This window comes from Gorilla gorilla, chromosome 2, assembly GCF_029281585.2.
Source record: "Gorilla gorilla gorilla isolate KB3781 chromosome 2, NHGRI_mGorGor1-v2.1_pri, whole genome shotgun sequence".
NCBI lineage: Eukaryota > Metazoa > Chordata > Mammalia > Primates > Hominidae > Gorilla > Gorilla gorilla.
In genome coordinates, this window is record NC_086017.1 from 97782360 (window position 1) to 97843307 (window position 60948).

At 36.9% G+C, this 60948-nt stretch overlaps 1 non-coding gene across 1 annotated transcript; it reads right to left on the reverse strand.

Annotated features, from left to right (window-relative positions):
• Nucleotides 1-40212: 40212 nt before the first annotated feature.
• On the reverse strand, nt 40213-40317 carry LOC115934109 (U6 spliceosomal RNA). The gene has a single exon (XR_004069957.1). It is a non-coding gene; the product is annotated as a U6 spliceosomal RNA (small nuclear RNA).
• Between the last annotated feature and the right edge of the window lie 20631 nt (nt 40318-60948).

Consider the following 60948-nt stretch of genomic DNA (forward strand, 5'->3'; position numbering starts at 1 on the left):
TTCCTAAAGTCAAATGAAAGTTCCAGAATCTTACCTACTCAAAGAAATTATACATTATGAACTTAATTAATAATGATGAAATTTTCAATCATTTTGTTCTTTTTGAAATGACTTTTCTCATTCTAAAGGTAATATATATACATCTTCGAAAAAGCTAGGTGCAAAGCATAAAGAGTAAGTAAACTTAAAATTTGCATAAGTAAATGAAGAAAATACTCAGTTCTGCAAAAACAGAAAACAATTGCTTAATCACCTCTGTCCTACCACAGGACAGAGGCCAGGGATCACAGAGCACTTAGATAAAATGAAAAGAGAACACTCTTGATGTACACAAACAGAGATAAAGTCTCACTCTTTTTGTACATATGGAACATTACAGAGTATTATTTTTTGCAATTTTTAAGTGAAAAATTGGAGTCCCTGAAAAGTTTGGAGTCTGAAAAGTTTGCTGGGGAAAGAGGTGTTTATTAGACTGAAGAACTGAGTTTTTGAGCAAATAATTTTTCTGGTTATTAAAAATCATATTTTAAATTAATGCACAAGATATTCATATTGTCTGATTACATATAGCATTAGACAATCTCTACAAAATTTTTCAAACTATTAGTCAGATGTAGAGTTCATAATTTCTAGTGATGGGGGTTCCAGGTAGGTAAATTATGAAAAATTACTTATTTCGGAATTATATTATAACTTATAAAAATGAAAATATTTACCATTTAAAGAATATTGTGAGCAAATATATATCTAGCATAAACAGCTGTGTTACTACACACACACACAGCAAATGTCACAATACTGTTTTAGAGTTGCATTCTAGAGAGAAATATTTCAAGGACACCATGGCAGTTGACGCAGGTGAAAAAGGAATGGTGGCTACTATGTGAAGAGAATTTTTAAATCCAAATATGCGCACAATGTTCAAACACCATAGCAGCACAGAGCAGCTGCTCAGGGAAAAGTCTTGGAGGGTTCTTACTTTAAGTTTATTTGGCCCTTCCTTTTCTATCTTTTTAAGGTGTTGGTTTAAAACTTGTGACTTTAGACCTTTCTTATTTTCTAATGTAAGCATTGAGATCTCTTTAGTTTCTCTTGATAATAGTTTCTCTATACAACTTTTGCTAATATTTTATTTGATTTTCTCTTAGGCAGTTGGAACGTTTTTTAATGTTACTCTAAATAATATCTTTCAACATTATATTTTGAACGTTTAAAGGGAATGAGCTGGAGAAAGAGCTTTCAATTAGATTACATACCCCAGTATTTTGTTAATACTAAAATTCTAGAAAGAAGCTTCTAACAAATATTCATAAGTGATGATGAAATTTAAAGAAAACAAAATATTTCCCCCTCAATGGAAAAAAAAAGTTTATTTAAAACCCTATAGAATGATACCTTCTGGAAGACCCAGTGGCCTAATGGATAGGGCATTGGCCTCCTAAAATGATCCCTTCCTATGTAAATGCTTCTCTATTGAAAGAATTACTATCACCCAAGGAAAAAGTTATTCATATCTAATAACCATAAGTTCTTTTAGCATAACTGGGATTTCCTCAACCTATTCATATAAATGAAATCACATTTCTAACGGTAATTCAAATTTTGCTGGTTCTCACCCACATCTAGCCATATAAGAATTTCAGTAATTTGAAAATGCTTGCCCCATATTCCTTCTCCCTGCTTAATTATCCTGTGAGTGACCAAAAATCGCTGACAATTGGTACACTATCCGGTCAGTTCCTGTGAGGTGCTTCCATTACCCACCCAGGTCTGCCACAATTCTGCGAGGATAGCTGCTGCTCACTAGATACCACCAAAGACTGTTTTTGTGCAGGAAGATGTGGTGGTGAATCCTGGGAGAATTCCTCTGTGACCTGTCTTTTCCACTCTGCTAAGAGGATTTAAAAACCTTGATGCTTATGCATCAAAATTTTAGAGAACTTTATTTATAACTCCTCTACATTGTATAGGATCCAGTGGGGAAAGGAGGGAGTCAGAAGACAAATCTAAATGTTAGAAACTATAATATTACCAATTATTAATTACTGAAATATATCTTAATAATTTTACATAATTTTCTTTACAATTTTCCAAACCCACAGGCAGATTTGTGTAAATATATTTGACATTATATATGGTGTGTGTGTGTGTGCATGTGAGAGAGACACAGAGAAAGAGAGAAAGATGGAGGGAAACATTATATTAGTCTCACATAACATGAGAGTAACATAAGCAGAATTTTTTTAAAAAGAACAGAAAGTTCTATTGCTATCCAAAAGTTCATATAAGGAGAAAGGGGAAACCTTCCCACTTAGGTAGAAATGTATACACCTGCACAGACACAAACACACACATGCATGCAAAACACATAAAAAGAGAGAGTTGGCTGTCATTCATATTCCATAATTTGAGAGATATTGATGAGACATTTATCTCACAATTTTCCTAAAACCGAAGTCAAAAGTTCTAAACATTTAGATTCATCTGTCTCAAGTTTTTACAACTCGTTTTACATTGAGTATGAAATTATTGATTAGGTGTATCCAGAGCACCACGGCCAGGAAAGATACATAAAACACTTAGGGAAGAAGTGTGGTATCAGCCATCCATTAGCTCAAAGAAGTTCCTTTGTCCAGCAAATCTGAGTCAGGAAGATGCTCTTCCTGTAAGGGGGTAGAAAACACTCCTGCCCAACTCCACAGCATGGGCAGAATGCAGGAGCAGTGGCCAGGGATCACAGAGCACTTAGATCAAATGAAAAGAGAACACTCTTTTTTTTTTTTTTTTTTTTTTGAGACGGAGTCTCGCTCTGTCGCCCAGGCTGGAGTGCAGTGGCGCGATCTCGGCTCACTACAAGCTCCGCCTCTCAGGTTCACGCCATTCTCCTGCCTCAGCCTCCCTAGTAGCTGGGACTGCAGGCGCCCGCCACCACACCCGGCTAATTTTTTTGTATTTTTAGTAGAGACGGGGTTTCACCATGTTAGCCAGGATGGTCTCGATCTCCTGACCTTGTGATCCGCCCGTCTCGTCCTCCCAAAGTGCTGGGATTACAGGCATGAGCCACCGCGCCCGGCCGAGAACGCTCTTGATGTACATAAACAGAGATAAAGTCAACTCTGTGAAATGTGCAGCATTTTTCACAGCAAATTGGAGGGAAAAAATGCCCTACAGATTTCCTCTGACAAAACTCTGGCATTTAAATTGAACTTTGATTTCTGCACTAAATGGCACATATAATGTCACTTTCTCCTGAAAATCCAATAAATCTACAGTAAAGAATTTTTTTAAAGCATAACCTGAGAAGCATGGAGGAACAGCAAATGATACAGCAGAAGACAAGTGGCAGAAAAGGTGATTGATAGAGAATATCCAAGAAAACCAAACCTTAGTTCAGCTAGTGAAGAAAGCTGAGAAATAATTTAGTTTATATCAAAGAATGCTTAAGTTTTATGGAGTTATACATCAGATACCTCTCTAACTGGGAAGTCAGGGAAGCATAAATGTAAGGAGGGTTAGGTTAACGTTGTTTGAGAAGCATTAAACTTGCCATTTTATATTTCTTGAGAAAAGTCTCACTCCCCATTGCCTCATCATCATTACTTTTTCTGAAGATGTATTCATTAGAAAGGATGTAATGAAAAGTCTTTGCAGTGGATTATGGTAGACGGGCTCTAACCTAAAACAGAGGGATTAGTGAACATATGAATTCAGAATGCCAAATGCCAAAGACCCCAGACCCCTTCTTTTATAGTTTGGATTTGTGTCCCTGCCCAAATCTCATGTCCAGTTATAATCCCCAGTGTTGGGGGTGCAGCCTGGTGGGAGGTGATTAGGTCATGGGGGGTGAATTTTTCATGAATGGTTTAGCACTATCCCCTTGATGCTGTTCTCATGATAGTGAGTTCTCACAAGATCTGGTTGTTTAAAAGTGTGTAGCACCTCCCCACCTCACTCTCACTCCTGCTTTTACTGTGGGATATGCAAGCTCCCACTTGGCCTTCCATGATTGTAAGCTTCCAGAGGCCTCCCCAGGGGCAGATGCTGATGCTGTGCTTTCCCGTACAGCCCGTAGAACTGAGACAATTAAACCTCGCTTCTTTATAAATTACCCAGTTTCAGGTATTTCTATATATCAATACGAGAACTGACTAACACACCTTCTAAAACAACTTTCAGAAAGCTGATAGCCCAACTGTTAGTCTCCATGTAAAATACAGAAAAAAATTCTCTGGGGAATTTGTCAAGCCCAAGAGAAACAACCTACACATACAGACCTAAGAGTTTCCAATAAAGTTATCACCTAGATTATCCTAGAACAATGTTTCTTAACAGTGGCATTATTAACATTTTAGACTGGATAATTCTTTGTTGTATGGGGCTGTCCTGGGCATTGCAGGATGTTTAGTAACACCCTTGGCCTCTTCCCTTTAGATACCAGTAGCACCTCCCCTCTCTGATTAATGATGATGAAAAATGTCTTCAGGCATTGCCAAATATCCTGTGAGAGGCAAAATTACACCTCGTTAAGAATCAGAGCCTTAGAGTGACACTTTAACCATCTTCCCACATCTCCCACTCTCCTGAAAATTAAAAATAAGACAAATTGAAGGAAAAAATAGATGGATTAGAAGACAAAGTTTAATATATTGAAAAAATAAAGCAAAGAGAAAATAGTAGAGAAAAGATACTAAATCCAGAAAAGTAGTTTTTGAGGCACAACCTCTAAATAAGGGCTCTTGAAAAAGATAAAAAACTCAGGAGGACAAAGGATAAAATAAATATTAGAAGATAATTTTTGAGAAAACATCGAGAACATCTGGTATTAAAGGACACGAGCCTCCTGATTGATCCCCGCAAAATGCATGAAGACAGTTCCAAGCCAAGGCATGTCACAACTCTCTGAACACCTGTGTCAGAGACATACTACAATCAGTGCAAAATAAAAGAGACTAGAGTGACTTCATATTCTCCACAGTAACATGGTTGCCAGGGCTCCCATGACAAAATTCCACAGATCAGGTAGCTGAGATGGTTTGGATGTTTGTCTCCTCCATATCTCATGTTGAAATGTGATCCCTCATGTCAGAGTGGGGAGTGTTCGAGTCACAGGGGCAGTCCTTCATGAATGGCTTGGTGCCCTCCCCACAGTAATGAATTCATGCAGGAGCTGGCTGTTTAGAAGAGCCTGGCATCTCTCTTGCTCCCTGTCTCACCTTGTGATATGCCAGCTCCCCTTCCCTTCCACCATGACCAAAAGCTTCCTGGGCTTGACCAGAAGTCAAGCAGATGCTGATGCCATGCTCGTACAGCCTGCAGAACGATGAGCCAAATAAACCTCTTTTCTTTATAACTTACCCAGCCTGAGAAATTCCTTTATAGCTATGTAAATGGACTAATACAGTAGCTTAAACAAGAGAAATTTCTTTTCTTACAGCCTGGCAGTTAGGTGTCCAAGATATAAGTGTTGGTAGGTTTACTTTCTCCCAAGGCTAATCTCCATGGCTTGCAGGTGGCTGCTTTCTCACTGCATTCTCATGGTCAGTCATATTAAATTAAAGCCCTATGGTTATCTCATTTAACCTTATACCTCATTAAAAGCCCTATCTCCAAATATGGTTACATCGGGAGTTAGGGCTTCAACATATGAAACTGCGGGGGACATAATTCAGTCAATAACATATGGGGAACTGAAATACAAGAGCAAAGTATCTTCCAAACTCTGAAGAATAATAACTTCCAACCTAAAATGTTATCATCACTTTAAAGAATGTATTGAGTATATTTAGAAAACCCCATCGTCTTAGCCCAAAATCTCCTTAAGCTGATAAGCAACTTCAGCAAAGTCTCAGGATACAAAATCAATGTGCAAAAATCACAAGCGTTCTTTTACAACAATAACAGACAGACAGCCAAATCATGAGTGAACTCCTATTCATAACTGCTACAAAGAGAATAAAATACCTAGAAATCCAACTTACAAGGGATGTGAAGGACCTCTTCAAGGGGAACTACAAACCACTGCTCAACACAATAAAAGAGGACACAAACAAATGGAAGAATATTCCATGCTCATGGATAGGAAGAATCAATATTGTGAAAATGGCCATACTGCCCAAGGTAATTTACAGATTCAATGCCATCCCCTTCAAGTTACCAATGACTTTCTTCACAGAATTGGAAAAAAAAAACATACTAAAGTCCATATGGAACCAAAAAATGGCCCACATTGCCAAGACAATCCTAAGCAAAAAGAACAAAGCTGGAGGCATCACACTACCTGACTTCAAACTATACTACAAGGCTACAGTAACAAAAACAGCATGGTACTTGTACCAAAATAGAGATATAGACTAATGGAACAAAACAGAACCCTCAGAAATAACACCACACATCTACAACCATCTGATCTCTGACAAACCTGACAAAAACAAGAAATGGGGAAACGATTCCCTATTTAATAAATGGTGCTGGGAAAACTCGCTAGCCATATGTAGAAAGCTGAAACTGGATCCCTTCCTTACACCTTATGCAAAAATTAATTCAAGATGGATTAAAGACTTAAATGTTAGACCTAAAACCATAAAAACCCTAGAAGAAAACCTAGGCAATATCATTTAGGACATAGGCATGGGCAAGGACTTCATGTCTAAAACACCAAAAGCAACAGCAACAAAAGCCAAAATTGACAAATGGGATCTAATCAAACTGAAGAGCTTCTGCACAGTAAAAGAAACTACCATCAGACTGAACAGGCAACCTACAGAATGGGAGAAAATTTTGCAATCTACTCATCTGACAAAGGGCTAATATCCAGAATCTACAATGAACTCAAACAAATTTACAAGAAAAAAACAAACAACCCCATCAAAAAATGGGCAAAGGATATGAACAGACACTTCTCAAAAGAAGACATTTATGCAGGCAACAGAAACATGAAAAAATGCTCATCATCACTGGACATCAGAGAAATGCAAATCAAAACTACAATGAGATACCATCTCACAACAGTTAGAATGGCGATCATTAAAAAGTCAGGAAACAAGAGATGCTGGAGAGGATGTGGAGAAATAGGAATGCTTTTACACTGTTGGTGGGACTGTAAACTAGTTCAACCATTGTGGAAGACAGTGTGGTCATTCCTCAAGGATCTAGAACTAGAAATACCATTTGACCCCGCCATCCCATTACTGGGTATATACCCAAAGGATTATAAATCATTCTACTATAAAGACACATGCACGTGTATGTTTATTGTGGCACTATTCACAATAGCAAAGACTTGGAACCAACCCAAATGTCCATCAATGATAGACTGGATTAAGAAAATGTGGCACATATACACCATGGAATACTATGCAGCCGTAAAAAAGGATACGTTCATGTCCTTTACAGGGACATGGATGAAGCTGGAAACCATCATTCTGAGCAAACTATCGCAAGGACAAAAAAAACAAACACCGCATGTTCTCACTCATAGGTGGGAATTGAACAATGAGAACACTTGGACACAGGGCGGGGAACATCACACAGCAGGGCCTGTCATGGGGTGGGGGTATGGGGGAGGGATAGCATTAGGAGAAATACCCAATGTAGTTGACAAGCTAATGGGTGCAGCAAACCTACATGGCACATGTATACATATGTAACAAACCTGCACGCTGTGCACATGTACCCTAGAACTTAAAGTATAATAAATAAATAAATAAATAAGAATGTATTGAGTGGAAAAATGGATCAAAGACCCTTTCAATTTACTTACTACAGCCCACAAAAGCCATATATATCCTGCCATCTACTACTCGTTAACCACCATATTGGTTTTCTACCACATAACTAGCAGGTCGCAACATTCATGATCAAATTTTAAAAAAAAAGTCACTTAAGGGAATTTTAGCAAATGAGGAACAAAATTTACTCCTGCTCCCCACCAACCCCAATTTGAAACAAGTGGTTCTCATGTGGGAACTAAGAATTCAGAAGAAAACATAACAAGACCCCCAAGGGGATCTCCAGAGAGACTAGCTTAGCAACTGAAACATTTGACTTTTTAAATTAAAAATTACATAACAAATTGGCATGTATTCACCACTAATAACCAGATTTGTGGTAAGAATTAGTGTAAGAAATATCACAACCAGAGGGAAACATCATCACTCACACACATCAGCGCACAAAGACAGAAAATGAAATTTTAAAAAAGCATTAGAGTACAGTTCCAAAAGCCCTACAGTACTGATAATAACATATGAAAAAAAAGAAACAAAATTCAAAACATAAGATATTTTTTCTTGACTCGAAAAGAAAAAATCTGTGTTGCCTTCAGGACAAAAGAATGTCGCCAAATCTTAATAAGGATTGTGCTATGGTTTGAATTTCCCTCCAAAACTCATGTTGAAACTTAATCCCCAATTTGACAGTATTGAGAAATAAGGCCTTTAAAATGTGATCAGATCTTAAGGGATTAATCCATTGGGTTAACAAAGTATTGGTTTACTATGAGAGTGGAACTGGTAGCTTTATAAAAAGAGGAAGAGACACCAGAATAAGCACTTTCAGCCTCCTTGCCATGTGAAACCCTGCACCCCCTCAGGACTCTACAGAGTCCCCAGCAGCAAGTAGGCTCCCAACTGATGCAGCTCCTATACCTTGAACTTCTCAGCCTCCATCACTGTAAAAAATTAATTCTTTTTAATATAAATTATTCAGTCCCAGGTATTCTGTTATAAGCAATAGAAAACACTAAAACAGATTGATAAGGAAAGAAGTAAACTCTACATATTTGGGTAAAATTTACATACTAATGATAAAGAGAAAAACTTACAGGTTAATAGAAAGAATGGATTATTTTAAAAACTAAAAGAATCTGTCATAGGATGGCTCAATATCTGCCACACTGAAAGCTAAAAAACCTGAAATAATATCTATAGACTACTGAAAGAAAGAAGATTGCATTCCAAAGAGCCTATGCCCAATCAAAATATTAATCATCCCAAAGACATGTGAAGATTCAGAAATTATGTGGCTCATATGCTTATTCTGAAGAAAATTATAGGTGAAGTGCTGTTACCAAATAAAAATTAAATAATTTGTTTTACTGGGAAAAATAAATGAAATAAACATAATAAAAAAAGAATATTGGTGTATATTGTTGTTTCTTTTTTTTTTTTCTGGTTTTTTTTTTTTTTTTTTTTGAGAAGGAGTCTCGCTCTGTCACCCAGGCTGGAGTGCAGTGGTGCGGCCTCGGGTCACTGCAACCTCTGCCTCCCAGGTTCAAGTGATTCTTCTGCTTCAGTCTCCCAAGTAGCTGGAACTACAAGCACACGCCACCACGCCCAGAAATTTTTTTGTATTTTTAGTAGAGACGGGATTTCACAGTGTTAGCCAGGATGGTCTCAATCTCTTCACCTCATGATCTGCCCTCCTCGGCCTCCCAAAGTGCTGGGATTACAGGTGTGGGCCACTGTGCCCAGCCTATTGGTAAGTTTCAAAAGGATATAGCTAATGTGATCAGAAATTTATAATGTAAAGTTTAAGTCAAGGTGTCAGACATTGTTGCTAGTCAACAATATACAGAACAATATTCTTTCCTGGACACATGCTTCCTTGGGAGGACTCTGCTTTCTTAACTCCTTGGTGAGGCATGGCCATGTGACTTGCTTTGGTAATTAGAAGCAATCTGTGCCTCTTTCATGGAAAAGCATTTAATTGCCATCTTCTGTTCTGCAATGTGTTCTTCCCCTCCTGCAAAATGAAAACATGTATTGATGTGAAGATGCAGAATCTCACATAAAGGGCAACTACCCTGAGACTCACCCTACACCTGGTGTATTAGTCCACTTTCACATTGCTGTAAAGAAATATCTAGAGACTGGGTAATTTATAAAGGGAAAAGGTTTAATTGACTCAGCTCTGCATGGCTGGAGAGGCCTCAGAAAACTTGCAATCATGGTGGAAGGCGAAGGGGAAGCAAGTTTGGACCTTTTTCACATGGTGGCAAGAGAGAGAAGCATGTGAGTGAAAAGGGAAGAGCCCCTTACAAAATCATCAGATCCTGTGAGAACTCAGCCACTATCATGAGAACAGCGTGGGGAAAACTGCCCTCGTGATCCAGTCACCTCCCACTGGGTTCCTCCCTTGACACATGGGGATTATGGGGATTACAAATCGAGATGAGATTTGAGTGGGTACACAGAACCAAGCATATCACTTGAGAAATAAATAAATAAAGCTTCGTTGAGTTAAGCCACTGATATGTTAGGATTGCTTGATACTATAGTATAACCTGGATTTCTCTCACCAATATAGTACTATTTCTTGAAACTGATATACTCTAAATGGACACCTAATAATGGCCTAGTACTTAGTGTTCTAAATCGTCTCAGCAAAACCTGGAACAGATGTGGAGGTGGGAGAGAAAGAGGAGTGGAGGCAAGAAACAATGAAGGTGGGAAAGTAAGATAATTTAAAGTTCTCATCTGGGGAGACAGAAGAGAAAACTGAAATAAACTTACTATTTTCTTTTAATATTGTAATGGAGAAATATTGTTTAATTGGAAAAGTAAAAGGAACTACTTACAGAACTGAAAATTACAGTAGTATGTTCAAATGAAAATGGAAAAAAGGAATAAATTGGAGCTTGAACAAGCCAGAAAAAGTAAAATGAGGGAGAAAAAAGCAAAAACAACAATAAACGTAAACAAAGGAAAACATAAGCTTAAAAAGAGTGCTTTCAATAAAACAAATTAAATCTATATTGATGCAATATCCAAACAGTCTGAGTTATACTATAAAAATCCTAGACTGTTAAATAGGGTTCTAAAAACTAACTCCAGTTATATTTGTTTACCGGCAACAAATTAAGCAATAAAAAAAAAAGAAAAGTTGAAAATGAAAAGAATAAACACAGATAAGGAAATTTCTAACGAGTACAAGAAGAAGTAAAAACATATTACCAGAAAGAGGATTTCAAGGTCAAAAGCATCAAAAATAGAGAAAAAAAGTACTTAAGAATAAACTGTGTAATCTACATAGAAAGTATAGCAATATTCTTTTAAGCATCAAATTATATTGCAGTTATATATATATCAAGCAAACACCCCTAGAAATAAAAGGTCAATGCAATAAAAGCACAATTATAGTGTGAGGTTTTAATACACCACTTTCAGAATTTGACAGGTCCATCAAACCATGAATAAATACAGAAAACACAATAAACATGCTCAATTTAGCATACCCATAAAAATAGTATTGTCCTTCATGTTATGTATTGCTATTCTGTATCCACAAAGGAAAATTTAATAAGATTCAATAAAATACATATTTGGCAGGCAATATTTCCTGCTCGATTGTGATATAGGAAAGCTTGAAAAATAAGCAAAGTATTAACCAAATATTAATTATAAAGACATTGAGGGACACCCTCTTAAAAATCCATGATAAAATGGCAAAACCAAAACTGATATTATGATTTATCCAGAAAGAGAATCGTCCACTCAAGAAGCAGAAACCTAATAAACACAAAGCAAGATGCTCAACCTTGGTATATTTCAGGGAAAAGCAAATTAAAGCAATAAATACATACCATATTTTAGATATTAATTTAAAAAAAGTGCAATACATTCAATGCTGAGAAATAACAGGATGAAAATTGCTTTCTCATACTTTAATAGTGGAACTACAAGCTAATACACTTTTTTGAAAAATATATAGTATCCTTTAACCATGTTTAGAAATAACTCTATATCAGAAATTGAAATAAATACTTAAGATTATATTTTAAAGGTTTCTGGAAGTATTTCTGTGACAATAAAAGACCAAGGAATATCTGAAAAACCCATTAAGAACAGAATAAAAAAATCAGTCATGTTACATTTATTCTATGCAATACTATGCAATTATAACAAGATAACTTTGGAAAGGAGTGTTTCTTTTGATTTAAAGGAATATTGATGATGAATTGTTGAATAGGAGAAACAAGTTGCTGATTAATGTTATATAATGTTGATCCTATTTCTGTAAAATCAAACAATAGGCCCACATATTCTTAAAAAACTCCTTCATATGTGCATTTTTATATGACAATGGAAATGTGAAAGAATACACAAAAGCTATTAATAATATATCACAGTGTAAGCATGAAAATGGATATTACAAGTTTAGACATACATTATTTTTGAGAAATTTCAAGAGAAATTTTAAAAATATAAGAGATTTCAAATATCTGTAGTAATCAAGGTATAAACATCTTAAAATGCACAATCTTTGGGGTTCAATATATTTGACTACTTAATTAATAAATATATTCTTATTTTAATTTTCTTTTTAAATGCTGCTTGCTAGTAACTGAAACATGGACAAATGCAAAATAATCCTGTGACTTCACAGGGCTGAATTAGATCTCAGCTGAAAATGGCTGTCTCTCCTTACAGCAAGCTATTTCAATCACTGCAAAATTTTAGAACAAATTGAATAGTGACTTTAATTTTAATTTAATTTGTATTAATATAGCTCTTTTTTGTTTCATAGAAAGTGTATCATTCAGAATTCAGTAAGAAAAGTAAATACACTAAGGAAAAACAAACTATACGTGTGTGCGGGGGTGGGTGTTGGTGTGGGTGTATATATACATAAAATACCCTGATATGTTATATATTATATATTATATACTGGAATATATAATTGTATATTATTAAAAATATACATTTTTTGCATATTTTATACTATAGTTAAAAAACTTCTATAAGGCAAATCCCTTTAGTAAATCCATATATGTGGTTAAGCAATCTCTGCAAGGCTGCTGTCTTCACACCTGATGCTAGTCCATAGAGCTCATAGCCAGAAAGTGAGATGGATGTAAAACAAGGGAATTCACAAGGTTAAAAACCACACACATGAGGTGGAATTCCATCAGGAAGATTTGAAACCAGCAGTTTCTTCTAAGAGCATGGTCTGAGTATCCTGCAGAAATTGAGGACCATCCTCATGGAGCTAAACACAATACACCATGACTAGTTGTCAGAGAAGCTGAGAGATTCGGGGGATAACAAAGCAGTTGCAAGTCCAGCAGTTGATTCAGGCCACCAAGGAGAGTCTACAAATCAGCAACAATTGGTATGAGCTACAGAATGTCTGCTGTTTCCTTTCTGTCCTCTAAATTTCCCAGGAATATCCCTTGTAAGTCACCTAAATGGAAATATACAAAAGGGAATTCTAGGAAATATAATTCAGCTCAGCCAATGTGACACATTAAAAAGCCACCACAAAGTATATATGGTTTTAGATAAAAGCATGGCCTCTGAAGAGAGACTACCCAAGTTCAAATCCCTTCACCACCAGTTACAAATTATGTGAACTGGGAAATATAATTGTTACTTACTATAATTTGAAACTTTTAAAATAATAAAGTCTGAATGATATGGTTTTTATTAACATGAAACTTTCTCTTTAGTTTTGTCAGCCCAATTTTCTTGCCTTGTGGAAGACATGATATTCCAAACCATGGGTTGGAAAACAATGACTCATGGACCATATATACCATGTGGCCTGTTGTTTTTTGCTCACAAGCTAAAATGGTTTTTATATTTTTAAAGGTTGTGAAAAAATGAATATATTACAGAGGCTATATGTGGCCTGCAAATCCTAACATATTTACTATGTGCCTTTTTAGATAAAGTTTGCCAATCCCTATTGTAAAAAGCCAGTGCTAAGTAATAGAATGTGAACCACAAATATGAGTCACATATGCATTTCTAAATTTTCTAATAGTCACATTTTAAATAGTAGAAATGAGACAGGTGAAATTGACTTTTATTTCTATTTTTTATTAACCCAGTATCTCAAAAATATCTCAATATGCAATCAATGAAACATTATTAATAAGATATTTTAGGACATTGGCAAAATGGCAGAATGTTAAATCCCCCAGCATCTCTTTTCAAACAAAAATACAACTAAAAACTATTCCAAGGCAAGAATACCATTCTGAGTTCACCAGAACTCAGTTGAGAGAAGTGGAAAACCACCCCCAGGCCAACAGAATGGAGAGAACCCACAACTGGTAAGAGAAACAGTCACTTTGGAGCATCAGCCATGCCCACATAACACCACTCACAGAGAATTTCCCTAGAACCATAGTTTCCAAAGGAAGAGGAGGAAAATGGAGGTGGACATTTGATCTCCCCAGCAGTTTGGGAATTTTTATAGAAACCCAACTCCAGTTGCATACATGGGAAACACTGGGAGTGCCATGAGGGATAACCCACAGGAGTAAACTGGGGACAGAGAGGACACTGATAGTAGTGAAGAGCATGCAGATCTTGGCAGCTACTCTGTGCTTTTATCAGCAGGACATCATGTGGAAGAGACTGGCTAGTGCTATGCCACTGTACGAGGCACAGTCCACAAGAAGGCCCAAATCCCTGGCCAGACGTTCAACAAAGCCCAAATGTTCCTAGGGAGCCGTTTTCTGGCTTGGAACTACTAAAAGATCAGGATTAAGTTCCAATTCCTGCTTAAGGTTTCCCCAGACTGGTAAACAATGAAAGGGCATCAGTACAATTCTGGGGAGACATTTATATTCCAGTGCTCACCACAAGTCTCCTCCAGACTGGGAAAAGATACCAGGGCAGCGATTTAGTTCCAGAGCAGAGTTTAAGGTTTGGTGTTCATTGTGAGTTTTTTTCCAGACCAGAAAACAATGACAAGGCAGTAAGTTAGTTCCAAGGCAGTGTTTTAGTTCTGCTACTCACTATGCGTATTCTTCAGAATGGAAAGAAACAACAGGCCAATGTTTAAGTTCCAATGGTAAGGAGTAAAGTTCTAACACCAGCAAAGAACACTGCATAAAATGAAAGAGGTGGTTGCCTCCTCTAACGCACAGGCATCGATGTAAAGATGCAAGGATCATGAAAGCTCGTGGAAACACGGTATCATCAAAAGAAACCAACAAAGCTCCAGCAATTGGCCCCGAAGAACTGAAGATCTATGAAACGTTAGACATAGAATTCAGAATAAGGTTCTTAAATAAGTTCAGGAAAAATAAGAAAATGCAAACAGAAAATTAATAAAATGTAGAAAATAATCTGGGAACAAAATGAGAAATTTGACCAAAAAATAGAAATCCCAGACATAAAAAATACAATAACTAACGAAAACATTTATTCCAATGCTCTAACACCACACTTGGTCAAACAGATAAAAGAATTAGCAAGTTTGAAGATAGAATATGTGAAATTATATAGTCAAAAGAGGGAAAAAAAGAATTAAAAAGAGAGGGGAAGAAGGTCTATGAGAATTGGCCTTGATGTGACATAATCAAACAAACTAACCAACAGATAATAGAAATTTCTGAAAGAGATGAAAAGTCCTAGAAAACATATTTAAGGAAATAATGGCTGAAGAATTTCCAAATCTAGAGAAAAATGACACCATCCAGGTACATAAAGCTCAGAGGACACCAATCAAATTCAACCTGAACAGGAAATTCCTATGGCACATCATAATCAAATTAGCAAAAATCAAGGACAAAAAGAATAAATACTCAAAACAGCAAGAAAAAATAAATATATCACATTCAATGGAGCCCCAGTACAGCTTTCTGCAGATTTCTCAGCAGAAACTCCTCAGGCCAGGAGAGAGTGGGATGCTGTATTTAAAGTGCTGAAGGAAAAACTACCAGCCAAAAACAGTGTACTAAAAAAGCTATCCTTCAAACGTGAAGGAAAGATAGTCATTCTCAGACAAACAAATGCTGAAAGAATTCACCAACACCAGATCTATCTTACCAGAAATGCTAAACTAAGTTTTCAAACTGAAAGAAATGGAGGTTACTGTGTAACAAGAAAACATCTGACCATATTAAATTAACTGGGGGAAAAAAAATACAGGCAGGCACGGCGGCTCATGCTTATAATTCCAGCATTTTGGGAGGCTGAGATCAGAGGATTGCTTGAGCTTAGGAGTTCAAGACCAGCCAGAGCAATATGGTGAAAGCAACAAAAAAATACAAAAATTGGCCAGGCATAGTGGTGTAAGCCTGTAGTCCCAGCTACTCGGAAGGCTGACGTAAGAGGATCACTTGAGCCCAGGAGGTTGAAGCTGCAGTAAGCCACGATCACACCATTGTACTCTACCCTGGGTAACAGAATGAGACCCTATCCCTAGCTAAAAGCAAAATAAAATTTAAAAAAGGCAATTCAGAATACTCTAATACTATAATTAAGGTAAGAAAACCACTTATATCTTAAGTAAGACGATTAAAAGACAAAACTATTATAAATGATTACAACTACAAAAATTGATTAATAGATAAACAATATTAAAAGGTGTAAATTGTAGCATCAAAACCTTCAAAAAGTCAAAACATAGGAAGGAGGATTTGTGTTAAAGTGTAGAGTTTGTTTTTTTACTTTTCTTTGCAATTAGTTAAGTCATAATCAGTTTAAAATAATCTGTTTTAATATTATTTCCAACCCTCACGGTAACCACAAAGCAAAAACCTATAATAGATGCACTAAAAATAAATAACACAAGATCAAAACACACTACTAGAGAAAATCACTTAACCACAAACGAAGACAGTAAGAGAGGAAAGGAGGAAAAAAGGATCTATACAATAAACAGAAAATAAGGAACAATATGGCAGTAGTAAACCCTTATCTATCAATAATAACCTTGAATATAAATGGATGAAATATTCCAATTAAAAGACATAAAGTGGCTGAATGGATAAAAACTAAGACCCAACAATATTCTATCTACAAGAAACTCACTTTACCTATAAAGACAAGTACAAACTGTAAGTGAAGAGAAGGAAAAATATATTCATGCAAGTGGTAACCAGAATAGAGCAAGAGTAGCCACACTTAGATAAAATGCAGTTTAACACAAGAATGGTTTTTAAAAGTCCATTCTACAATAAGAAGGGGATTAAAAGCAAGAGATACCCTCTTAAACATAATATAAGAGGATACATACATACATGCATAATTTATAATTATAAATACACAGGCACCCAACAATGGAGCACCCAAGTGTATAAAACAAATATTAATAAAACTAAAGGGAGAAGTTGATCCTACAATAATAATAGGGAACTTCAACACTCCTCTTCCAACAATGGGAAGATCATCCAGACAGAAAGTCAACAAAAAACATTAGAGTTAAACTGAACTTTAGACCAAATGAACTTAACAGACATTAACAGAACATTCTGTTGAACAGCTGCAGAATACGCATATTTTTCTCAACTGCACATAAAACATTTTCTAGGATAGACTACATATTACAGCACAAAAAAGTCAACACATTTTTTAAAAACTGAAATTATAGCAAGTATCTTTTCTGATCACAATGAAATAAATCTAGAAATCAATGTCAGGAACAACATTAAAAACTGTACAAATTCATGGATAATAAACAACATGTTCCTGAATAACAAATGGGCCAATGAAGAAATTAAAATAAATTTTAAAATTTCTTGAGACAAACATAAATAGATATACAACATAGCGAAACTTATGGAATACAGTGAAAACAGTTCCAGAAGGAAAGTTTAAATGCCTACATCAAAAAAGTAGATAGACTTCAAATAAATACCTAATGTTGCACCTCTAGTAAGTAGAAAAGCATAAACAGAACGAACCCCAAATTAGTAGAAGGAAAGAAATAATGAGATCAGATCAAAAGTAAATGAAATTGAAACTAAAAAAAAAAATCAAAAAACAAAAAGTCTGTTTTCTAAATAAACAAACAAAATGAACAAATCTTAAGTTAGACTAAAGAAAAAAGGACAGAAGACCCAAATAAATGCAATCAGAGCAAAAAAGGAAGCATTAGAACAGATACCACAGAAATACAAAGAATAATGAGACAATTAAGAATAGCTATACACAAACGAATTGGGCAACCTAGATGAAATGGATAAATTTTTGGACATATGCAACCTGCCAAGATTCAATTATGAAGAAATAGAAAACCTGAGCAGATAATAATGAGTAATGAGATTGATCAGTAATTGTGTCTTCCATCAAAGAAAAGCCCAGGATCTTACAGCATCACTGAGGACTTTTACCAAACTTTTCCATTCTTAGGTTTATACTAATACCAATTCTACTCAAACTATTTAAAAAAATTGAAGAAAAGAGAATACTTCCAAATATATTCTATGAGGCCAGCAGTACCCTGACACCAAAACAAGACATAACACACAAAAAGCAAACAAACAAAAAACTGCAAGCCAATATTCCTGATAAAAACAGATGCAAAAGTCCTCAACAAAATACTAGCAAACCAAATTCAACAGCATATTAAAAAGTCTAATTATTATGATCAAATGGGATTCAAGAATGATTCAACATATGCAAAAAATAAACTCCTTACATCATATTAACAGAGCCAGCAATAAAAGCCATAAAGTCATTTCAATTGATGCTGAAAATAATTCAATAAAATTTAATATCCCTTTGTGATAAAGACTCCCAACAAACTGGGTCTAGAAGGAATATATCTCAAAACAATAAAGGCCATATATGATAAGCCCACAGGTATCATCATACTGAATGGGGAAAAACTGAAAGCTTTTTCTCTGAGATCTAGAAAAAGGCAAGGACGTTCACGTTCTCCACTTTTATTCATCATAGTACTGGAAGTTCTAGCCAAAACAATTAGGGAAGAGAAAGAAATTGGAAAGGAAGAAGTCAAATTATTCTGGTTCTCAGACAACAGGATTCTAACCTAACGATTCCATCAAAGAACTGTTAGAGCTGATAAATGAGTTCAGTGAAGTTGCAGAACACACACACAAAAAAATGTACAAAATTAGTAGCATTTATACACTCCAACAGTGAACAATCTGAAAAAAAAGAAAACATCCTGTCAGATTTATAGTTTGTGAATATTTTCTCCCATTTGCAGGTTTTCTGTTCGCTTAGTTGAAAATTTCTTTTGCTGTGCAGAAGCTTTTTAGTTTAATTAAATCACATTTGTCTATTTTTGTTTTTCTTGCTTATACTTCTGATGTCTTAGTCAAGAATTATTTGCCTAGACAAATATCTGGAAGAATTTTTCCTAAATGTTCTTCTAGGATTTTTATATTTTCAGGCCTTACATTTAATCCTTTAATAGAGCTTGAGTTGATTATTGTACATGGTGAGAGATTTAGGTCCAGTTTCATTTTTCTGCTTGTGCCAATCCAATTTTCCCAGCACTATTCATTGAAAACGTTGTCCTTTCCCTGTCTGTGCTCTTGTTAACCTTGTCAAAGATCAGTTAGCTGTGGATATGTGGCTTTATTTCTGGTCTCTCTGTTCTGTTCCATTCATCTGTGTGTCTATTTTTATACCAGAACCAGGCTGTGCTGTTTACCATAGCTTTGTAATATAATTTGAAGTCAGGTAATATAATGCCTACAGCTTCGCTCTTTTTGTTTATGATTGCTTTGGCTATTTGGGCTCTTTTCTGGTTCCATATGAATCTTAGGATTATAATTTTCCAATTCTGTGGAAAATGACATTGGTATTTTAATAGGGATTGCATTTGATCTGTAAATAGCTTTGGTCAGTATAGTCATTTTAACAATACTAATTCTTCTAATTCAGAAGTATGGGATTTTTTTCATTTGTTTGTATTCTCTTCAATTTTTTTCATCAGTGTTTTGTAATTTTCCTTGCAGAGATCTTTTACCTCTTTGGTTAAATTTATTCCTAAATATTTTTTTTTTTAGGTAGGTATTATAAATGGGACTGCATTCTTGAATTTCTTTCTTGGCTAGATCATTAATGGTGTATAGAAACACTACTGATTTTTGTATGTTGATATTGTATCCTGCAACATTACTGACTTTATTTATCAAATCTGTTTTACTAGGCATAAGTACATATTATCAGCAAAGAGGAACAATTTGACTTCTTTTCCGGTTTGAATAAATTTTTGTTTGTTTGTTTGTTTGAGATGGAGTCTTGCTCTGTCACCAGGCTGGAGTGCAGGGGCATGATCTCGGCTTACTGCAAGCTCCGCCTCCCGGGTTCATGCCATTCTCCTGCCTCAGCCTCCCGAGTAGCTGGGACCACAAGCGCCCGCCACCATGCCCAGCTAATTTTTGTATTTTTAGTAGAGACGGGGTTTCACCATGTTAGCCAGGATGGTCTCGATCTCCTGACCTCGTGATCTGCCCGCCTTGGTCTCCCAAAGTGCTGGGATTACAGGTGTGAGCCACCACACCCGACCTTGAATACGTTTTTATGCTTTCTTTTTCCTGATAGCTCTGCCTAAGACTTTTAGTACTATGTTAAATTGAAGTGGTGAAAGTGGGTATTCTTGTCTTGTTCTAGTTCTGACAGAGAAGGCTTTCAACTTTTTCCCATTCAGTATGACATTTGCTATGGGTTTTCCATATATGGTCTTTATTACTGTTAGTTATGTTCCTTATGTGCCTACTTTATTGAGAGTTTTGAATGTGAAAGGATGTTGAATTTTATCAAATGCTTTTTCCCCATCTATTGAGATGATCATATGGTTTTTGTCTTTCATTATGTTAATGTGATGTATCACATTTATTGATTTGCATATGTTGAACCATCCCTGGTATAAATCCCACCTGATGGTGATGTATTGTCTTTTTAATATGCTGGAATGCTGTTTTTTAGTATTTTGTTGAAGATGTTTGCATCTATGTTTATCAGGGTAATCAGCCTGTAGTTTTTGTTGCTGTTGTTGTTGTATCCTTGGTTTTGGTATCAGGGCAATAATGCTGACAGAATGGGTTAGGAAGAATTCTCTCCTCTTCAGTTTTTTTGAATAGTTTCAGGAGGATTAGTGTTAGTTCTTTGTATCTTTGCTAGAATTTGGCTATGCATCCATCCAGTCCTAGGCTTTTCTTTCATAGGAGGATTTTTATTACTGTTTCGATCTTGATACTTGTTATTGGTATATTCAGGGTTTTGGGTTTTCCTGACTTAATCTTGGCAGGTTTTATATTTCCAGAAATTTATCCATTATCCAAATTTCTCCAGTTTTCAGCATATAGTTGTTCATAATAATCTCTCACAAACATTGGTATTTCTGTGATATTAGTTGTAATATTTCCTTTTTCATTTCTGATTTTGGTTATTTGTGTCTTCTCTCTTCTGTTCTTGGCTAGTGATTTATCAGTTTTGTTTATCGTTTCAAAGAACAAGCTTTCTGTTTAGCTGACCCTTTTAATTTTTGTCTCTATTTCATTTAGCTCTGCTCGAATCTTTGTGATTTTTTTTTTTTTTTTTTTTTTTTTTTGGCTGCTGCTAATTTTGGTTTTGGTCTATTCTTGCTTTTCTAGTTCCTTGAGATACACTGTTAGATTGTTGATTTGTAAACTTTCTACTTTTCTGGTATAGACACTTATTGCTATAACCTTCTCTCTTAGCACTGCTTTTGCTGTATCCCACAGATTTTGGTATGTTGTGTATTCATTTTCACTTTTTTCAAGAAATTCTTAAATCTGCGACTTAACTTTTTTGACCCAATAATCATTCAAGATCATGTTGTTTAATTTCCTTGTATTTATATCATTTTCTGAGTTTCTCTTGATTTCAATTTCTAGTTTAATTTTATTGTGGACTGAGAAGATACTTTATATTATTTATTTTTATTTTATTTTATTTTATTTTATTTTATTTTATTTTTTGAGACAGAGTTTCACTCTGTTACCCAGGCTGGAGTGCAGTGGCGCGATCTCGGCTCACTGCAACCTCCACCTCCTGGGTTCAAGCCATTCTCCTGCCTCAGCCTTCTGTGTAGCTGGGATTACAGATGCACGCCACCACACCCGGCTAATTTTTGTATTTTTAGTAGAGACGGGGTTTTACCATGCTGGTCAGGCTGGTCTCAAACTCCTGACATTGTGATCCACCCACCTCAGCCTCCCAGAGTGCTGGGATTACAGGCATGAGCCACCACGCCCAGCCTATATTATTTCATTTAAATATATATATATTTGAAACTTGTTTTGTGGCCTAACATGTGTTCTGTCCTGGAGATGGTTTCAACTGCTGATTAAAAGAATGTATATACTACAGTTGTCGGATACAGTGTTCTATAAGTGTCTGTTAGGATCATTTGGTCTAAACTCCAATTTAAACCCAATGTTTCTTTTCTGATTTTCTTTCTAGAGGGTCTATCTAATGCTGAGAGTAGGATTTTGAATTCTCTCACTATTATGGTATTGCAGTCAATCTCTTAATTTAGATATAGCAATAAATGCTTTATGAATCTAAGTGCTCTGGTGTTAGGCACATATATATTTAGAATTCTTATATCCTTTTCTTAGATTAATCCATTTATCATTATATAATTGACCTTCTTTGTCATTTTTACTGTTTTTGACTTAAAGTGTGTTTTATCTGATACAAATATAGCTACTTCTGCTCACTTTTCATTTCTGTTTGCATAGAATATTTTTTTCATCCCTTTATTTTCAGTTTATATGTGTCTTTACTGGTCACATGAGTTTCTCATTAGCAGCATATACTTCAATCATATTTTTTAACATCCATTTACTCATTCTATATCTCTTAAAAGGAGAATTTAATCCATTTGTACTTAAGGTTATTGTTGATATGTCAGGCTTTGTTCCTGTCACATTGTTGTTTTCTGGTTGCTGTATATATTCTTTGTTTCTCTCTTTTTCTCTTATAGTTTGTCATTGTGGTTTGGTGGATTTCTGTAATGGTACCATTTGAGTCCTTTCTCATTCTCCTTTGTATAATTGCTTTACTGGTGAGTTTTATAATTTCATGTGTTTTTTCCTTATTGTAAATATTGTCCTTTCACTTCCAGGTTTAGGACTGCCTTGATTTCTTGTAGGACTGGTCCCATGGTAACAAATTCTCACAGCCTCTGTTTGCCTAGAAATTACTTTATTTCTTCATCATTTATGAAGGAAAATTTTGCTAACTATAATGTACTTGGGTGGCAGTTTTCTTCTTTTGGCACTCTAAGTATATTATCCCATTATCTTCTGGTCTTTAAGGTTTCAGCTGAGAAATCCACTGTTAGTCTGATGGGGTTTTCTTTATAGGGGACTAAATGCTTTCTCTTACTGTTTTCAGTATTTGTTGTTTAACATTGATTTTAGATAATCTGATTATAATGTGCTGTGGAGAAAACCTTTTGGTGTTGTATCTTCCTGGGGATCGTTGAGCCTCTTGTATATGAATGAGCATATCTCTTGCTAAAGTTGGGTAGTTTTTATTTATTATTATGTTAAATAGGTTTTCTAATCGTTTCTTTGTTTTTTTGCCCTGCAGTATACCAATAATTCATAAGTTCAGTCACTTTATGTCATCCCAAAAGTCATTCTGTTTTGTTTTTATTTATTTTTGTTTTACTAGATAATTTGAAAAGACCTGAGAATATTCCTTCTGCCTGATCTCGTGTATTGTTGAAATTGTCAAATGTATTTTGTATTTCCTTTAATGACTTCTCCAGTTCTAGAACTTCTATTTGGTTCTTTAAAAAAAAAAATCTATCCTTTTGGTAAGTTTCTCATTTATATCCTGAATCATTTTTCTGATTTTTTGTTTTTGAATTTGATTGTATCTTACTGAGCTTCTTTAAAATTAACATTTTGAATTATTTAGCTGAGATTTCAAAAATTTCTTTTTGATTTTGATCTATTACTAGAGATTTATTGTGTTCCTTTGGAGGTGTCATATTTCCTTGCTTTTTCATGATTGCTGTGTACTGAGAAGATATCTGTTTATCTGGTGTAACAGTCACTTCCTCCTATTTCTGAACTTCCTTTTATAGGGGAGAACTTTTTCCTGCAGATGTATCTATGGTTTTGGTTGGATAGGGTACTTTGGCTTTGATTCTGGGTGCATGCAGTAGTGTAGTCTCTGTATAATTTCTTTGGCTATAAAAAGCTTTAATGATATCCACTATTTCCTGGGTGGGTGAGGCTATGGTTATTAGCAGAAACTGTGGTGAAATTGTGCTAAGAGACTAGGATGGCAGGTTGGCCAGTCTTTAGAACCCAGTGGGAGCATTGGTGGACTGACCATGCCTACCTTTGTGCCCCAGGAAAGTGCATGCCACGACTTGTGTTGGCAGTTATTGGTGAGTTGATTCTTGGCCCTCTAGGTGGTTTGCTCAGATGCCAATAGTGGCAGTGGTGGATCAGGTGGCTGGGAGGGTTGTCAGGCCTCTGGGTGATGGGTGATGGCAGTAGCAATGGTGAGATGATTCTCTTGGTCTCAAGCAGTGTGCATTAACATTGGCAGTAGCTGTGATCGGCTGGGCAGCCCAGTCTTCAGGCCCATAGGTGGCTCTTACAGCTGAGGTGTTAGTGGTAGGAGTTTAGACACAAACTCAGATCCCCAGGAAGTGTGCTCAGGTGCCCAAGGTAGAGAATTATGTTGGGCAATCCCCAAGACCCTGGACTATGTGCTCGGTCTCAAAGGAAAGGGCAAAGATGGTCCAGGTGGGCTCGTACTCAAGCCCCACAATGGTGAAAGTAGGAATCATTCATGGTGTGTGGGAGTGGGGCAGTCCTTAAACCCCAGGTGGGGTTTTCAAGTGAGGGATGGCAGCATCCATGGTGAAGTGGTGTTTCTCATTGAGATAATGGAAGAATGAACACGTATTTATCATTGAGATAATGGAAGAATGACCCTGAGGGCATTTTGGAGATTATCAGGGTAGCCCCTTCCATCACAAGCACAGAAAGTCAGGGTTTAAGGGACAAAATGATTTCAAAAGAGGGCCCAGAGGCACTTGAGGGACTTTAGCACACACTACCCAATGCTGTCTCCAGACTCTGATCCCCACATTTTGACACAGCACTATTCACCTACCCCAGGTTTTGCTCCAGCTGGCCCACATACAACAGCAACATCAGTGGCCACTTCTCTGATGGCACACAGAGTACATTAGCCATGGGGATGTAGCTACCTTCACCTACATTTCCAAGGACAGAGTCACCAGAAGCCTTGGGTGCATAGCCACCATGAGAGCAGAGCTACCACAGAAAGACCCCACTAGTGCAATGCTGATGGAGCCATGAGAATGAGGCCACCCCTGAGACTCCAAACCAACAGAGGATCCTAGTATGTGATTCCAGTCTGAGAGAGCTACAGGCGGGTGACTCCAACACATGAGAGCTGCCATGGGGGAATATTGTTAGATCAATTTCTAATATACCAAATAATTTTATGAATAAAGAGCTCATTATATTTATAGAAATATAAGCTAACAAATTGTAGACTATCTTACTTATGAAAACCTTTTGGAGGCTTAGGGAGAAAATGCCAAAACATTTTATCTTATTTGCATCCTAGAAAAAAATGTCTAAATTGTCTGCTCAAATTTCCCAAACCAAAATAAATAATAAATTCTTGCAAAATATAGTGACCTACTTCACCAGTGTAAACCAAAATAGAATTATAAATCCCTCAACCAACTAAAGAACCCTCCCCTTAGCCAAGAGCATTCCAAAGTTAACCTGAAAAATTAGTTGAGGCCATGATGGGAAGTAGGGGTCGAACATGCATTATTATGCCCTCCTCCCTTTGGAATTTAGAAACGGCTGGCCAGCATTAACATTAAAACAGGAACCTTAAGACTGATAGAACAAACTCTTTAAGTCTGATAGGAAACATTTACAATCTATTCTCTCTGAAGCCTGCTACCTGGAGGCTTCATCTGCATGATAAAACCTTTGGTTTCCACAACTCCTTATCTTAATTCAGACATTCCTCTCTATTGATTCCAGGTCTTTAGATAGTAACTCTTTCAACCAATTATCATTCAGAAAATCTTTGAATCCACCTATGACCTGGAAACCCCCGCTTCCAGTTGTCCCACCTTTCCAGACAAAACCCATGTACATCTTACATGCATTAATTGATGCCTTATGTCTCCCTAAAATGTGTAAATCCAAGCTGGCGCCCAACTGCCTTGGGCGCATGTTCTCAGGACCTGTTGGGATCTGTGTCATGGGCCATTGGTCACTCATATTTGGCTCAGAATAAATCATCTTTAAGTGTTTTATGGAGTTTAAGTCTTTTCATCAACACCAGGTTGTTTAAATAAATTAATAAATGGTTAAATACTGATAAAAATATAAATTACTTTAGAATATCACATAGTAATAAAAAGCCACCAATAAGATGAAGATAGAATTAAATAGAAAAAATCACTTCTGCAATCAGAATAAAGACAGGCTTAAAAAGGCAACACAGATTTCTATCTTCAGTATATAAATTATGGTACATCACTGGATATATGCTCAAATTGAAATCAAATCAATCTTATCATAACATTTCTTTAAAAAGGCCCTTAAGACGTAGGAGCAAGAAAGATCACTTTCTTGTGGTTTTTGAATTAATGATATCTTTAATTTACACTTGTCAAAGCTGCTTATTTTTTCATATAGAACAGCCTTAAAGTTTTTGGTTCCAAAAGGAAAATCAATTATATCTTCAGAAACTCACTTCTTTGTGATTAAAAAAAAAAATTCTTCGTGCATTAGAAAAAGTAATAAACTCTCTTATTTCCCATGAACAAGGAAAGTATTTCTTAATTCCTTCTCCATAGCCTCTTCTCCTCTAGTCCTAAGATATGTAGATTTTTTTTACTTTGTTTACTCAACCTTAATCAAAAAGTTAAAACTTTGTTATCTGTTATAAAATATTTTGAATGCATCTTCATGCAAAACTCCTTATCCTGAATCAGTTAGCTAACCCATAGTGTTCTGTAAGTCACTGATAAGTTGTTATTTTTTTCTTTCTTTTCTTTTTAAAAAAACGACAAGGTCTCACTGTCCCAGGTTAGAGTGCTGTGGCATGATTACGGCTCACCATAACCTTGAACTCCTGGGCTCAAAGATCCTCCTGCCTCAGCCTCCTAAGAAGCTAGGACAGCAAGTGTGTGCCACCATGCCTGGCTAGTTTTTTGGTTTGTTTGTTTGTTTGTTTGTTTTTATGTTTTGTAGTGATATGTTCCTGCCATGTTACCCCTGGTCTTGAACTCCTAAACTCAAACAATCCTCCTGTCTCAGCCACCCAAAGTGCTGAGACTACAGGTGTGAGCCACTGTGACCAGCCAGTTGTTGTTTCTATTAAAATAATAATGACATAGACTTAAGATTGGTTCTGGTGATTATTTGTTAATATGGCTACTCTAGCGGCCAAGGGAAAGCCTTCTCTTCATCCTCTGAAGTTTCACTGAAAAAAAAAAAAACTCACAAAAGGCAGATTAATAGGAGAAATGACATACAAATTAATTATTGTGCATAGAAAGAACCTCAGAGTGATTACTCCATCCCCCAATGGAGTACAGAAGCTTGTATACCACCTTGAGGTTATAGAAAGAATGGGGGCTTGGATCTTGGCCAAAACCAGGTTATGGAAGTAAGTCAAGTTATAGTAATAGTAACAAAACAGGTTATAAGAGAGAGAAACGAGGAGGCATGGCTAGCAAAGGGGTCTTCTTAAATAGATGAAACCTCACAAGTAGCAGCCTTCAGAGAGAAGAGATGGTAAATATTTATTTCAGACCTTTAAGGTGCCAGTCTTTCAATTAATCTTTCCTAAATCTGGACAAGGGATGGTCTCAGAGAAAACCCAATTGCATCAATGCCATATTCTCTCTCTTTTTTTTTTTTTTTTTTTGAGATGGAGCTTCGCTCTTGCCACCCAGGCTGGAGTGCAATGGTGCGATCTCAGCTCACTGCAACCTCTGCCTCCCAGGTTCAAGTGATTCTCCTACCTCAGCCTCCCAAGTAGCTGGGATTACAGGCACACACCACCATGCCCAGCTAATTTTTGTATTTTCGGTAGAGATGGGGTTTCACCATGTTGTCCAGGCTGGTCTCAATCTCTTGACCTTGTGATCTGCCCGCCTCAGCCTCCCAGAGTGCTGGGATTACAGGCGTGAGCCACTGCACCTGGCCCAGATTCTCTTCAGATGCAAACATTCCTCACAAAAGATAGCTCTGCAGGATTACCTCTGTATGCTGGTTCTTTGAATAACCATCTCAAAACATGTCAAAGAACTATATTTTGGAATGAAATATTTTCATTTCCTTCATCATAGAAAAATTAATCTTTTTCTAGAATCACAAATAACCAGAAGAACACATCTTAAATGTATTTAATAAATCAGCAACAGTCATACTCCAATAAACCTGAATCTGAAAGCAGCCAATTAACAACATTCTCTTCTGAGGTATCACATTTCTAAAGCTGGCATTAGCCCACTCCTACCTTTGAAAATTTACCATTCCCTCCACACCATGCATCCCCCAAAGTCCTGTGTAAGATCAATTATCTGCTTTGCTTGAGAAGACTTTGCTGGACTCTCATAACTATTGTTTACCTAAGTAAGCAATAAATTTAGCTTTGCATTTTATTTGCATTATTGGTTGGTGGGCTCATCCATTTATATAATTATAGTTTTATTTGGTTTCTTTGTTTGTTTTTTTGAGATGAAGTCTTGCCCTTTCACCCAGGCTGGAGTGCAGTGGCACAATCTCAGCTTACTGCAACCTCCACCTCCCGGGTTCAAGCGATTCTCCTGCCTCAGCCTCTTGAGTAGCTGGCATTACAGGCACCTGCCACCATGCCCAGCTAATTTTTGTATTTTTAGTATTCACCATGTTGTCCAGACTGGTCTCGAACTCATGACCTCAGGTGATCCATTCACCTGGGCCTCCCAAAGTGCTGGGATTACAGGCGTGAAACACTGCACCCGGCCAATATGACTATGTTTTATTTTGTTTTGTTTGAGATGGAGTATCGCTCTGTCACTCAGGCTGGAGTGCCGTGGCACAATCTCAGCTCACTGCAACCTCCACCTCCTGGGTTCAAGCAATTCTCCTGCCTCAGCCTCCTGAGTAGCTGGGACTACAGGTGCATGTCACCACACCCAGCTAATTTTTTTATTTTTAGTAGCAATGGGGTTTCACCATGTTAGCCAGGATGGTCTCAATCTCCTGACCTTGTGATCCGCCTGCCTCGGCCTCCCAAAGTGCTGGGATTACAGGCGTGAGCTACCACGCCCGGCCATGATTATGTTTTAACAAGTGTACTTACCTAGAAAAATAACTTTGACTCTGGTCCTTCTTTTCACAATTTTCTTCAATACAGTCTGGATATTTTTGGCAGTATTACCTTTACTATCCTTTGCCATATTTTTTTTTCTTGAAGAATACATAATGATCCTCTCATATTTCTATCATTGGTAAAACTTCTTTTGACATTCGTGTCTCCATATAGGCTGGTTTCTACACACACAACTTGTCAGATCAACCAATGCTGATAGGAGCTTCCAATTAGTATTTCACTTTTATGAAATTTCTTCACTGTCTTCCTGGTCAAAATTCATTTGCCCTTGGAGAATCACTATCAAGGAAAAAAAAAAAAACACATTCTGAAATATTTTTAACTCATTTTAAAAATTGAATTGAACGTTTATTCAACTAAATTGAATACAGTAACTTAATTGAAAGTCGTACAATATATTTAAAATATTTTACATTAGCCAAAATTTGCAGGATTTTATCTTTGAAATGGAAATGAGGAGGGAAAAATCAGATTTTATCATCAAATTCTGCTTAACTTCACACTCTTTGAAATGAATCTCAACTATTTCTCTGAAAATAAAGCCTTTATAAGTGTGACTATGTTCTCCATGGTACAGGTAATATTGAACAATTAAAAAAATAGAATGACAAAATGAATAGATCAATTTATTCACTTATATACTAGAAAAAATAAAATTGACATTTTCCCCATTGTTGCCCATGGACCTAGGCAAAAGGAAATCCTTGGTCAGGGTCATAAGTTTTTAAGAGTCTCACATATCATAAATATCATTTATTAAAAAACATATGGGTTCTGACTCTCAGAATTCAACACTCACTGCTGATAGCAGAATCTATAACCCTAAGCATCAGCATCAACTCTTATGCCTAACAATTGTTCAGGTCCCAAGAGAAAGCTTTGAAACATTTCTTGCCTATGTCCTCCAAAACAAAAGGTGATTGCATCCAATCGCCAGGAAAGTGTGTGAATTCTATAGCTTCCCTATCTGACACAAACACAGCTTGAGAAGGAGGAGGATATGAATGGCAGAGATGCTTAAATAGGAGAAAAACCAATATAATTACCCAGTCAATTCCTTCCTGTCAGCATGAACACAATACATTCTCACAGAGCAAAAAATTTCCCATTAGTACATAAACCCTAACAGTCATAGAAGGTAGACATGACAAATTTACTATATTACACAATTCTCATTACTAGGTCTAGACTTATATGAATACTTCACTTTCATGTAGTATGTAAAAGAACATTATTTTATTAAATGTTTAATAGGATTTAACTAAATGTTTGAGGATATTAAATTAAAATGTTCAGTTTAATACAATTATTTGAATTAATTTTTGAAATTATTATTTAGAAGTTATATTTTGCATTTTAATTTCAAGATAAAACTTTTTGGAAAATAAGTTTTAGTTATTTTTACATTACTATATTTTGGTGAAAATGTATTTAATTTCTTATACTGGGAAAGCAATTACAGTCTTTTAGATGATTGAAAGTAACTTCACGTTTACGTCATAGTATACATAAACGTGAAGAGCCAAAGAAGTTGAAAACAATAAAAAAACTCTTTAGAATGGTAGCTTGTTTATTTTTATTTAAGTGAAAAAAAAGAAAGAAACTAGATTTTACTTAAACATGACCAACCTAAGTTTAGCATACAGGATACTACAATGATTAATTTAATGAAGATTTATTTTTTAATCAAAATAATGAAAATGAGAAAAAAAAGTATCACCTCAAATTCAGAACTTGAACAATTCAGATGAAAATCCTGCAATTTCACTTAATCATTCTTGATTAAAAGAACATTAAATGTGTCACTTGCATACAAAAAGGAGCAGGTGCATTTATTAGAACTGAAAGAAAACTGAATAAACAGCAACATATAGTGTTTAACAGTGATAAGAAAATGCCTATATAGAATATCAGTTTGAAGTTATTTAAATAGTAAAATTTGTTCATTTTTGCCAAGTGTGACATTGATTTTGTATACAATGTTTACAGAAAACAACAAAAAATATTTAGATTTAGTAAAAATGATCTCAAAAAGTGATGTAACATTAAACATGTAAACCTGATATAAATAATAAAATGAATAATCGCTAGACATGAGGAACATTTCCTGTCCCAATGCAAAACCAAACACCACTGAGGGCCATTTAGCATCACTAGGATTCTTGGCTTTGGTTCCTAATAAATATGTTAAATATACTGGGGCAGGAAGAGCCACAGACAAAACCCCTCAGAAACCGAGTTAAAGAAGGACAGAGTTTATTCGGCTAGGAGCATCAGCAAGACTCCTGTCTCAAGAGCCGAGCTCCCTGAGTGCACAATTCCTGTCCCTTTTAAGGGCTCACAACTCTAAGGGGGTTGATCTTCAGTTACCAGGCCTGGAATGCAGCGCCAGGCTGTCTGGAATCTATTAACATAACTGGTTAGGTTAGATCTTCAGCTACTGGGCTTGGAATGCAGCGCAGGGCTGTCTGACTGATTTTATTTCTTGTCTTTTCTTTAACTCCTACTTTTTCTTTGAGGCAGAAATTGAGCATAGGGCAATATGGGGGGTGGTCTCCTTCCTTATTCCCCACTTTGAGACTCTCACTTATTTTATTAGTGGGCGTTGTCACCTGTATCCTCACTACCTGCATCTTCCTGTATGACAGATCGATAGTGATTCATGTAGTACACTTGTGCTGAAGCATTCTGGTGAACTAGAGTAGTGTTGAAACCTTTCACCTATTTGAATGAGTACAGGTAGTAAACAAGGGATCAGTAAGCAGGTTCCTATTACTACTATAATTCCTATTATAAGACTTTTAAATCCTCCTAGCACTGGGAAACATTTTCGAACATGGTCTCAGGGTCAAATCCGTGTCATACTTGTACAGGCACATGTGCCAGTTTCATCATGTCTTTAACTAGATCTTCGACTACTTGCCGCTGGTCATCTACCTGCAGGCAGCAATTGGTAAGGTTAAATTTTCCACAGACTTCTCCTTCAGTTGCTAGCAAGTAGTCGAGAGTTAATCTATCTTGATAGATAGCATTTCTCATCTGAGTTTCTTGCCAGGCCAGAACAGTCAAGGCTTTACCAACGATCTCCAAGACAGCTTGCCACAATATGATTCGGTTGAGCATGTAAATGGGGGTCTGGTATCCCCATGAGCCATCTTGTGCCCAAGTGGCAGGCCCATAGTATTGTATAATTTTTTCAGGAGGCCATTCATCATCTTTTCAATTACCTATGGCTATGTTTCACTTTTCGCAGGAAGCATAGAGAGGGAAGCCCAGGAGTTCACCTGTTTTTATGGGCAGTAGGAAGAAAGATGGTTTAATAGTGCCAGTAACACAACTTCCTGTCCTCATCAGGCAGCTTAGTGTAGGCTCTATGTCCACATATCCAGTATAGCCCAGTGGGGGCCGTCCAGTCCCAGTGGGATTCTGGGTGGGCCCAAACGGCCTGCAACTTTGGAAATTTACTGAATGGATTTTTCTCTGTGTAGTTTGAACTCCACCATGTAACTGTTTTTGTGGTACCATTATACCGTTTTTGTCCCAGGCAACTAAGTCATCCTACAGGATAAGTGAATTCTTTTCCTTCTCTAGCTATACAATAGTGTCCAATAATTGAGACTTTTAGAACACAGAAATGATCAGGGTGATTCTTTTGGGCTGGGAATTCATCAGGAACTGGGTCTATAGGCACTAATTCTCAGGCTTTCCATGGCCATTGACCTTCCATTACAGTTCCTCCACAAATATAACTTGAAGTGACATTTAGAGACTGGGCTACATGCTCGGCTAACTGCAAAAACAAATTTCTTGTTTTTCCTGGAATTTCTGGTACTGGCACATTCAGTTTATCATAGAAGGTTTGAAATACGGGCTCAGGAGAGCATTTATAAACTTTTCCTCAACATGATATTTCCTCGAGGATTCAGTCCAGCCCTATCGATTCCTAGGGTTACACATTCCCTTTTTTTTCAGCGAGGATCAAGGGGGTTGGTTATTACTCATTCTAAGGGGTTACACTGACCACTGGTACAAGAAGGGCCACTTTTCCCTTTCTGAAGGTGACAGGATCCTTTTTACTTTTTTATCCAAGTAGCCTAAATGACACAAGACCAGCATCCACATTCATTTCTACACAGTCTTAATTCATGACAAATGTGCTTATTTTCTGCCATATAGCCTCTTTCCTAATTAAGAGAAGCACATCCTATTTCTAACTTATTACTATTAATGACAGCACAGGCATCAAACTTTAAGATGACCTGTTTGGGCACCCCTTTTTCTTTTGTTTTGGCTAACACTTTACTCATATCATTTATGAGCCTCTACCAATCCTCAGTCCTAAATCTTATTTCAAAAACTGTGGTCATGGGAGGCTCAGATGGGTCATAACACACATCAGGTTGGTCATTTCTTGGGCAACATACCTTACACAGAATAGCATTATACAAACAATTTTTTTTAGAGTCCCAGTACACTTATAATAATCATAAAATAATAGGACTGTAGCAACTTTTTGTCCCACCTCAGTGACTTGATGTATACACTGGGAACAGTCCTCAATCTGAGGGATGTCAGTTGAAGTCCTTACTATACGAGTCCAAATTTTAAGGAAAATGAGTCCCGCGATGAGTTTCCTCATGCTTCGGCCATGCGTGGACCAGTCAGCTTCCGGGTGTGACTGGAGCAGGGCTTGTCATCTTCTTCACAGTCATTTTGCAAGGGTTGGCAAAGCTGCTCCCATCCACATACAGCTCCTAGTCTACTAATGTTTAAGGATGGTCTTGGAGGTTGGGCCCACCAGACTAAAATGAGTCCAATACCTCTACACAGTTATGTTCAACTGGGCTCTCTGATACCGGGAGCAAGGCGGCAGGGTTTAGGGTATTGCAAACTTCAATGGTTATGCAGGGATTTTCACAGAGCAAGCTTTGGTATCCAGTTAGTCTGGCATTTGTTAGCTAACGATGTCTTTTTGTATTTATTAAAGTCACCACAGCATAGGGGGACTTTATGTTTAGGTTTTGCCCAAGTGTTAGCTTATCTGCTTCTTGTGCTAATGGGGCCATTGCTGCCAGCGCCCTTAGACATGTGGGCCAGCCTTTGGAAACCACGTCTAGTTGTTTTGAGAGACAGGCCACTGGCCTTGGCCAGGGCCCCACAGTGTGGGTTAAAACTCCAACTGCCATTTTTCTTCTTTCTGACACATAGGGTGTAAAGGGTTTTGTCAGGTCAGGTAGCCTCAGGGCTGGGGCCAACATGAGTTTTTCTTTTAACTCATGAAAAGCTCTTTGCTGTTGGTTGTTACAGATGTAGTTTATCCAATTTACATTTTTATTAACTGACACCTACCAAAATATTGACTCAAATCATGTAGCTATTTGATTTCAAGCTTTAAATTGATCCGGTATTCCCCATGGGACTCCAATTGCGTCTAAATGGACGTGAGAGTCGAAAGACCCATAAGGGGCTTCTCTCACTTTATGATGTCTTATTTTTCCTCCCTCTGGTTGATGAAATGCCAGGGTGAAAGGGATAGCCAGTTGGACTAAAGTACAAGTGCCACTCCAGTTATTCGGCAGAGTGCCCAGTAAAGGTCCACCAAAATACCGCCACACATCTGCTTGGGGATGAACAAAGGCTGACTGACTGATAAGTTCTTGAAAATTTTTAAGCTTATGGCATCCTTTCAGGTCTCCAAGGAATGCTAAGTTTCCTCCCTGTCGTGAGAGACACGAAGTGAACTTAGTGTTGGGAGAGGGAGGCTGGATGGCCCTCGGGGGCTGACCCACAGGGTGCCGGACTTTGGGATATAGCAGAGAGAGCTTGGGGTGACTTATTACTCCAGGCTGTAGAATCCTGGAAAAGAGCTACCATGCAGCCTATGCCTGGCCAACTGGAAGACCACCTTAATGGAAGGGGGACAATCTGGGCCTCTGGCCTGCCATGTGCACAAGCATAACAATTGCTTTTGTTTAACGTGCAGATGGAATATTTGATCCATTTTAACCAGGCATTTGCATCTTGGTATCCTGTCTTAATTGCTAAAGTTTGTTTTAAGTCTTTAACTTCTATCATCCTCTAGTAAAATGAATGTATGGTTTTAGGAAATTATAAAAACAGGTTGGGGCAGTCCATCCTTGCTCTTTAGTGGTCCACAGAATGTTGGACCAATTATGGCATGAAAGCTCTACATCGGGGGGCAAGACTCCTGGTTGGCGCTGGGGTCTTTATCAAAATCTCCCCAGATTAAATGGTCCTAGTTTACTAATGCCCAGTCTGAGGAGAGTCAGGAGGAACAGAAGTACTTTTCTGATGTAGAAAGCTGTCTCTGACTTGGCAAGTCCCCACAGGGCATAACAAGGCAAGCATTAAATGCAATAGTTTGTGGCAAAATTGACTTGGTTGTGTTAATAACCAGATGGTCAGCAATAGAAGAAGAAAGAGTAATAGAATAGATGAAAGGGTTAAATTTTTCTTAGCTTTAGTTTGGTAGGATTTCCCCCTGGGACTGTGGCCCACGACTCTGGAGGGGGTGGCACTTTGACTCGGATGTGATGAGTCCATCCCTTTTCCACTGTAGGAACAGCAGTCTCGGTGGTTAGCAGCACAAGGTAGGGTCCTTCCTAGGCTGGCTTGAGTTTTTCTTCTTTCTACACTTTGATAAGAAGGTGATCTTCAGGCTGGTGCTGGTTTACTGGAAATTCTAGGTGTGGTACATGTGCTAAAAGACTTTTAGTTTTAAGGGAAAGGAAAGTGGAAGATAAACCAAGTATATAATTTCTAAGAAACTGACTTTTTGTTTTAAATGTGGGGACATCAGCAGTGGACTTTATAGTCTTTGGTGCCTTCTTACTGAGAAATTTCCATTAGCACCTATTTTTATTAGCTTTTAGACCAAAGAAAGCCAAACACCATTTTATATTTAATAATGCTTCTTGTATGATTTTTATACCAGATAAGCTAAATTTCACCTTTATATTAATGTGCTATTAATGTTAAACTTAGCTTTAATAAAACTTTGTATACATATTTACTCAATTTTTAATGTTTGACCATAAGATAAGATTTTATAGACTCTTTTTAACCTTTTATAATTTTTGCTAAAGAGCAGGTTGGTGCTTTAAAAAAAACCTGTTATGCTTTTATTTTAATGTCCAGTTTACAGAAAAACTGGATGATACCTCTTTAACTTTAACCAATGTTTACACACAGAAGTTTCTTTCCAATTAACATTTTAAAACTTGATTAAACCTTTAAAACAAAATATACATATTTTTAACCTTTTAATGTAGATAAAAATTTACATTCTTTTGCCTCCTTATAATCCTTTTATCAAAGGTGTATTTTACTTTCCTTATACACCTTGCACATAAACTGTTTTTTTCTTTCAATAGTTTTACATTCAGGAGGCCTAGTAACTTTTAAATTATACAACATTTCTTGCATAAATTCTTTCTTTATAACATTTTTCTCTTTCACAACTTTCGCAGACAATTCTTCGACACGTCTCAACTTTCTGACTTATTACAGACGTTTCTTTCTTTAAACAACCAGTTAATTTATTTCAGGACAAGAATTTACCATATACCACTCTTTTTACATAAATTCTGCCCCCCATTTTTTCCCCCTCTTTTTTTTTTCGAAGATGATAACCATTCTTTTCCAAAGCAAATTTCTTTTATGTCTGTGGACTAGACTGTCTTAAGGCCACAAGATTAGAAGTTACTATAATACATGTTACACTGTTAACTTTTAGCAAACTTTACTTTTGTTGAAAACCTTGTAAGTTTGGGATTTTAATTATCCTTTGCTATTAATAAGACCTTGTTTTGTCTAAATTAACTTAGAATTGGTATAGATGGCCTTTTTCTTTCCTTCAATTACGTGGGAGGAAACATCGATCGTCCTGTCCTGAAGGGAGTTCCTTCTAGGTCTGGCCGGACCTTTTTATGGTAATTAAGATTTAAATCCCTTGTTAGGAAACCTGCTGGGTTAAGGGGATTTTCTTTTTTTTCTAACAGAATAGCCCCATACTTTAAGATTTTTGAGTTAGTAAGCTACTTTTTTGCTTTTTTGATTTAGGGTAGTTCTGAACTGAACTAGTGAGGTGTGCTCACAGTGAGGTTTCCTCCAAAAGTTATTTTTCTACTATCTTCTGTTAGCAAAGCAGTTGCCGCTACAGGTTGAATGTATTTGGGCCATCGGTGGATTACTGAGTTAAGGATTTTTGATAGAAGGCTACAGTTTGTCAGTGGCCTCATTTGGCCCCTCTCTGCCTCTGTGCCCCTCTCTGCCTCTCTCTCTCTCCCTGCCTCTCTTTCTCTTCTCTCTGCCTCTCTCTCTCTCTGCCTCTCTCTCCTCTGTCTCTCTCTCCTTTCTGCCTCTCTCTCTCCTCTGTCTCTCTCTCCTTTCTGCCTCTCTCTCTCCTCTGTCTCTCTCTCTCTCCCCTCTGTCTCTCTCTCTCCCCCCTCTGCCTATCTCTCTCTTTCTCTCTGTCTCTCTCTCTCTCCTCTTTGCCTCTCTCTCTCCTCTCTGCCTCTCTCTTTCTTCTCGCCTCTCTCAGCCACTTATGCTGCAGTTCTTTCAACCACTGTGGAGGGACCTAAAACCATCTGTAACCAAGCATCTATGTACGGAAACTGGTCTGGGTGCCCTGGCTTTACAGGTTACCTTGTGCCATACCTTTGAAACAAGGGACCTGTGTCCAGGCTTCCTTCTGATCATCAACCCACCTCTAATGCTGGCCAGTCTATTTTACATAAAGTTCTAAGTTTTCCTGGTGTCATAGTAACTCCATAGCCCTTAAATCCCTTTTTGAAATTTTTCAACATAGTTCCTAGTGGGGTGGGCTTTCTTTGTGCCTCACCCATGTTTCCTCAAGACAAAACACCACACTCACACCAAACGCACACCACAAAACAAAGAATGGGTAAAAATGCCACACACACACACACACACACACACACACACACTTTTACAGTGTATGCCAAACCAGAATCAAAACCAGAATCCGAGTATCAAGAAATCCAAGCCAGGTCAAAACCAAAACCAAACTATCAAGCAATCCAAGTCAAGTCAAAAACAAAAACCAAAGTGCTGGCACTGGCATATCGTGATATGACTGGTGATCAGGTCATGCTTCCACTCAAATGGACTGGGCAAGTTCCCAAGACCAGTCTTACCACGTTTTATATGTCCGGACTCCAAGTGCCAGTTCCTTCCTGGTGTTCAGCCACTGTGTTGATCCTCCATGGGGGCCTGCCACACACTGCTCTGGCAAGGCATCCCACCAGGGCAAATGCCTACCCGGGAGTCCTCTCAGGATCCACATTGCTCGGGCTGGTCAGAGTCCCCCTCAGGGTTGTTCCACAGGGCAAGCTTAAGCCACCTAAGGAGCTGCCTTAACCATCCACCAATCACCTCACTTCCCAGTCAGAGAACCAAGAAATGTAGCACGAAGAGCCTCAGAAAAAAACCCTCAGACACCAAGTTAAAGAAGGAAGGGGTTATTCGGTCAGGAGCATCAGCAAGACTCCTGTCTCAAGAGCCAAGCTTCCCAAGTGCACAATTCCTGTCCCTTTTAAGGGCTCACAACTCTAAGGGGGTTGATCTTCAGTTACCAGGCCTGGAATGCAGTGCCAGGCTGTCTGGAATCTATTAACATAACCAGTTAGGTTAGATCTTCAGCTACTGGGCTTGGAATGCAGCACGGGGCTGTCTGACTGATTTTATTTCTTGTCTTTTCTTTAACTCCTACTTTTTCTTTGAGGCAAAAATTGGGCATAGGGCAATATGGGGGTGGTTTCCTTCCTTACTACCACTAATTATTTCTGGTTTTGCCTTTCCAATCCACCAAAGTCAAATTATCTAAGCTGGACTACTCACAGACATCCTCCTATGCACTTCACTGTTTTCACTACACAGAGGAGAAGCACAGGTAACTTCAGGTCTGCATCCCTGAAAATTTTCTCCCTACTGTCCTTCCCAAGGAATTCCAAGTGATCCTTGATATAAGTGCCCTGGTAGAGTTCACTGATCCCAGAAGGCCCACCCCTGGCAGGCCATTGTTTCTGAAATTGCACAGGTTTCTGTAGGTAAAGTATAACATAAGCAGCAGAGCCCCCCTATAATCCTGTCCTCCAGAACCACCTTGTAGAGTACAACTCCTAGGAGAAAGTCCCTTTGGTATTTGTCTTACTCTAGGTACCTTTAAATGAGGTCCAAGCTACCTGGCCATGAAGAATTCTGGTTTATCTTGTAGCGAGGGTGCATCTGCCTGTGCTTGTGCTTAAAAATACACAGCTTGAATCTCAGCCATGAAAAAACAGGTGAATTTGCTCTATTCTACTTTTTGAGCATCTGTTAGCATCAGCAGGTAGAAGAGGCCATTTTAAATTGCAGGTTCAGTAAAATGGTGAGAAGCCAACAGGCATCTCAAGACACACTTAAAAGTGTTTTCTCAGCTTTTGCCTATTAGTAACCAAATTTTCTGAGCCTAGAATGTCCATGGAAGAGAGGGCCAGTGAATCAAAATTCTCTCATCCCTTCTATAACTTCTGCTATTTAAAATGCTGCAAATCAACATTATTCACAACAGCTAAAACTTGGAAGCAGCCCAAATGCTCACTGATGGATGGATGGATGGATGGATGGATGGATGGATGGGTGGGTGGATGGATAGATGGATATGCAAAATGTGGTCCATTCATACAATGACATATTATTCAGCCTTAAGAAGGAAGAAAATTCTGACAGATGCCACAACATGGATGAACCTTGAGAGCATAATCTGCAATGAAATAACTGAACCCTTTACCATTAAGTAATGCCCATCTTTGTCTTTTTTTAATCTTTGTTGGTTTAAATTCTATTTTGCCTGAAATCAGAATAGCAACTCCTGCTGTGTTTTGTTTTCAAATTGCTTGGTAGATTTTTCTCCATCTCTTTACTGTGAGCTTATGGGTGTCATTGCATACGAGATGGTTTCTTGAAAACAGCATACCATTAGGTCTTGTTTCTTTATCCAGCTTGCCACTCTGTGCCTTTTAATTTGGGCATGTAGCCCATTTACATTCAAGATTAATACTGATATGTGCAGATTTGATCCTGTCGCAGTAAAAATATGGAATGCTTCATTAATTTTTGTGTCATCCTTGCACAGGAGCCATGTTAATCTTCTCAATATTGTTCCAGTTTTAGTACATGTGCTGCCAAAGTGAGCTTGAGATATGAATATTTTGCCTTTCAGAATTGCCCTGTGAGTCTTCCCTGTGAAAGAAAATGCTCTGTTATAACTCCAAACTGGTTGGTTTTCTATCCTCCTGAGAGGGTTCTGAAGATGATTTGATCACCATTTCTCTTACCCATACCAATAAGTCTATTGGAAATACTAGAGGAAGGCTCCATCTCCCACAGCTCTCTCATACAATATTTGTCAATACTTCTGGTCATCTTTCCCACACCCATGCTTATAGCTATATCTCTGATGCTCTATGGAGCCAATGGTGGCCTTGCAGAACCAGAAAAATTGGTCAAATTGCCTCAAGGCAGTTTCTCCAAGAATAAGAATTAGGCTCAGTTCTTCAGAATGAAGTAGGAATTAGAGCAGATTGTGGGGAGACCCTGTGAGGGACATTGTCAATTAGTATCTCCTGACTAATATAGGTCCCACATGGGGGATTCTTGAAATTGTAAACAACACTTTCTTTTCAAGAATCTATATCCACTCTTGGGATGGTACTTTTATGCCATTATTAACTTTAGCCCCTCCTGAAACTATGGCAACTATGAAAGTTGCCACTTTCTCATGGAAAGCCAAAATTCTACTGGGAGCAGGATAAATATGCCATTTCCACTTGACAAGAGAAGCTTGTTGAGTACACCTTGTCTTTTTAGCCATAGACTCTGTATCAGTCCATTTTCCCACTGCCATAAAGAGTATCTGAGTCTGGGTAATTTACAAAGGAAATAGGTTTAATTGACTCACAGTTCCACATGGCTGGGGAAGCCTCAGGAAATGTACAATCATGGCAAAAGGCAAAGGGGATACTTTATTCACCATTCCACTGCCAGAAGAAAAGCTGTTTACTCAACTGCCCAATGAGTCCTCATGTAGCTGAGATTTCCCAAAATACCTGACCTGATTTACTGGCACTGCTAAACTGAAAGCTGATGGTGTGCACAAGGCTTCTGCAGGTGTTCAACCTCACTGCCACCTGTTCCAAACTCAAAAGAGGTGTGGTTGGTCAATTTGGTGAGCAGATCTGAAGCCATTCCCAGGATCAGTCAAATACTGCCCTTGATAAACCTTGCTATACTTTTACTGACTTTTGACGTGTTGCAAAAGGCTAGAGGTTTAACCAGCCACTTGAAAAACTATGGACTGTCAGATTAAAGACACATTTCTTTGGTGCCATGTAGTGTGAAAACAAATTCAGGCAGCTAATTGAACTATTGCAGCCATATTTGTAGATGGCCATGCCAAGTGTACATTCTCTGATGAAACCAGCTGGAATTACACTGCTGATCAAGACTGCATTGTCCAGGTTGCCACAATCACTACATGGATTCACCACCTTACTAATTCATGACACATCCATGATCACAAGCTGAACATAAAGGAAAGAATTCTGTTCTTGAGGCAGAGGCCAACCAACACATGCCAGACTTGGGACTCTTGCCAAAAGTTGGGCCATTATCCAAAGATGGAAGAAACCAAATTGCACAGTACTTTGTCTCTGCCCAGTCCTTACAGAAACTATGGTGATGTGCAACTTAGGAGTGGTTATGAGGCTTTCAAGTGTTTTAAGGGAACTCAATCTTTAATTGATGTAACCTGTAAGTGATGACTGCGGAAATCTACTCAAAATGGTCACTCTCAATTCCTTAGGGGAACTTCCTGGGGAGATAACTGACCCATTATTCACAAGTATTATGTGGGAATTTTTACCTACAATGGAAGTCATTCACTTAGAAAAAGTGGTACAAATTTGTGAAATTAAACTAATGTGTGTAGGATTGTTCATATTTTCATAACCGGCCAGCATGATCTGATACAGGTCACCATAGTTTGTTTCTGTCATTACCATGGTCTTGGCAATCATATAGAGTATATCTGAAAGACGTGGGTACAAATTTCAGATACGCCACTTAAGAAAGGAATGACCTTGGGAAAATCAGAACCCTTCAGTGTTACAGGTTTTTTTATTTTACTTCTCTGAAAATGTGGATAATGTTACTGAAACTCACAAATGAAACAAACATATCTGTCACAGTTCCTGGCATATTATAAAAGCTCTTATAAATAAAGTTCACTTTTCCGGCTTTACTTAAAATTTTGGACGATACAATTGTAAGTTTGTTCATTATTTTTCTTTGGTCATTTATTATTTGAAATTTTAAGCTTCTAACTGTCCTTAAGATGGGATAAAAAGGAGAATCTTGCCTATGCTACCTTATGTACTGAAAATAAATTGGACTTTGAAATCTACAATCCTAGATATAAATTGGGCATTCAAAACCCTTTATCAGTATAAGGTTAAGTAACCATGTTACTTAAATTCCTGAATCTAAAAAAACTTAGGGATTTGAACTAAATGATCAATACGGTACTAGTGCTATTTCTAAGAGAATAAATGTCTTTTTGAATACTGTGTAAGAGATTACTGAAGTATCTTTAAAAGCATTGAAATTTATTATATTTTAAAATATTTGGAAAGGGTATCTTTTAAAAATACATTGCCTATGTTCTTGACTTCTTAAACAAAGTATTTGGAATAAATTTAACCATCTATTGGTAAACCAGGATTATCATTTTAGTCATTAAAAATTATAATGTGATATAATATTAATTTATGCCTCATTATTTTTAGATTTAAAGTTATAGAAACGTAACAACCGCTTCCAAAACCTGAAAAACATAACTCTCTCACTGTTAAAATTAAGTTAGAAAAATAGTTGTCAAATTTTATTTTTTTATTCTGAAAAATAACTCAAGAGTTTGTTTATGTTACGTAAAAGACTATGTATCTTTGATAAGATTTCTTACATTTTTACAATTACTTATAGAAATGATGCACATTATAAATTATTATCAAATGCTAAACTTAGTATTTTTACAAATATAGAGAAGGCAGTGGGATTCTTGTGGACAAAATTTGTTATCAAACTGAACTGGAGTCTGTTTGCCCAACACGCTAAGACTAGATATCCACCCTAGGATTTGCAGTGGGAGAAAAGAAGGCCTTTATTTGCAGGCCATCAAGCAAGGAGGATCAGGCAGCTAATGCTTACGTCCCAACCTCCCAAATGGCTTTCAGGTGGAGGTTTTAAAAGGCAGAGAGGCAGAGGTTATAGGCAAAGTCATAAATCAAGACATGGAGACTACACACTGGTTTGACTTGAAAAGGCAGGACATCTCATAGGGTAGAGCACCACAGTTCATAGGTAGATTCAAATATTTTCTGATTTGTAATTGGTTAAAAAGGTGATGCTTTGTCTAAAATTTGGGATCAGCAGAAAAGAATAGCTCTGGCTTGTGGGTGGGTGAGCCTTTTCAAGGTCCCTCAGGAAGAAATTCATAACAAAGAATGGTGGTCAGAGTTTAGTCTTCTGTTCCTCCTTACCTGAGGTCTGTGTGCCAGTGGACCAATTTGGTGGGGATCTGGATTTCTAAAAAACAACTCAAGGAAATGTGTTAAGATGTTGTCTTTGGTTTCTATAGAGAACAAAACATCTCCTGACTCTAACTTCCTTGGCTATTGTTTTAAGTTGCTATTACCATCTTGTTTATCAAGTTGCTCATTTAATTCCTAGGGCTAGCTAGATGTCTGCAATTTCCCTAGGAGGAATTCAAGATTTTTCTTTATTTCTGTGGCTGGTGGCGGGATGCCTGGTAGGCCCATAAGAGGGTCTCTGCTCCATCTCAAGCTCTAAGACATGAGCACTATATGAGCTTCTGAAAGGTGTTAGGTCCCTGTCAGTGAAGTGAAGTGAATGTGCTGTAAGCACTGGCCCAGCTCAGGCTCCATATGTAGATTTTCACATATTAATTCCTCCAATCATGAAGTATATTCTGGAAGTTCTTTTCAGATACACAGCCAAAGACTGAAATTAATTTCTAGGAGCTACGTTAGAGCTTCTAGGGGAAGAAAAGATGGGCATTGTATGCTATTTCATTTGAGTCTATTATCACATTGTTTACTTAGTTGTTATTCAGATTTATTCAGAAGCAGATAATCACATTTCCTAAAACGAAACATCTAATTGCCACGAGTGTGGCATTTGAGCGGCTGTGGGAAAATCTTTTCCAGATCACAATGAGCTAAACCCTCTTTTATTTCCTACTTTAATGGCTTGTGGTAGGAATAAGCCTTTGAATTGTTAAAGAAAGTGGACTTGGTGCATGATGATTTGAATTATACTCCCTAGATGGAAATGTCTGACCAGCACAAGAAAGACTGTTTTGAAATAGAAAAAGTAAATGTAAAAGTGGTAACAAATACTATTTTATTAAGCATTTGAGGTAAGATACATGCCTATTAATAATCTCTATTTATACCGTGTCCTTTTTACAGAGTTCAAGGCATTCCATTGCTCACATCTCCAAGTCACTTAGGTAGAGTCACTGAAGGAATCACCTACTTAAGTAGTCTTCTTGGTTCTATATATTGAGAACTATCACTGTCCCTTCCCAGCTCCCCAGCTGTATAAATTAGAACAATTTCTTCATCTAAAGCAAAGTAGTGAAATAATTTGCCCATTTTTCCATTACACCCATAAAAAGTAACTAATCTGATTCCAGAAGCTCAGGTATTTTCTTATCATTTTGCTGAAAAATGTTCATGTGGTATTTACTTACTCCAAGTTCAAAGGTAGAGGCCACCACTCTCCTTGCCATAGTAGAGGGTCCAGAGAGAAACATGAGGGATTTGTTTAAAGAAGAAGGTCCAGTCAGTATGCAGCTAAGGGCTTTTTACATAGTTGTGGCAATTGATTGAAACTCCTCTTCTTCTGAAAAAGAAAGCTTCTTGTCCCATGTTTAGCTAAACAAAATTAGCCTAAGGATGAAGCTAATAGAGAAAAGAGATAATCAAAAGAAAAGCAGGAAAAAAGTGTAGAAGTCTCATCCTGTATTTTAGTGAGAAGATTCAGTTCATTTTCTTTATCATTTAGATATAGTCTGTGTTAAATTTTCTAATACAGCACCCCATAGAAGCCACTGAAATATTTTAGTTAGAGATGTATTATTATATCTTATGCTTTAGAAAGCCCATTCAAGTCACAGGTATAGAAAGAATTTGAAAAGAACAAGGTTATAGTCAGATGACTCTCAAAAACCTACTGCAGTAGCCCACATGAGAGATGAGGAAGGCCTCTTGCGGGCAATTGATTGAAGAGTCAGATATCAGACATAATGAGAAAATGAAACCTATAAGACTTAATGATTTTTGGCCTGGGAAGGAGGGTTCAGCCAAAAAGGAGATTATTACATGGTTATCAATAGATTACAGGGCTTTGGATATAATGTCTTTCATTAGACACGAAATTCTAGGGGTCAAATAACTTTCAAGAAGATTTGGCCGAGGCAATTTTGAAGCAAGTGTAAAAAATATAAATGGAGATGTCAAATAATCACTGGATATACTCAAAGTAACTTTGGGGGTTAGAACCATGAATTTGAGAACCACAAACACCTAGAGAGTCATAATAAAAAAAGAATAAAATTCAGAAGAGAACTAATATTTTATGTATGGGCAGAGGAAAAATTATCCAATAAATGAAATACAGGAAATTCCCTGGAAAGTAATAGGAGAACTAAGAGGACGCTGTAACAGAAATCAAGGAGAGAAAGAATGACCAGGAGAGAATGCGTAAGATATTACCAATAAACAGAAAGTAAGAAAAGATATCAGCCATTTATTTACAAATGTTTATTAAGGTCTGACGTTGTACGAGGTGCTGTTCTGGGGGCTGAGAATACATAGTACAACAGGAAAAGCTCATATTCTAACAGAGCTCACAATCTGTGTGGGCCATTTCTCACATTGAACAAAGCAGTTTCAGTGCAGTGATGAGGGGAAAGTTTCAGCAATATGGTAGTGGGAGTGGAATGAAAGGAAGTAAAGACCTCAATTGTAGCCTGAAACATTGAGAATCATGGCCCTAAAGCAGAGGATAAGAAAAAGTAAGTTGTTCTGGAGAGGCCCATCTCAAGACATCTTATATTTTTGAGGTGAGAATGATCATGTTTAGGCTGTGGGACAAAAGAACACTAGAGAAAAAACATTTCAAAATACAGATAAGAAACACAACAACAAATTTGGCTCAGAGGGTTCTAGTGGACATGGATAAGTTTGAATCAAGAGCACAAATGGAGAATTGTGTTCTGAATAAGATATGAAAGAGGTGGTTGACTTTTTTTTTTTTTTTTTTTTTGAGACAGAATCTCACTCTGTCGCCCAGGCTGTAGTGCAGTGGTGCGATCTTGGCTCACTGCAACCTCCACCTCCCAGGTTCAAGCAATTCTCCTGCCTCAGCCTCCTGAGTAGCTGGGACTGCAGGCGCAGGCCACCACGCCCAGCTAATTTTTGTATCACCTGACCTCAGGTGATCTGCCCGCCTCGGCCTCCCAAAGTGCTGGGATTACAGGCATGAGCCACAGCACCTGGCCGTGGTTGACTATTTCTGACCTTCCCAATCAGACATAGGAGTTCTGCTCCACTGTCTTACTGAGTCATGTGATTTTTAAAGTGTTTTTCTCCCATATGAACTGTAAGCACTGAGCAATCAGCAGCGGTGTATATCACCTGTGTTTCTCCAATAACACAAGCAGTGGCTGAAACACACTACATGCTTAACAAATATGTGCTTACAAGTGCTCCCAGGGGAGAACTGAACATTCCCAACTTAAAGGACGATATTCTAAATAAAGGTAAAATAACTTCCAAATAACTTCAAATAGTTCTTGGTTTATTTCCATGAGACCTCAAGAGCCTATACCACAAATAAAACACTTCAGAGTTATAGTAGGGTTATCTTTCTAGCTTTTATTGGGTTTTCTTAGCATTATAGCTGTTATATAAATAACATATATCAACAACTCCATATTCCCTCAACTTACAACCATGGCAATTATCATCTGCTTTAACTGAATAAAGTTCCTTCAAATATGAAGTATTTCTTTGTAGTTAACTCTTTAATAAGTGTGAAAAGTGCTCATTAATGAGATCTCAAGTTTAACACTACTACTTTTAGTACATATAGCATTAGCTTTTCCAGATCATAAATAGATATAGAAATCCCATAGAGTCCTTTGTATTGATAATAAAGTTGGAACTGCCTTTCAGTTAAGCAAGATTTCTCTAATGACTCACTTCATCAATATTTTCCTTGAAGGAGTGGAATTTAAAACACAAATTGAGTCCCTTTTCATAAGCACAAAATAGCAATCACCATTCTTGCCCTTTGTCTCTTCCTCAAATGTCTCATAATCATATAAATCACATAAATAATCATATAAATAAAGAAAAACAGTTCATGACCCAGAACAAGAGTGATAAAATGTCTTACTTTTAAAAATCATACCAGCACTTTGGGAGGCCGAGGCGGGCGGATCACAAGGTGAAGAGATCAAGACCATCCTGGCTAACACGGTGAAATCCCGTCATTACTAAAAAAAAAAAAAAAAAAAAAAAAAAATACAAAAAATTAGCTGGGCGTGGTGGCGGGCACCTGTATTCCCACCTACTCAGGAGGCTGAGGCAGGAGAATGGCGTGAACCCGGGAGGCGGAGCTTGCAGTGAGCGGAGATCACGCCACTGCACTCCAGCCTGGGTGACAGAGCAAGACTCCATCTCAAAAAAAAAAAAAAAAAAAAAATCATATTGCAGGCTGGGCACGGTGGCTCATGCCTGTAATCCCAGCACTTTGGGAGGCCGAGGTGGGTGGATCACGAGGTCAGGAGTTTGAGACCAGCCTGGTCAACATAGTGAAACCCCATCTCTACTAAAACTAAAATACATAGCCAGGCATGGTGGTGCACACCTGTAGTCCCAGCTACTCAGGAGGCTGAGGCAGAAGAATTGCTTGAACCCGGGAGGCAGAGGTTGTGGTGAGTGGAGATCATGCCACTGCACTCCAGCCTGGGCGACAGAGCGAGACTCTGTCTCAAAAAAAAGAAAAAAAACTCGTATTGTAGAGAGACCTTGAGTACCTTTGAAGTTCAAGTTACTGAACTTTTCTCATCCTTAGTTAATAAACTTGCTCTTAGTTCTGAAGGAAAGGACAGTAGAAAAAATATATAAATATGTAGCCACCACCACTGATCCCTACAGAAGAGATTATACCGTCTATTAAGAATAAATTACTAATATTTTGTACCGCATTTCAAATCCAAATACAAACAAAAACTAATGTGATAAGTAATTATATCCAAGCTCATACCAATGATCCATTTAATGTAAGTGTTTGTTAGAAATACAAAATTTGTTCTGCAAGAGTTGCCATTATGTTACCATATTACACCCTCCATTGATCTATTTGTATATGTGTATGTATTAGAAATGTGTTCCAGTATAAGTAACAGAAAACCAAATTTATAATGACTCGCTAATAGAGGTTTATTTTTCTCACATAGTAAGAAATCTGAAAGTAGGAGATAGCTGTAGTTGGCTCAGCAGCTCTATAACATCATCAAATAATTGTTTTTTCTGTCTCTTCTGTTGTGACATCTTTATCATGTGATCTTTTCCTATGAATACCAGATTATGATCAAAATATGTCGACTGCAGTTTCAGATATCCTATCTGCTTTCAAGGCTAAAAAATATTAGGAGGAATGATGTTGGCCACCGCTGTTCCCTATTTAAGAAAGGAAACTTCTAAATATACAAGTTTTTAGGTCTCAATGGCCATTCTTAACTTCAAAAAAGATTAGGAAAGCAAAGAAGAGGATTCTAGCAATTGGATTAAACCAAACATTATGCATTACTCAGGGCTGTGATCATTGTTCTCCCAAATTCAGAATAGAAGTACAATAATAAAAAAGAAGGGACGACATGGATTTGGGGTAGGTAACTACCATCTGGAACAGCACATAATAAAGTCTCTATTGCCTAGCATGTTTAGAAAATGCAATCTTACTTTGTCATACTTTTTCTGGTGAACAAAAAAGTTTAGGTAGTAACAACTCTACTATAAGCCTCTCAAGAGCAAGGACTGTGATTTCCTCATTATTTTGTTACAACAAAGATACAATAACCAACATGAAGTGGATATGCAATAACATTTGTGAATGGATAGAAAAATGGACAAATGGACGGATGGATAAATCCATATGTGAATTACTGACACCAACATAAAGTGGATATGCAATAACATTTGTGAATGGATAGAAAAATAGACAGATGGAAGGATGGATGGATGGATAAATCCCTATGTGAATTACTGATTTTGAAAAGCTTGAATGCCATAATGTCACTCAGTACTAAAATTACATTGAATATAGATAATATTTTATGACATACTATGTAGTCGTGATACTGTCATGCTTTTAACCTCTGCAAGGCAATATGAAATTTAAAGGCAGGTTTCTCTCAAAGAAAAGATGCTGAGTTGTTAAGCTATTAAATATGTTAAGTATGAACAATAGAGTAAAGTTTTATGGTCATTGGAAGCAAGGAGGTAGGGAAGTAGGGAGAGATGAGAGGTATGGAGAGGGAAGGAGAGAAGGGGAGGGGAGAGGAGGCGAGGGGCAGGGAGGGGAGAAGAGAGAAGAGCACTCAAGCTATCAAAAGATTTCCTGAGTTTGGATGGTAGCTAGAGGTCTAAGACTAAAACGTAAGCATCATCCAAAGTCCTGGGGGGAAGAAACGGTATAGGTTGATTTAGCTGTGTCTTCTGAAGAAAAAATAAAACGAGGATTAGATTAGTCTTTGATATAATGAAAATACAATGGAAAAGGCTATGATTATACTGACATTCTAAGCTCCTTAAATAATAATCAGAATGATATTTCCACCCTTTTAAACAGAATTTCTGCTATTTAAACAGTATGAGTCAGGCCAGAATTTTCTTTTCTGTTACTCTTTTTCTCCATTGCCCAACCCTCTCAACTCTTTAGAAATTAAGAAAACCCCTTAATTAGACTGAGAAGAGGCTCCTAGATTGCCCAGCACCAAGCTAAGAGATTCTCAATAGGAACAGTAAATAAAATTTCACGCCATTTTCTAGTCGCTATGTGGGCCTTGGATAAGCTAATAATAAGAATATTTTATTTCTGGAAACCATATACTTGTATGACTTTGTAGATGATACAAATGAGGAGCTACATTTTATTTGTAGTTATCTTTTCAGAGATTTAAATGTTTACAGAAAATAAAGTTTTAAAGTATTCTATAAGCTATTACTCTTAACTACACATGAAAAGACTTGTTAAACTGATAGGACTATGCCCTCCTGGTGTGAGTTTGTTTTAATTGCAAGGCAAATCCGTAGGAGGAAACAAAACACAATAAATTTCATGATTCTTTGCAAATACAAACCATAAAAGTAATGGAAAATTCAATAGTACCATAAAAATGTAAAGCGGTATTGGACCTTAGAGAACAATTAATCTAATCTCTTCATTTTAATGAAAAATAAACTAATGTCTAAACCTATATAACCAGATGGCGGTCACACTAAACCCACATATTCAATGGCGTGTGTTTAATCCATTTCATCACACTGTAAAATTTTGGAAAGTACACAATTGTTTTTGACTGAGTTTATCATTATGTCCATCAGCTATATAAGCAAATTTATGCATAAAAATGTAAGTTAATCCAAAACCAGCTTGACTGACTTTCATTGACTACTTTGACTTGCCAAATGGCAAACAGGGTTATGAATATTAAAACTGCCCATATTAAATGGGTGTTGTTGGCTTTTATTATGCATACATTATTATTCATATAAAAAATTAATGGTGGAAGTTTATATATATACTCACCTATTAAATTCTAATATGCATACTGTAGACATTTAACCTGGGGTGAAGTCTGTCAGAGCTATACTGCAGGTGGTTAATATCAAAGATACGGCTATTTATCTTCAAGTTAATTGCAAATCACTTTTTTCTGAAACTGGATAGCATTGTTGCAGTTTTACAGTCATTTTAAATTATTCCAAATTGCATGTGTGGTTGCCACAGACTAGAAAAAATATTTAATATTTCCATTGAAATGTTATGGGCTAATCATGTAAAATGATATGTGTTAATAACAAACATTGTCCTACCGTGTCAACTTCCAAATTTGAGTATCAAATATTTTCTTAATTATATGGTATTATATGTGGGGTGACACAGTAAATATCATGGAATGTTTTCTTTAATTAGTAATATGCAATTTACTAGAAATTGAGTGGAGATTTTACTATTATTCTTTGGAAGGGTATCTCTGTAGGTTTTATTTAAAAAATTAGCTGAGCAATATTTTATTGAACATATTAAAACAAGTCTCATATAGTTTATTCTAATGAAAATTAGTTGAACATTATCTTATGAAACTTATCAAAGCAAGTCTCATACAGTTTAACAAAATCATAGCTGTTTTTTGTGTGCAAAGTTATAGCCATGTTTTCTAAAAATTCGACATTAGATACTTATATTAGCTTGTATGCCACTCTAAAATTTCATAAATTATTAGTGTCAATGGCAATAATATACTTCTTTTAAACTCTTTTATGCTTCAAACATAGTTAAAATATTAATTTCGAATGAAGAGATAGGAAGCTATACTCTACATTCAGCAGTCTCCACTGTACAAAGAGAAAAACAGACGGCCGGGGCATTTGGTAGAGCAAAGCTGCAACCTAGAGGTACATTGAGTAGATCCATATCATTGTTATCAAGGGGGTGAAAAGAAAGCACATAGTAGGAGAGGAAAATGAGAAAATATGAGTGGGGAAAAAAAAGATGCAGAAAGTGGCACCCAAGTGGGAGACCCAGTCACCTTGTCTCCACAGAGAAGGTGAGCTTCGTGACAAAGACACATACATTTCAGCACTCAGCACTGTGTGCAGGGAAGAAGGGACAGGGAGAGAAGGTAACTTTGTTTGTATTTTTGTGATGATTTGATTAATTTTCCTTTCCTCAGACTCTGTTCAACACTGTGTCCCCAATCAGGTGTTCAATGACTGGCAAAGAGTTGCTTCTTAATGTTTTGTGGATGACTAAGTGAGTAAGTAAATGTGTGTTAATCACAAAAGAATAGGTTAGTACCTTGTTATACAAAGTGTGGTCCTGAAACCAGCAGCAACATTGCCATCTCCTTCCTGCTTGCTAGAAATTCACAATATCAAGCTTCATCTAAAACTGACCAGATCAGAAACTACATTTTAAAAAAATCTCCCAAATGATTCCTATGCATTTTAAAGAAGCATTGGGCTGTATTTTGCTGTCCTCCAGACTTAAAGCAGGCAGACTTTTTAAAGTCCAGCAAAAATAATAGGCATAATTTTATGAAATGAGCCTCTGGGGTGGAAGAGACTACATAAAAACAAAAGAAAATTAGGAAGCTCTAGGAAATAAAATCTGATTGTATACATAATCCAAATGTTGAGTAAGAAGTGCAGTTCTTAACAACAAACAAACAAGCAAAAGCACCAAAATGGTGTTGGACAAGGAGTTCTCTGCAAGTGTGGGTTTTTAAAATAAGTATAATAGTTAATATTTAACGAATTTTCTGTATACCAGACACCATTCTTGGCTCTTTATATAAATTAATTTGTTTAATTAATTATGCAAAACCCATGCAATATGAGGAATGTTGTCTCCATTGCATAGATGCAAACACTGAGGCAAAAAGAAGTTTAATAGTCCAAATTTAAACAGTAGATAAGTTGTGAAGGCAATATTTCAAAATCCAAAATACCACTTCTCTACCAGTTATGAAACAATGGAACTGACTTCTAACTATAGCATTTCATAGTCTTAAGACAAAAATGAGACTTACTACAAGTCTACGTATAAGAAAAAACTATTATTTTTCTTTCTTTTATTTTCTTTTGAAATGAGTTTAAATGGAAGAAGATAAAGAAAGATAGTCTCAGTATTTGGGACCAAAGGTATAATTGCTGATGAATAAATAAAACAGTAAAACTCCTCAGTTGTTATTTTGTTTTTTCTCTGACACTGGCAATAATCTTAGCAATGAAAACAGTAGCACAGGTATTCTTAGAAAGGCATATAAACTCACGATAGGTGAAAGATTTAAAAACATATTCTAAATGATTTAAAACATATTCTAAAAAACATGTTCATATTCAAATTTAAAATATATAAATGAGACACAGATAAATTACATCTTATGGTATTAAGGAAACCTAAAATAAAAACATTAGAAAACTATAAATAATCATTTAGGAAGCATATTAAAAGGGAAAGATTTCTAAAAACTAAAAAATGAGGAAGAAGTGAACTATGTAAATTTAAAAATATAATTTACAAATATCTGGGCAATAACTCTAAGAAAGATATTAGAAAATTGTATATTAGATAATGAAAAAGCCATATATATTATATGAATATTCATTTCAGGTTTGTTTATAACAGCAAAAAATTAGAAACAGCCTAAATTTCTAATGATAAGTTCTTATGTAAATTATGTTATTTCTACATTATAAAATTTTTAGCCTATGAAGATGAATATGTAAAAAACTATAAAACCAGGGAATGTTTAAAATATGTAGTAATTCTATGTGTGTTTACATGTAAATTTGTTAAAAACTAAAATGTCAGAAAAAGTTCATTGAAGACAAAACATACAGAAAATATCTCATATTTATAGAAGAATTTGTGGGGATTTTTAGCATCTGACTTTTTTAAACTTATGTTTCTTGAAACTTATAGAATGGACATGTATTATTATCTTTAATTCGTTTAAAATCCTGTAAAGCAACATCTATAGAAGAGACGGTTTGTGAGTAGCCCTCACCACCCCATATGTGCTCATATCCAGTGAGTCCCACAGGTTTCTCTGGGAGTTAACAGATTAGGAGACAGTAGAATCAAGGCAGCCATTGTGAAATTACACCAAATAAGCAAACTAGGAATAGAAAGAACTTCCTGAACCTAATAAAAGGGATCTCAACTTAGTTTACTGGGACTTTCAGTCACAAATGAAGATTTACTTTTATCAAAAGCTTTTCTGCATTTACTGAATGATCATATGATTTTCTCCTATATCCTGTTACTATGATGGATGACATTATTTCATATCAGCATGTCAAACCAACCTTGCATTGTTGCAATAAACACCACTTGCTTATGATGCAGTATGCTCTAAGTATATAATGGAATTTCAAACATTGTCTTAGTATCCTTTTAATATTCTAGAATATGTGGTGATAACTCCTATTTCATTCCTGATATTTGTGATTTGTGTTATCTCTTTTTATTTCTTTGATCAGTTTAGCTAGAGGTTTAGTAAGTTTTAAATATATTCTTACTTTCCTCCATTGTTTGCCTTTTTTTCTTTCTTACTTATTTTTCTTTCTTCTCTTCTTAGCTTACATATTTCCTTCCTTCTACTTTCTTTGGATTTAGCTGCCTGATATGAAACCTCAGATTATTGATATTTGATCTTTTTTATTTTTTATATAAACATTTAAACTTACAGGATTTTTCTCCAAAAAAAAGCATTAGATATACCACACAATTTTTGATGTGGAACAAATTTTGATGTTATAATTTAATTATTTTTACTGTCAATTATCAATTATAAGACTCAAGTATTATTGATTTCTAATAGAATTCTGTGGGATCAGAAGACATTTAAACATTTTATATTAATTGAGATCTTCGATTTATGGTATAGAATGCTGAAAAGAGTATTATGCTCACTCTTACAACAACAACAAAAAGCTCAGACAATCTTTAAAATTATAACTTTACTGTGGTACAATGGATAGCTGATGTCACAGAGCAAACAACAAACTCAGAATCTATGCAAACACAAATAGAGCCAAGGACAAACAGGACCCAAGTACTTGCTTATCTGGAGCAGATGCCAGACACCAAACCCTAATAAGCAAATAAGAATTTAGTCAAAAATGTCAAGGAATATCTGAAAGCTGATTGTGGGGTAGCATAAGAGAATAGAACCCTTAGGAGCCACAGATACCAGGAAATTTATACTCACTTTGTCTCTTTTCTACACACCTTACCACATGCAGATGAAAAAGACTGGAGGAGGAAAGCCCTAAGAAAATCTTCCTAGTGGTACAAGCCTGGGGAAAGGAAGAGCAGCTAATTTAAGAAAGGCACAAAACTTCACACAGATCATCGTACCTAATTTCTCCTATGAAAGAAACATAGAAGGATGAATGTATAATTGCAAATAAGGGGATGAAACAGGAAAATTAATATTACTCCTGGAATGGAGAAGAGATACATTCTGGGCACAGACTATTAGAATTCTCCTACAGCTGAGGAAATGACAGAATAGTTTAGAAGAAACTGGGCACAGTGGCTCACGCCTATAATCCCAGCACTTTGGCAGTTCACTTGAGGCCAGTGGTTCGAGACCAGCCTAGCCAACATGGTGAAATCCCATCTCTACTAAAAATACAAAAATTAGTCAGGCATGGTGCTGCATGCCTATAAGCCCAGCTACTTGGGAAGCTGAGGCACGAGAAATGCTCGAACCCAGGAGGCAGTGATTGCAGTGAGCCGAGATTGCAACACTGCACTCCAGCCTGAGTGACAGAGCAAGACTCTGTCTCCAATAAAAAATAAAAATAAAAATAAATTTTAAAAAAAAGAATTTAGGAGGTCTCACCTCTGAGATCCAGGGACATACCACCTGCCTAATAATTAGTCTCAATCAAAAAACATAAAATGCTTCCCACACACTCCAGTAAAAGTTGAGTAATAAATAAAAATAAAAATAGTCTAATGCTAGAGAATAAAAAAGAGAAAACTTTCTAGGAAACTATAATCTAAGGAAAGAAGAATGATAGGGGAAGTTGAATTCTGGGATAAACGAAAGATAACTACAGCAAGATATAAAGCAGGATAACTATAGCAACAAAAAAACTCAAATCAAGCTAAACTCCTAACTAGATTGATACCAAGTTTAATTAAATCCAAAGTAAGGCACAAAAAGAAATAAATAAAAATTAGAGCAGAAATCAATGCAATTCAAAGAAGGTAATCAATGGAGAAAATGAATAAAAACAAAAGCTGATTCTCTGAAAAGATAAATAAGTTTGATAATTCTCTAGCCAGGCTAACAAAGAAAAAAAGAAAGAGGTCAGTACTTACTAACATCAGATATGAAAGAGGGGAGGTAACCACAGATCCAACGGACATTGAAAGGCAGTAAATGAATATTATGAACCACTAATAATCTAGATGACAGGGACCGATTGCTTAATAGACACACTCTGCCAAAACTTACACAAGAAAAAATAGACAATTTGAATAAGCCTATAACTATCAAAGAAATCAAATCAATGATTAATAACCTTCCAAATAGAAAATATCAGTCCCAGATGGGTCTGCTGATAAATTCCATAAAAAATTTAAGGAATAAATTATACCAATTCTTCATAATCTCTTTCAGAGGATGAAAGTCCTAACTTACACTTTGAAGCCAGCATCAGCCTAACACCACAACCAGACAGATATTGTACAAAAATAAAACTACAGACCAATACCTCTCATAAACACATATGCAAAAATGCTCAACAAAATATTAGCAAATCAAATCCAACAATGAATAAAAAGAATTATACACCATAACAAATGGGATTTATCTCAGGTATGCATGGCTGGTTCAGTATTTGAAAGTCAATTAATGTATTCTATAACATCAACAGACTAAAGAAGAAAAATCATGTGATCATATCAATAGATTCAGAAAAAACATTTGAAAAAATCTAACAGTAATTCATGATAAAAACTCTGAGTAAACTAGAAACAGGAGCGAAAAACTTCCTCTATTTGATAAAGAATATATATAAAAAACTTACAGCTAACATCTTACATAATGGTGAGAAACTAGAAGCTTTTTTACCAATATCAAACACAAGGCAAGACATCCCCTCTCACTACTCCTTTTCAACATTGTACTGGAAGTTCTAGATAATGAAATAAAACAATAAAAGGAAATAAAAAGTATATTGTTTAAAAGGAAAGAAATAAAACCACCTTTATTCCACAGGTGACATTATTTTTTATGTATCAACTCTGAAAGAATTGACAAAATGCTCCTGGAACAACTAAGCAATTATAGTAAGGTGGCAAGACACAAGGTTAACATACAAAAGTCAATTGCTTTCCTATATAACAACAATTAATAAAATACCATTAATGTTAGCACCCCAAAACTAAAATACTAACAAACATGTCTAACAAAATATTACAAGACTTATATGAGAAAAACCACAAAACTCTGATAAAAGAAATCAAAGAAGAACTAAATAAATAGAGAGATATTTTACGTTTGTGGATAGGAAGACTCCATGTTGTCATGATTTCAATTCTCCCCAACTTGATCTATAGATTCAATGAAATTCCAATCAAAATCCCATCAAATTATTCTGTGGATATCAACAAACTGATTCTAAAGCTTATATAAAGAGGGAAAAGACCCATAACAGCCAACACAATATTGAAAGAGAAGAACAAAGTGGGAGGACTAATATTACTCAACTTCAAGACTTACTGTAAAGGTGTCTAATCAATATACTATAGCATTGGGAAAAGAATAGAACAATAGATCAATGGAACAGAATGAGATTCCTGAAATAGAGACCCACATACAGTCAACTGATCTTTGATGAAAGAAGAAAGCAATATAATAGAGCAAAGATAGCCTTTTCAACAAATGATACTGGAACAATTGGATATCCACATGCAAAAATAAATAAATAAATCTAGATACCAACCTTACACCGTTTACAAAAATTAATTCAAATGTATCACAGACCTATATGAAAAACACAAAACTATAAACTTCCTAGATGATAGAATAGGAGAAAATCTAGATGACTTTGGGAATGGCGGTGACTTTTGACATGACCCTAAAGGCATGATTCATGAAAGAAAGAATTTCTAAGCTGGATTTCACCAAAATTAAAAATATCTGCTGTGTGAAAAGATAATGTCAAAAGAATGAGAAGACAAGCCATAAACTGGGAGAAAATATTTGCAAAAGACACACCTGATAAATACTATCCAAAATATACAAAGAACTCTTAAAACTCAACAGTAAGGAAAACAAAAACACAATTGAAAAATGGGCCAAAGACCTTAACAGACACCGCACCAAAGAAGATACACAGATGGCAAATAAGCACATGTAAAGATGTTTCACATCTTACGTTATCAGGAAAATGCAAATTAAAACAACAATGAGATACCACCACACATGTATTAGTATGGCCAAATCCAGAACACTAAAAACAAATCTGTTGAGGATGTGGAGCAACAGAAATTCTCATTCATTACTGGTAGGACAGCTACTTTGGAAGACAGTATAGTAGTTTCTTATAAAACTAAACATACTCTTCCCATAAGATCCAGCAATTGTTCTCTTTAATATTTGCCCAAAGGAGTTAAAAACTTATGTGTATGCAAAAACCTTCACATAGATGTTTATAGCAGCTTTTCTCATAATTCCATAACTTGGAAGCAAACAAGCGGTCCTTCAGTAGGTGAATGGATAAATAAACTGTGGTACATACAGACAATAGAGTATTACTCAGGACTAAGAAGAAATCAGCTATGAAGCCATGAAAAGATACAAAGGAAACTTAAATGCATATTACTAAGTGAAAAAAGCTAATCTGAAAAGCCTACATACAGTATGATTCCAACTATATGACATTCTGGAAAAGGCAAAACAAGAGTCAGTAAAAAGATCAGAGATGTCCAGGAGTTAGAAGGAAGGAGAGGGATGATCAATTGGTAGAACACAAAGGATTTTTAGGGCAGTGAAACTTCACTGTATGATAGTATAATAACAGACATATGTCATTATACACTTTTCCAAATCCTTAGAACATGCAACACCATGAATGAACTCTTGCATAAACTATGGAATGAACCCTAGTGTAAATTATGTTAACTGCATGGGAGCAGGAGATAAATGGAAATCTCAGAAACTTCCTCTTAATACTGCTATGAATAAGAAACTGCTGGAAAAAAAAATAGTTTTTAAACAAAGAAACTTCTTGGCTAGGCATGATGGCTCACACCTAAAATCTCAGCATCCCAGTTCTTTGAGAGATCAAGGGAGGAGGATTGCTGGAGGCCAAGACCAGCCTGGGCAACATAGCAACACCCTATAATTTTTTTTCTAAATTACCTGGGTGTGATGGCACATGCCTGTAGTCCTGGGCACTCCAGAGGCTGAGGCGGGAAGATTGTTTGAGACCAGAAATTTGAGGTTACAGTGAGCTATGATTGCACCGCTGCACTCCAGCCTGGGTGACACAGTAAGACCCTGTGTCTAAAAAAAAAGAGAAATCTCTCAACTCATAATCTAAACCCAGCAAGAATGCTTTCATAAAAATGGAGAAGAAAGATATTTTACACATGAACAAAAACACATAATTCATTGCCAGCAGAAGTATGTCACAAAAAATGTGAAACAAAGTTATTCAGATAGAAGTATTATGGCGCTGAAACGGGAGGAGTTCCCTTATCTCCCTCGGAGGGCGCACGGTGTGGTTCACATCTAGGGGGGAGAATGCAGATGGGTGGGTTGTGGGGAGCGTTTGGGGGCTCCGACCCCATGGCAGTGTCTAGGGGCGAATGTTTACAGCTCTCGAAGCCCCATTGGGCCTGTGTTACAGTGTGCTCTTTCAGTTTTGCTGTCTGCAGGCGGCTTGTGTTAATCAGCTGAGTTAGACCCTCCACCTTATGGCAAAGACAGAGGGCTTTCTGTATCCTGGGTTCTCGCCCTAGTGTACTGGAAAAGTCGGATCACACGTGGGCTTGGAGGATGGGTGAAAGGTTTTATCGAGTGGTGGAAGTTGCTCTCAGCGAGGTAGATGGGGAGCCAGAAGGGGGATGGAGTGGGCAGGTGGTCTTGAGGGTGGAGCTGGGCCACTCGGCGGCCGGACTCTCTTCTGACTATCCCTGGCCGAATTCCATGTTGTCCCACCGTCGATGGGCTGCGGGCGTCTGTGGTGTCTGTCGGTGTGTTCTTCTGCTCCTTTGCGCCTCTTGACGTCTAGTGCTTGTGTGTGTACCCGCTACGGTCTCTCGGGTGTATATGGCCATAGGATAGGGGGTGTGGTGGGCCAGAATGGTCTCGGAAAATGCAACATTTGGTTGTGAAAACAGAAGTCCTGTTCTCACTTAGATCCATGGGCACAAGCTCGAGAGTGAAGCCCTCGCCAGGGACCCTGCCCTTCTCTACCCAGCACTTCCCTGCCCCTCTCCCATATCCGCGCTAGAATTTTTTTTTTTTGAGAGGGAGTTTCGCTCTTGTCCCCCAGGCTGGAGTACAGTGGCGCTATCTCGGCTCACTGCAACCTCCGCCTCCCAAATTCAAGCGATTCTCCTGCCTCAGCCCCTCAGGTAGCTGGGACTACAGGCGTGCGCCACCACACATGGCTAATTTTTTGTGTTTTTAGTAGAGACGGGGTTTTGTCATGTTGGCCAGGCTGGTCTCCAGCTCCTGACCTCAGGTGATCCGCCCACCTCAGTCTCCCAAAGTGCTGGGATTACAGGTGTGAGCCACTGCCCCCAGCCAGTACTAGAAACTTTCTATGCAAAGAAATGAGAAGTGCTCCTCTTTATTCTTTTACAAAAATTGTTCTCATTTCCTTATCTAGATTTCCTCCCTCCCATTGTT